The sequence below is a fragment of the Acartia tonsa genome, chromosome 5, assembly GCF_053477335.1.
Source record: "Acartia tonsa isolate MP-2025a chromosome 5, ASM5347733v1, whole genome shotgun sequence".
Classification (NCBI taxonomy): domain Eukaryota; kingdom Metazoa; phylum Arthropoda; class Copepoda; order Calanoida; family Acartiidae; genus Acartia; species Acartia tonsa.
In genome coordinates this window covers 28,958,734-29,030,822 of record NC_137264.1, presented here as the reverse complement: position 1 = coordinate 29,030,822, position 72,089 = coordinate 28,958,734, and the positions used below count along the sequence as shown (strand labels likewise).

Genomic DNA, 72,089 nt, shown 5'->3' with positions numbered 1-72,089 from the left:
AAAAGTTCCTGATTCTACCTCAAGGCCTCGCCTTGGAGCACCATGAAGCCATAGTTCTGATTCAATAAATTTTTAACACCCATTGACAAATAGCTATACAATTGAATGTCTGGTCGTCAGGGGTTTTAAGACTTAGGATAAATTTTAAATCATCCAGAGGTGTATTTTACTCATAAAAATCCTTTGCAGATCCCCGCTTTGGTCTCAGAAAAAAAATGTTCAAAATCGACCCACCCTAATGTCTATTATTTAGAGTCCACCTCCTGTTATTATATAGAGAGTTCCTTTGTTTTGAATAGATAACCATAAACAATACACAAATATATTTCTTTTGTATGAGGCAATATGGTAATCAGGCTACAATTTTTACTCAATTATCCTTTCTAGTGGCTTCGCCCTTAACTTATAACGATTCAAGTAATGTGTATCTAGTCAGTGTGTTTAAGATCGAAGCTTCGATGTTAGAGTCCTTTTTCATCCATGGCGGAAAGCTCGGGTATGGGTTTTGCATGTTTAAGTTGTCCTAGAGTTATCAAATTACTCTGCAAAGTTTCCTGTAACGATGAGACATAACTTTTCGTATAATCATCATAAAATCTTGTATGTCTTATCAAATTGTTGTCTTATTGTTGATTTTTAGACCGAGATACTTATCCTATAAAATTATTTGTGTCTTGTAATGATGAAGATGAAATATACGTGGATATCATGACAGGGAAAAATTGTCGGAAATTTAGGTTGCTAAACATTAGCTAGCTTTTATTAGTCAGTTCGTTCATCCAGTAGGAGGGAGAGGATGGGGGTAATGGGTAAAGAGTACATGATAATCTAATGTAAGATCCAAGTATAATAAATCAATTCTTGTAGTTTGCATGTAATTGTTTAGTGTAGAACAACATATTTCAATATCGAAGACGACCTTTAGTTTCGTAAACAATTGATTCTCAAAATAAATCTAGAAAATAAATTATTTTTTAAAATCACGAAACTTTTCGTAAAATATGAACAGCATTTATGTATGATTGGATATTTTCAGAAAAGCTAGAAGTAGCTGCAGTCCAGCCTTTTAAATAAAAATTACAGCCCTCAGTCGTAGCTACCTGCAAATTTTCAGGTGAATTGGACGCCGAAAGCTTTTAAAACAGTTTGGCTGCCAAACCATGTAAGTCCTAGGGTTTAAAAAAGCATAAATTTTATATTATCAAAAGCAAAGACATGGTGTAAAAAAGTTGCAAATCCTGAGAAAAAGTTACACATCTGTTCTTAGTAACATAAGCCTGGTTCTATAGATATATAATTCACAGAAATGTTTAAGTTTTTGGCTGTTTATTAAACTGGTCCCCAAAGCTTTATGATGATGTTTTCTTATTCGTTGCTTTACAAGTTTGGGGACTCTTATTGAATTTTAATTGGTTGGTTTATAAAGTTGAGTGTCCAAATGTTTCAATCGCTAATTGTAATCTACAGAAGGGGTAATTGTATATATATCATCATTGTGTACATAAATTTATTGGCCATTGTCTTATCCCTTTAGAGCCCTGACTTGGTCAATTTTTTGGCCTTAATATTTCAAAATGTTTTTTTTCTGGTTTTATTACCATTCGACAATTAAAACTTTTGAATGAATATATACAATCAAAGTGTTGGTTGTAAGTGCTACTAAAATTTAATATTGTTATACAAGGTTCATCATGGACTAAAAAAATGACTTAAAATGTTTAAAAGGAAGTGATGCTCCGACAATACTGCAATTTTAAGCCGTTAGCTTTTATAAGCGACAACACTAAGTCATATAAAATATTCACTATATATGCAATACTGCAATACTGCAATGCTAAGCAGTTAGCTTTTAAAACGACAACACAAGTCATATCAAATATTCACTATATTTGCAGGGATATAAAGGGATAAGACAATAGCCGATATATCAATGTACATCCCCAATATTCGTGCACTGAATTACCTCAGCTCTGTAGATTTCAATTAGTGGTTGAGACGTCTGGACACTCAAGTTATTAAACCATCCAATCAAAATCCATTAAAAGTCCCACAAGTTGTTAAGCCAACGAATAAGAAAACGTTATTATAAAATTTTAGGGACTAGTGTAATAACAGTTAATCCTCTGCTATATTGGCTGTCTGCGATAAGCGCAAATACACTACAACCTTAAACAATAAACATACCAAAAATAATGTTTTGGATATTTCCAAGAAACACCCAAAGAAGAGTATTGCAAAAAATTGGCAATTTCTTCAAACGAGGTGGGAAAATTGTGCACATCTTAGTTTTCAGGAATCAAGGGATAATCAAGATCATAAATGTCCAGATTTATAGAATTGAAGCTACTCTATGATTTCAAATGATTCTCTGTCCGTAAACACGAACTGGGAAGAACGGGTCCTATAAAAGATAGAAGGCTGAAACTTTTGACAACATTCACATCATAAAGGAGCATAACTATAAAACCTCCAACGAGGTCAGACTGTTTTTATGTTTTCCTATATCTTTGGTGTTTTTGGTGCGATTTTCATGATTTTTATGAAAATTTCTCCAATAAGTCTATTCTTGATTTAACAATTACTCTTTAAATTTACTTGTACTTATTCCCACTCACTGTTACTTCGCTACCTATGGATGTTATCATCCTTGTTTATATAAACAATCAATATAACAGCCACTGTGTGTGTGTATGTAAGTTAACTAGTCTGTACAGGTGAACGAGCGCAGTTGACAAAGTGGGTGTGTGCCAGGATATTTAAGAGCAAATACTAACGATAACGTTATTCCTTTAAGATCCAGGGAAGGGCATACGGATATAATGTGCTTGAGCTCATTCACAAAATTTTGCATTAAAAAAATTAAGGCCTCCAATTCTGGCATTTCTTTTTTTTGTAGGTGGGTCAAGTCTATGTTAGATTGTTTGTGATGTGTAAACTAATCCTCTAGGGTTGTAGTCAAGAATTTTTCTAAAAGTATCTGACTTTATATTCGGAACGGGATGTCAAAAAACCTGCAAATCTCCCCAAATATGTTAGGAACCAGAGAGAGGGGACAATAGGCTGTTTATTACACTCGTCACCAAAGTCTTATTCGTTGGCTTAACAACGTTGGGGACTATTGCTGAATTTTGTTTGGTTGTTTTTTTTAATTGGAGTGATCAAACGATTTAACCACTAATTTTAATCTACAGAAGGGGTAATTTTATGTGTCATCATTGGGGATGAACATCAATTTATCGTTAATTGTCTTATCATTGTTTGGAACTTAAGTTTGTAAGTCGTTTGATTCCTGAGCAATGAACATTGTTGCAGCTTTGCTAATTGTTTTAGGAAATTTATACTTCCTTCTTCCTTTCCCTTTTCTGCAACCTTCGAGTCCCTTACAAGGACTTTGCCAAATGTGCTTTCTATACTCTTTTTTTTGGACCCAGTCGTCCAGTGTTCAGATTAAAGCTTTTTATAGTGCCTATGAAAAAAATTACTTCATACAATACAAAAAAAAACAATCATAGGCAATACAGAGAATAAACTACCAATGATAGGCAAGTATACATTTTAATTGACCAATGGTAGGCCAGTAGGAAGTCATTTCATATAGACAATATACAAAGCTTCTTCAGATTATTAAATACCTCTTACTCGAAGATATAACGAAAAACAAATATAGATCACATTTTTTTTTTCATTTAATTATATATTTTAAAGTTTCTATGGAACTGAATGACTTTTTAACAACTAGTGTCTTCACAAGTTGTATTTTTAATGATAAATAGCCTAAAACCTGCGCCGGTCTCATGCAACACTTTTCAGAGAGTTATAAAATCATCAGTACAGCTGTTCAAGATATCTTTATGGACACATAGATTATACAACTTACTACTATAGAATTAACTATCTTTAAAAATCACGAAACCTCTCAAATACATTTAAAAGTAAACAATTTGAGCAAATTTATTTTATGCTAAAGATCACTAAAAGGCTGGGCCACATTGTAAAATAACTGCACAACCCATCTTCCTGAACATCGAACGAAATCACATGAAACTTAGGTAAACCTGAATAAGAGATTTGTTCATCCTTTATGTGAAAATAGATATACCTAAAATTTTACCTAAAGATTAGATTATTTTACCTTTCATAAAAAAAATTAAAGATATGAAACCTCTTCCCCCACCTGAACCCAAAGACGTAATTTGAATAATGACGTTAAATATAATATTCAAAAAAGAACTGGATGCATTTATAACTGTTTTATTTTCAAGACCCTAAACAGCCCTTCCCTAGAATAGAATCAGGAATAAGGTATAACAAACAAGCAAAATTAATCTAAGATAATATTTTGAGCCAGATGTAACGGTCAACAATTTGACTAAGTGTTGGACCCCAACGATAGCTGAAATTACGTATAGGTTTCGATATTTTTTTCGAATTGATTTTGTGGTTGGTATAAACTGGTAAAGAATTGACCCTGAGTTAGATCACTTCAATTTCTTTTAAATTCAATGATTTAACATTTTTAGGGAAAATCCTTCAACTACAAAAATAGATTTATCCTGTAAATATACTAAAGTAGGCAAATGTATGTATACACGACGAAGTTATTTGTCCTGGTAAGGTTTTAGGCTATTTTGATAGTTTAACACCCATACAGAGATAATAACCCTTCAAAAATCTTTATACATCTTTCCGTGAAGGTCACAAAGCTACAAATATGACAGTTGTAATAGTTATTGAGATGCTATGCTTTTATATCATTCCTTATCGTTATAAGATTTAAAATTTCATCAATCAATTTAATAGGATATTTTATTTCATAAATAAATTGCAAAAATCAATTTGTATAAAAAACGGACTTTTTTGTTGATGTAGTTAAAAGAATCCTCTTGCAAGGTTTCAAATAAATAGGACGATTATAACAACATGTAGAATGGCATCCTTTTTTATATAAGCATATTACTTGTAGTAATTACTTTACGAAATCTACTTTTGTATAAACAGTTTAATTAGCAGAATTTGCTATTTAGCCTTTTTGTTTTACTAAGTAATCTGTTAAGAATAGGGGTCACCTTCTATTTAGTAGTAGAGCTATTCTACAATTCGAAATGTTTGTCTGTATGTTTGTCCGTCTTTCTGAAATAGTTTAGTAGAAAATTTATTTTCTTGGCTTCTATATGAGATAGACGGTTACCAATGAGCATCAAGTTTAAAATTTACTTGTATAGTTGATATACTTGGAAAGGTAATTCGCATCTGTAATTAAGTTTTAAAATTGAAGTTATTCCCCTATGAAGCTATGTATTTTAACTTAATATTGCTACAGCCCTTTATAGACTTTTTTAGCTGTCACTATAATGTAATTATATTATTTATTTATTTAACTATCTGATTTTTTAAGCTTCGCTTTGTTAGATGTCATCCTTGGTATTTGTATGTAGAATGTACATTTTCAAGGTGATTTTCTTTATTTTCAACGGGATTGTTGTAATTTCAAAGAATTTTTAGAAGATGAAAACAGATATTCATTATTTCATACCAGTTTTGTTGGCCCCTTAGATTTTTTATTATGACTTGATAAATAGCTATTGTTAACTCCATAATCATTTATTTCCTGAAACGTTTGTAAAGAAACTAAACTTTCTCAATGATATTTAAGGTAGATGACTAAAATTCCTTTTAATAAAATATTCCACTGACTACTCTTTTGAAAATGCTATAAAAAAATGTATTATTATTGTTCAAATTTTCCTTCTAATTCCCTTGAAATTCTGCCTAAGTATCTTGAATTTTTATTTTGTTGCAGGGGGAGAAAGGTTTGTAGATTAATTTATCTTCCCTAGTCCCTCCAAACCACGCTGGTAAAACTATACATTGACACAAAATCAACAACCCTTGAAAGGTTAAATGTTAATTAGCAGATCATTGGAAATCATTTCATTTTATGGACTGTGTCTTTGTTATTGCTTAAATTGTATGCCTTCGCCCCTTCCATGGCTTTGCATCTGAGAAAGTTGAATTGGTGGGGGGAGGGGGGGGATAGTGACCACTATTGTCGTTGCTTTTTTTTAATTTGGTGAATAATTTGTTTTCTCATAAAACATATTAAATGATAATTAGGTATTAGGGATCTATATTATGAAGAAGTTCATTTCAACTGCTGCTGCTGGAGATAGATGTCTGAATTTTCTTAAGAAAATTCCCTTAATACCTAAGAAAGAGAATGTACAATTCATTTTTTCATTTTTATGTTTCTTTAAAGTTTAAAAACGCCATGGGGGAAAGTTGATTAATACTAATTTGCTTCCTAGGATATTCTTTTCAAAATTCTTGTAAAAATTCTCTTGTCCAAAGCATCTCTCTTTGACTTTGACTGTCAATCCGTGTCGCTGCGATGTAAAAGGTATTGTAGAAATTTGTTAAGAAATCGTATACAAGTAGTACTGTACCGGAATAGTTATTTAATGAATCGTATAATAAATAGTTTTCCGTGAATAGTAAAATAAAAAACAGATTTTTCTCTTGTTATGCCATTAGGGAAAATTATTAGAAAGGATATTCTTAAGCTCGTTAAAAAATATGAATTAGAAATGAAAATTATATTTCTACATACAAAAGCATAAATCACTTCCTTAATTTGTCAGTGAGACACTCCTCCCCCCTCCCACATCTTTAGTGTCTTCTCGCTAGGATAGAATACCAAAAAAAGGGGCAAATCTACCCTGTCAAAAAATCGTGTCCATATTATGTCAACATATTAAAGTCGACGTAATTACTTTTAAAAATACATGCTGATATGTCAACCACGATCACTTGTTATCAAAGCCATTAAGTCAAAATAAACCAGCTTATACCAACAACGAAATTAATTCAAAAAATATCACAAAAACAATACGTGATTTTCAGCTGTCGTTGTGGGGCAACACCTCTATCTTTTTATCTGCCCCCCAAATATTAATAAAGATTTATTTCGCTTGTTGGCTATACCGAATTCTTGGAAATAAACGCTTGCATACTGTGTGGGTGTGGGATGTGGGTCCACATCCTAAACGAAGAACTCTTCCCTGGTACTTTATTAAGTGTACACATACACACACTTTTGTGGTCATTTTCTCTGGCCAAATCCTAACGGATCAGGTCGAAAACACGAAGAAATACCTTTTTTTAGCAACTTTAAAGACTAACATTGGACAAACAGCACGTTTACACAAAATTATAATAGACAAAAAGACAAAAAAAAACCATTTATGCAGTATGTGGCTTGAAAAATTTGTTCGTTGAGCGCTACAAGCGCATTATTGGGTTTAGGTTATTCTGGATGATTTGTTGATTTGGAACCCAAACTTTGTATGATATCTAATTGGTTTGCTCAGTAAAATTTGTGACTTTTATTTAAACTTGATTTCTCGATTCGAACTGGCAGGTTCATAACTTTTCAACCAATATGTTTTAAATCTATAATCTTTAGAGAATTACTTCAATTTATTTTCCATTGTCTCAACTGTAGACTTAATCCCAAAAAACTGCTCCAGACGCAATTATGATTAACCAACATTTTATTGCATTGCTATTCATTAATATTAAGGGATATTCTTCAAATTGTTTCTTTCTTTATATGCAACTAGCGGCTACGCCCCTAGAGGCCTCTAGGAACATTTGAGGAGAGGGGAGTTGAATTGGATAACCCAATTTCTTATTTTAGATTAAGAAAAAAAATTGGGGAGGGGGATTTTTTTTTTTTTGGGGGGGGGGGTTGGGGATTTTAGTTTTAAAAAGAAAAGCTTAAAATTTATTGGGTGTTATTTTCTATATAGTTGACTTCTTTGTTGACTTTGAGGGTTGAGCTACCCTTCCCCAATAAAGCTATAAAGCTTCTTTGGACCTGAAAGGAGAGCGATATTGATTAAGCGGTTACAAATAATTTTGAAAATATAGAATCATTCTGACGATTTTAAACTTTCTTAAAACAAAGTTATGTTAATTGACCCTAGTCTTTATATATTCTTTTTTCTTTTAATTACTGAATTGTAATTTAACAAGCGAAGTTTAACTATTTTGGCTATAAAAAGTTTGGTGAGTTTTCAAAAAACATCAGTGCTCTTATTCTTATTGTCATATTATAATCATTTCAATTACAAAATTAATTCAACAAATGTAAAGACAAAGGAATAAGGGCAAGCGGGATGATTAATTTAAGAAATAATAATTTTCTGTGTATCAAAAATATTTGATTTATTAATAATCAATAAATCAAAGTTTTAAAAAGTTTAGAAATTTAAAAAATCTGTATTTAATGGCCTTTCGCCAACAACAACAAAAAAATAACATCAACAGCACTTTGGCATAGGCTCTTGTCAACACACACACACTCAACAGCAGTTGTAGGCCTTTCCGTTTCCCTCCAAAATTATCCCTTTTTATATTCCTACCCCAATTCTATTTTACTCTTTTTTTCCCTCACCCTTTTACTTTTTTAATCACGTCTCTAAAGTTTACCTTCCCTTTTTTACTTAAATTTTGGTAGATTTTCCCCTACCCCAGTATAACCAACAGCTGTGGAGGGTTGTTGTGGATAGGGGGGAGGGTGAAGGGGGCTGTTGTCACACTCACTCACATGATTTTAGTATTGTTCATACATTGAAGATAAATTACTAAAACAGCATAAAATATAAAGACATATCTCTAATTAATAAGCGAATGTACAATAAGAAAATGTCGGTAGGGCCTTTATAATGTCAGCTGTTGTAGACAATTCCGGCAAAAAATAAACTTATTGTTATTTTATGTTGTTGTTATAATATGATTTTGTGCTTTTTTAGATTTTAAGAAATGCAAAGTTTTATTCGTTATTCGTGTATATATAGTATTTAATATAATTCTGAAGAATTTTCAAAAAGAAATTTTGTTAAATTCAGTTGTTGTGTGGGAGTACTCCTAATTTCGACCATGAGAGCTGAGAAAGTGGGAAGTAACAACAGCCCCCCTCCCCTCCTTCTCTATTCCCCCCCCACTTCCTCAACAACCGCTTCCCATCCCTATTTATAAGGCAACAACAACCCCCCGCTCACAACTGCCACCCTCTCCCCGTCAACTGCATCAACACGGAAAACTCGTCTGGATTTTTAGGTAAAAAAATGAAACATACTATTTTTATGCTTATACATGTGACCTTTACCTTTTCAGATGTCAATTAACATATTTGAATTAAATGTTTTATCGATAAAAACTATGTACAATGGGCGTACTCTATTTAGAAGTATACAATGATTAAAATCATATAAAACTGTAGCACCAAAAATTATGTTTAAGAAACAGAAAGTCTTATTAAAGTAGGAATAGTATAAGATACTGAATTTGTTTGCATATAATTTTAAAGTCTTAGATAAGAATAAAAACTAAATCATTATTGTTTCTTTATTAAATTCCATTAAAACTAGTAAAAACAAAGCAAAGTTGTTTCAGCTGTATGAAGTACCTTCTGTTTTTCTCATATTTTCCACAAAGTTGCATGCATGTTTAATTTTTAAGGACTTTTTTATTTCAAGGCTTGGCCTGAAAGAAGGAATATCCACTTCCCCTATACCATAGAAAACACACACACACACACCTCCCCTTCCTTCTCAACCATCGACAACACATATGTGGCATCCCTAGGCACACACACACGCACACACACCACACACTCATATGTGAGCCTATCAGCCCTAGCTCAGGCGACCTTGACTTTACTTTTCGTTTCTATATACACAGTGAAAGTTGAAATTTCTAAAAAAAAAATACATTAAATAAATTTTTATAAAAGCTAAATAACAAAATAATTTAATATTCTTTTTAATAAAGTTTGAATTATTTAAATATGACGCATTTTCTGCGTATATTCGCCCCTGATAGTTAGTGTTGCCCTGCACACACACGCACACATACACACACAGGACTAAATGCGTCAGTTGAGAAAGGTTTGTATGGTGCGTACGCCAACAAAAATCCTCAACCATTAGTGACTATCGTAATAGTAAAAATAAAAAATAGTGACTATTAGTGACGAACTTTTTTGGAAACCACTTTTAGTTTTATTTTTGTGTTAAAAAAACTTTTTATATTTGTGAAATGATGATTTTATGTGTTAAGTGAGAAAGTTAGAATTATTTGATTAAAATGAAGTTTTTGTTATTATAAAAGTGACTATTTATTCGGTCATATACAGGTTGGTATATTCTATTTTTTTTGTACCAGTATAATTTGCTAAAGGTGTATATTGTAATCAAATATTTGTTTGATTATACAATAACATTTAAAGAAATCAAAACTGATTTTGTCATCAAGACAGGTTCCAAGTTTTAGGTTAAACCCAACAGGTCTAACATAAATAATAAAATTGCTTACAATCTGTTAATGAAACTAAATACCAATTTCAAGTGCTAGTGGCATCGCCCCTTTACTCTAAGCTATGTGTCTTAATCTGCACCCAACCTTATCATATCATATTCTAATATTCTTTTTAGAAAAGGCCCTCTTAGGAGTATTATATCTTACAGGTTTTAACCAACCCTACTCTCCTTTCACATTATAGCCTAAAACCGTCCATGACTAAAAGGAAGCTTTCTTGATAATTGTGACATTCACATATACCCATCCAGCTACTGTGCAAATACAAATGAGAATTTCTTGTTTAAAATCATATATAGCATTTAAAATTTGGTCTCATAACTTCTTACTATAGGTGAAAAAAAATTAAAAGCAAGTTTATACATGATGCAACTTTCATGTTTAATGCTACTTATTATGAATCAGCTTATTCATTAAAATTTTCCTTTACCCTTAAGGAAAATTTGTGAATGATTCTATTAAAAATTTAATGATACCCAAATTTGGTTATACATAATTCATATTTGGAAATTGGGAAACATTAGGAGAAACCATATATTATATTAAGCTAAATTATTGCTGGGTTTTAAGACGCGGGGGGGGGGGGTTGATGATAGTAATGATGCTTAAAAAAAGAAATGAACACATTTGGCTTACTCTTCTCATTGATATGCTTACCTAACATTTATTCTGGTAAAGGTTAAGATTGAAGGCCATTCTATTGTATAAAACTAGTGGCTGCGCTTCTGACATTTAGGGGCTAGAAAAATAGTTTAAAACCATCCCAAGACTTAAATCTGAAAATGAAAAACCCTAAAACCATCACAGGGTCTATGTGAAGTTTTTTTGGTTTGTTTGTCTATTAAAATCTCGCTAATCACTGAACCGATTTTTAGGAAGCCTCACCTAAGCTTTAGGTTGGCTTTAGGTTATTATAATTATATAATTAAGTCTTGTGGTGGTTTTTGGCTATTTGGCTGTCCCTCCCTCCCTTTTTAATGCAAAGCCCCTGGTTGCTAGGGGTACAGCCATTTTCCTATATAAGCTACCTATGCCTACTTCATATAGATAAATATGCCCTAATAAATTTTGTTCTTTTTGAGTTCAAATATTTTTCAATAGGTTTTCTATTAACATTAACAAAAGATTTTAATTACAAAATATTTTAATTATTACTTGCTAAACATTCTTTATAGTTTTAATACTCATTTTAAATGTTAAAAATATATAGAAGGAAAAAAACATTAAAGTTTTAAAAAACAAATTAAGGAATTAGGACAATCGCGTCCTTAAGTAGCGAAGTACATTTGTTAGGGGGAGATAGCAGATTAAAATAGCAAGAAATTTTCTAATATTTTCTAAATCCACTAATAAAAAAAAACAAATATATCACTAAAACTTTTACACAAGTGTAGTTCAGATTTTGTCAGAAGGAAGTACGAATATACTCTTTTTATTGAGTTGCATCGCTATTAAATATTAGTTCGTTAATAAAAAGAAGCTTTGGATCATGGAAAGAAAACGAAGTAGCGGGTTTCGTCGTATTTTCACAGTAGCTTTTATCCTTTTTTTAGCTCCTGTGGGGGGCTCTAACCATGAGGGGCCAATTTCATAACCCTGCGGGGCAATCATGAAAATACAACTTAACCCGCTATTTGTTTTCTTTCCATGATCCGAACCTTTTATATGATAAAAGAGATGTACTGAATTTTAGTTTCCTAAAGTGTACCTAGCTTCCGCGTCTCAATATTTGCTACTAGCTAAAAAAGCTTCAAACTTCTTTCACTTCTATCGCTTTTACCTTTGACCGGAGTAGCTTAAAATAGCGTTTGCAATAATTTGGTTATCTGCTGTACAACTTTGGAAATTAGGAAGAAATATATGCAATTCATTTTCAGCACATCATAATAGATTTATTTTTATGAAATAAATTAAAACTTGGGAGAGGCTAAAAATTTTCTTACATTATTCATGAAAAATATTTTGCTCTTGCTATAGTCTGGCTTTTTGTACAAATTTTAAATATCATAACCTAGAGAAATTTTAGTTTGTACTTTTATTTTATAACATCAATATGACCTTAAAAATTAACCCCTTTAGTCTGAGCTCATTCTCTCCTAAGAATTCCCAAATAATCCAGGAATCTAAAGGGATAAGACAATGGCCGATAAATTGATATACAATGTACATTCTCAAAATTACCTTTCTGTAGATTAAAATGATTGGTTTAAAAGATGGAACACTCAACTTAATGAATCAATTAATCAAAAGTCTCTGAAGTCCCTAAAGTTGTTAAGCCAACAATTAAGAAAATGTTATTATAAAACTTTGGAGACTAAACGGTCCATTGTCCCTTCTCTCTTTGCATTCTCTCATATTAATTCTTAAATAACAAAATTCTTTTCATTGTCCAAAAAGCTCGGTCGCGGCCAGCCGCTAAAAATATGTAGAAGGAATTTAAAATAACAAACATTGATTTAAAACGCTCTTTTGCATGTATTTGTACAATAATATGCTTCTATGTTTTGTGAAAAATCATTAATTTAATACTATCCAATTTTCCAACTTTTTCGTTGTATCTTAGTTGCTCTTCATTACAATTGAAGCATTTTTGTATCTTTTTTTAAATTCTCTGACAATTTTAGTTATTATATACCTGTTAAAAATAACTTTTCAATTTCAAGGGTTTATGACGACAATAAGGCCCTAATAAAAAGTCATAACTGTACTGTCAAATAACATCGACATGATATTTTGAATATTTCTTGACAATATTTACGTCGGCTTTACTAAAAAGTGGCCATTGTTGATGATATAGTGACATATCGACAATAAAATGATTTAATATAGTCATGTTGATATAACAAAGACACAATTTTTTGACAGGGATATATTTTTGGTTTTTTCTGTACTCCTTTATTTTAGCTCTCAAAAAATCTTATATATTCTTTCTTATTATCTATCTATCTCGTACTTTACTAAAGCCTAACAACATCCTCTATAATAATGATGATGATGGTATATAATGTTTGTGTTGTAAAATTTCACTTTTGTACTTTTACGAGGGCGAATGGGACATTCATGTTTAGTTTATCGTGCTACACTAAAAAGATATGACATTTTAGAGCTCTCATAACCTTATTTTCCTTTAGAATTAAAAAACCTATTTAATGTAATTTTTAAAAATTTTTAAAAGATATATATACCTAGTCAAAATTTTTAATTTAATGAAAGCGATAAATGATGTTGCTTTAATGCCTATTGGTTGGTTTATAATAAAAAAAATGCCTAAACATTACAACCAATAATTTTAATCTACCTAATGTGTAACTGTGGTTTTTATCATTAAGGATCTACATGAATATATCACTGATTATTAGATCCCTTAACAGTAACTGATCCTAACTATGTATACTTAGATATATAAAGGGTAGAGTAATTATCTTAATTTTGTACTAAAATAATCTATGACTAATTGTTCTAATATGTATATTGAATCCTATTCTTTATATATTTGTACTTGAATAATTTTATTCTAAGCACCATGACATTAGATATATACATTTTTCAGAGAGAAAGAGGGCAATAGAGTGTTTATTACACTAGTACCCAAGTCATACAATAACTTTTTATATTTTCTTGGCTTAACAACCTTGGAGACTTTATTGAATTTTGATTGGTTGGTTCATTTAGTTGAGTTTCTAACCTTTCAAACACTAATTGTCATCTACAGAAGCTACAGAAGGAATAATTTTGTTCTTCATATTTGGGGATGTACATCAATTTATCGGCCATTCCTTTAGATCCCTGGTCATTTTTATCAAGGAGGGAGAGTGTACTGAAGGTTAAATTAATGTACAAACTGAATTGTTATAAAAAATTTTGAAACTCCTAGCAAACTTACATATAACATATTATTCATGCTGACAATAATACATCCATGACTGGCAAAAATACATCTACCTAATCTAAAAACATGTCAAATATTCGAATATTCGAAATTTAATTTATAACCATGACCATCACATATATCAATTTTCACTATTGTCGCCTTTACCAGGGAGGGAATTTGCACTGAAATTAAAAATACTCTACAACCTATACTTCCCTCAATATTTGCTGAATATTGAGAAACTCTTCCCCCCTTATTTCCTTTTACTCCTGAAATTTTAATAATTTTTTTTTAAATCTCAAACGTACAACTAGAATACAAAAGTAATAAATAATTCTTTACGTCCATATCAGTATAATTGTTTAAAATAGTTGAAGTATAAAGATATGTACTTTAAGATTTCTATTTCCTCCCTTTTCATTATAATGGTTGATTCATTTTCATAAACTAAAATATAAACCTAGATTAATTTATATTAAGAAATAAGAAATAAACCTTTACGGTTTTATGCCTTAAAAGATTTATCATTTAGCATATTATTAAACGTTGAAAAATGGATATAAATCTTTACAGAAGCCTCTGTATTTAGATAAATCAAACCTAAACATTATTTAAATATGTAAAAGCATGTCTATTAGATGCGCAGCAAAAACAAGCTATTCGAATTTTTAGAAGAAAATATACTGCTCGAAAGTAATGAATCCCTAAAAATTCCATTTTCATTAGAACTTTATGTTAAGAGATTTAAAAATCCGTTAAAATAACAAGATATATACTATATTAGTTAGTCTCGTACAGATGGATGTTTGGACGAACATTTCTGTATTAAGAAAAATGCATGGATAACTTGTAATACACTGTAAAAAAATAATTTTTTCATTTAGTATCAATTGATACGCTGGGGTTGTATTAGACCTGGACCCGTAAGTGTGCTGTATTAACAAAATGAATATTTAACACCATGTAATACTATATACCTAATAACTATTACTATACAGAGATATTACGTTTTTAGTATCAATTCTTACCCTACAGAGTAACAAAAATTACGAACCAAAGTATTTAAAACTTGCTTCTAGTGTATTGAATTTTATTCCATAGAGAGTATTAGATAATACTATAAAATGCACATTCTTTATTTAGTAATACATATTACTCCATAGAACACTAAGTGATACTCAATACAGTATTGGAATCTTCCTTATATCGTAATGAGGTTTTTTTGCTAGAACGTATGGGATGATGCTATACAGTAATGAAATGAATATATAGTATTATCTGATGCTAAATTTTTTTATATTTTTAACAGTGTAGAGTAGCTTTGATAATATGAATAATGAATATCTAAGATAATAAGATAGATTAATGAGTGATAAGGGTAATATTTAAGTATTGGCCAAGGCGTGAATGGTGTACGATCACGTCCGCGTCATACTTGAGACACTAAATTGGTATTTCTGCTTTGTTTAGAGACTTATACCAAAATAGAGGGGATGGGGTTGCATTAGCCAATTAACAGGCCACAAATTATTATAACATGCACAGTTTCTTAAAAATAGTCGTTTTAGTAAAAAAGTTAAAGGAAGCCTACCTACCTAAAATGTCATTTTTAAAAGCCTGTAACTTTTTGTTTTTGATGCTGAAGGCTTCAATTTTGTTATATTGGGTCAACATGTGTGTTAGGCTTTCAGTAGTTAAAGCGGTTTATTTCTTGAAGGCTTCCTTTAATTGTCTGTTAAGTGTTACTTGCAAAAAAGACAAATATCTCATCATTAAAGTATAACATAAACGCACAAAGATTACAAATATGTACAGTTGTGTCTATAAGAAATGAGAACGTTTTTTGCATAGTATTGAAATTTTGATTCTCGTGATATTTTGCGTACTTGATTGTACACCTTTAGAGTGCCAATATTTAAATTGTACTTAGTTTTAATGGGCAGTACAGCAGACAGGCTAGATGCTCATTTAACAATGACTAAAAATATTATATTTATACTCATACCTGCGCCCCGAGCATCTAGGGACTTAGCAAAGATGTAAGCAGAAAAATAGCCTACAACCATACTAAGATTTAAATCCAAACTACCCTGGGGCCCATGTGAAGCTTCTCTAAAATATAGGGCCTAATTGGTTTAGTAGTTATTGAAAACTTAAGTATCTTTTTAGTATACAAGAGGCTAAGAAGATTTTTTAGGGGGAAACTGACGATATTTTCTTCTTTTTGATGAATTTTGAAACTTTAATAAGAGGGCATATTCAAAATACATTTTGGTTTATTGCTCTAGAATTCTTTTTTATTGGTGTAATATTTTGATATACATATATTATAGCAAATCATTTTTATATTTTTTTGTCAATGGCAATAGTTGGCAATTTAATCAAATTTACTTTTTTTTAGAAAATTCAATTAATGACAGGACCGATTTGACAATGTATTTTTTGGCTAATCTAATTAAAGTTTTTGCTTATTTTCTTAAATAGAATTTGATTTCAAACGAACACGAGCTAAATTTATTAAATTTCTCAAAATATATTTTCAACGTCTTTTTATGTTTCGTTCGAGACTTTAAAAGAAATATATCTTTTTGCTGATTCTTTTTTTGTCTAAAATTGTATCGATTTTATATTTAGAAATGTAATATAGGCAAAGATGTCTAAAGCAACCTAAAGCGAAGCTCAAAAAATCCTAATTGCCAAACGAACATTGTCAAAATTAAAGTGACTAAGTTATTTTTAAAAAGAAAAAACTGAAAAATATTTCTGACGGACGAACTCTGCTAATTGTAGCTGCAGATTTTAGATTTTTTACAATGAGTAGCTCGATTGCGCTTGCTAGTCAAAACTAAAAATGCCTTTATCTCATTTTTATGAAAATAAATTCGACCTTTAATACCTTATCCATTATGGTTCATGGAGTGTATCTTAATAAAATCATAATTGATCTAAAACAGTTTAATCCAGCCTAGGACATGTATCAAGAAATATAAGCAAATGTACAAGTGGGACGTAGGGAGGTTTCAACACCTCCCTTAACATTGCCATTGGGAAGGCCTGACTTCTTTTCTTTTAACCCCCTCAAGCTTCAAACTCTATGCAAGTCACTGTTTTGATAGCTAAACTTTCCTGAAATTGTATAACGATCAGGCAAGCCATTTAAGAGAACTTAGCAAACAAACATAAATCCTGTAACTTAAATATGTTGGATTTTTGTCTTTTTCTTTGGTATTTATTGGCGCAGATAAAGTTTAAACTCGATGGCCTTCGGCGAGAGAAAAAAAAAATGTTATATTCTGATTTTAGAGCAAAAAAAGGGCATTTGTGAGAGAAAACTGGCAGAAAAAGCCAATATATCATCCACAAATTGTTGTGGCATTTAGCCAAATAATCTTTGTCGTTGTATTTTATTATATTTATATTATAAAGCATCACATAGCTAGAGCATAAAATAAATTGAAAAAGTGGGAAGTGTAAAGATAAACAAATGATAAATTCATTATCATTGTTGCACAAATTTTAATGACAAAAACAGTCATTAAAAAAACCACTTCATTAATAGATAAATTAAAAATTAAAAACATAAAGAAGGAAGGAGGTAAAAGAAGTAGGGGGGGGGGGGGGGGGGTTGAAAAGGAAAGAAACTTCCAACTTAATTAAAGGATGAAAATGAATTTTCAATAATGTACTCTCTCTCTCTTCTTTCCCTTTTTTCTCTCCGTATAGAAATTTTCATCTTTCTTTCCTTTTTCCCAATCCCTTTGAAAAGGGGGAAACCTACACAGCCTTTAGAACCAGTCAGTCGAATTTTACGCTGAGCTAACAACAGTGTGTGAGTGTGTGTTTGTGTGTGACGTGCATGACCTTGCGCACATGACATTGAAACTTTGAAAGATTTAGAGACAAGGCCTTACACACACACACACACACACACACACACACTTACACACAATGTACACAGAAACAACACACCCACACACACACACACACACAAATCCCTCCATACACAAAATTTCATCTGGAGATAAACACAATCAGAAAAGGAGATATGGAGATTAAAAGAAAGAGAAAAAAAGGGAGAGGTTTTTTTAAAAGATAAAGAGAAAGAATAAATTGTTGGCTTTGAAGAAAAAGATAATTTAGAAAATATGAGATTAAAGGAAATAGGATATCCTATCAAAATTTTTCATGGTTTTTCATTATGATTGGGTTGGCTGTGTCAAGATATTAACATTTTTAACAAACTGATCTAAAGGGATAAATTGATGTACATACCCAATGGTAATACACAAAATAAACCCTTCTGTGAATTACAATCAGAGGTTGAAAAGTTTGGACACTCGACTTATTGAACCAACTAATCAAAATTCAATAAAAGTCCTCAAAGTTGGTAAGCCAACGAATAAGAGAACGTTATTATAAAACTTTGGGAACTAGTGTAATAGACATCTCAATGACCCCTCCCTCTCTGTTTTCAACATGAAACAAGGACAATTATATCCATAAGTTTGTTGTAATAATAAGTTTTGTTTGATCACTGAAACAAAGACTAGTAAACTAAAATACAGCAACAATTTGGACAAGGAGATACCTATATAATATTATGATGCCCCCCTGCAAAAATGAGGGAAATACTCACACATTGGTCGATATCCCTTTGCACACCTCTAGAAAGCTTTATATCAGGTACTTCTTAACATAAAAAAGTATCGGGTTTGACACCACTTTTGATTTTTGGGTTGAGGAGGATGTAAAAATTTATCTAAATTTCACTTACTAGTTATGTTGGACTTACGTACTAATACTGAATTTAAAATTTAGAGTAGCTGAGCAGCTTAATTATAGCTTCTGCTAATTTCAGCTTTTATCTGAATTCCACTTACTTAGGGGCTAAAAGCTGTCAAGGGTGATGGACATGTTGTCAATTCAAAACAACCAAAAAACAACAATTTTAATCTACTAGTATTAGCTTAATTTATTTCAGTATAATTACAAATAACATGTAATAAACTATAATATTTTTGGATTTTTTATAAATTAAATACAGTAAAATATTTCACATTACTGAAACAATATGTATAATATTTTGTTTTGTTTTAATAGTTTAAAAAGAAATATTTACTTTAACCCAGCAACTTTTAGACTATTAACGATTTTTTACACCTTTTCTGTATAACAATTTACTGTGTTCTCGTAACATCCTTTATTTTATGTTCTTGAAATTACTGCGCCTCATATAAACAAAATTGTTTCATCTTTCTTCATATAAAAAATTGTTTTATTATGCAGTGTGGGAACACCATGAGCTAATCAGTTTCAATTACTGGCTGTGTGTGTGTGAGTAGTAATAATGGTCTGTGTCATTTGGACAGAAATCAGAAATCTGGTTAAATACTGTGCCATTATCGTTAAGGTCAGCTGAATCGGAGTTTCTGACTGTGCACATAGTTTCCTCATCCTATCTAAATATTTACTATTAGCTGAAGAGCTTCATACTTCAAAAAAATCAAAACTTGAAAAATTTAAAATTTGAATGTATAATGTATACATCGTTTATACATTATATCGCTTTTCCCTTGGACCGGAGTAGCTGAAAATAGGTTTCGCAATATTTAGGTTATATGCTGTACAACTTCGGAAATTAGGGAAGAAATAGGCAATAAATTTTCAGTTGATCATCTAAAAGCAATTAAAAAACCCAAAATCATCCCAAGGCTTACATATAAAAATTTGATAGCTAAAACCATTTAAAACTTTCATAAAATGGAGAATACAATTGGTTTAGTAATAATCGAAACCTTAAGCTACAAACAAAACACCTTACAACTTTTAATAATAGGATAATTTAACAATATAAAATCGAAGTGAATATCATGAAACAAAATTTCGCAGTATGTTGATGTTATGTCAGCTATTACCACTTTTATTAAATGTCGATAATTACAAACAAAATTGTTGACACGATCAAAATAATCCCTAACTCAATTGATACCCTTTGCCATTTATTGAAATTGTTTTGATTTTGATGTTTAAAAAAAACTGTTATGTATAAAACTCTATAATGTTTTAAAGCCAACGAATAACAGAACTTTGGGAACAAGTTTGATTTAATTATAATTCCAATGACGTCTCACAATTTGCTGAACAACTTTTTTTGATATGATATGATTATTATTGTTTTGTACTTTTAGAACATTCTGCAGACATTTAAATAGTCAAAAATATGGTAGTTTATTGCAATTTCGTTGTTAATGTAGTTTAAGAGTTGATTTATGACTTTCAACGCGAACGGATATTTTCTTGCTTGAAACATGTTTAATCTATAGAAAAAAAACTTATGATACCTATAGGGTCAAAAATTTAAGCATTAGTCTATTATTCTTTAATTCAAAATATATCATCAATAAATATCTTTCTTAATTATTGTTAAAAAAATTTTTAATCAACGTAATTCAAACAGAAGTTTTGTCAGTAATTTATTAAAATACCTAATTTAAATTTACTTCTATATTTTTTCAAGCTTGTTATTGCTGCGCAATTTATAAACGAATTGCCCTTGTCATTGCTGCGCTACCATTGATATTATTATTCTTGTTTTATTTATTAAAGCTGTAAAACTACACTATATACAGTGTGTTTTTTTAAAAGCGAAGCTTTTCTATAATTAGGGTCGGTCCGTCCGTCCGTCCGTACGTCCGTCCGTCCGTACGTCCGTCACGGATAGCTTTTTTCGTTAATTTAGACATGTTAGAATTGTCCTATCGATTTCAAATTTTGCATGGTGATTCCTTTAGTAGTTAGGTACGATTTAGAAAGCGTAGCAACTCTATAATCATTACCAAAATGTCCGTACGTCCATTTTAAACAAGTTGATTTTTTTTTACTTTATAAATAGCTTTTTTTCGTTAATTTAGGCATGTTAGAATTGTCCTATCGATTTCAAATTTTGCATGGTGATTCCTGTAACAGTTAGGTACGAGTTAGAAAGCGTAGCAACTCTATAATCATTACCAGAATGTCCGTACGTCCATTTTAAACATGTTGATTTTTTTTACATTTTTAACAACAAATTTGTATGTGACCTAATTATCCGATTGGTCTGATTTTTGGTATACTGATTCCTGGGACAACAAAATACAATATTATAAGCGAAGCAACTCTATAATCAAGTCCTAAAAATGTAAGTATGTCCATAATCATTATCTTGTATTAAGCAGTTTTTCAACAAATTTACTTACAATTTTGCTTTGTCTCTTAAACATTCGCATTCTGATTATTCAGTTCTGACATTATACAAGTGTTAATGTCCGTTTGTCCTACCGTTTCAGAGCTTCGCTTTTATGGATGTTGTCATCCTTGTTTATGAGCACTTTTTTGAAAGCAATTTTACCCCACTTATAGTTATCAGAATTTAATGATTAATGGCTTATTTTCTTCGTTTTTTAAGGGAAATTATGGAACAACCAAAAAAAATTACAGTTTTTGTTGAAAAAGTACAGTAAAGTTGAAAATTAAAAACTTAGGTGTATATTCCCTATATATTTTGTATATTATATTCCCTTTAGCTGTTTTATTATCATATAACAACAGTAACCATGTGTATGTTCGGTAAAATCTAGAAAACTACTACACAAAGCTTAAGTCATAAGCATACTTGTGGCTTTATGGGAGTAAGATGTAGAATAAGCCTCCCTCCCCCAATAAAAAAAAGGCATCAAAAATTTTGGTTATCCGTCCAATTCTAGATTAAATGTTATATGTATTTGTCTTGGAGTTATTATCGACTGTTAGGGCTTTAAAAATACATTAACACTATAATTTGTGGTATTTTTACTTTTCATTGTTTCTTATAAGAAGGATAAATAACTTTTAATCTTTTTTCATTGTACTATAGAATAGTTTGTTGATGATAGAACAACTTCTCTATAATTAAGCTATGCACGTTTGTTAATCACTAGGTCCTAAAGTTAAAGGAAGTTATATAAAGTATATCTTAATTGCCTATAGATATATTTTGAAAATTTGAAATGTGAATAAAATGATATATCTATTTCACAATACCTGCTAAAATTAAAATCTAAATCATAATTGGATTTTCTTTACTTTTTTTTCTTTCTTTTTATTCTATATTACTTTACTGTTCTTTTTAAAAAGATTTTTCATTTCCGTATTGCTTTGGATATAATTGTTTTTGTAGTACTTTTTGTGTTTTTTACTATATCAAGATAAGTAGAAGTTGTCAAACCAGTAGTATTATATATATATAAGCCTTTATTTATTCAACACAATAAAAAAGTAAAGTATACCAAGGACAATTACATCCACTTTTGACGATATATAAACTGGAATTTTATTCTATTGTTGTTCTACAATTGTCTATAATACAAAACGATATATTGCTCAGAACTAAATTTTTGTCCTTCAGAAGTTAATTGGACTCTAAGCCATACTGGAAATATAGTTTTTATAAATCTTACATTATTTTTAAAAAAGAAATTATTTTTTTAATTACTAAATTTCTTTATTTCAGGTCTGCTAGTTTCCTTTCCTCCTATTCTCCCACCCCTTATCCTCCTATTTAGGGAGGTTGACCGCCAATGATGGAGGCTATGGACACGTCTCCTCTATCCCCTCCTAACCCGCCAACTCATAACAACAACAACAGTGTCCATACTACAAATAATAACGCGGCATGCGGCGCAGAAGAAAATGGATGCGCCAAAACCGAGAAAGGGTTCAAGCTGCCCCCTGTCTCGACAATTTCCAACAATTCTTTTTTGTGGGACCCGGATGTTGATGGGGACATGGTCAATATGCCACTAAACCCACAGGTAAAGCATTTTGAATTAGTAACACCCAACAGACAACCAACAGCTTGAAAGTAATACAAGGCTGATAGTGTATTGTAATTAAGAGCGATTTCAAAGGCATTTCCCTTATTTTAATAGTCAAATGTCTGACATAGCAGCCTTATATCTTACTAAAGTCTAACAGCTAAATAAGGCAATACTAATTTTTTTATCTTATCTATCACTGACCTCCATATGATATACATTCTCCTTTCATTTTGATGTTCCAGGTTATAACTGAAGTAACAGCTGACGACCTGGATGATCTGTCAGACCGTATTTTTCCAGAACTCGCCACCCTTGTGAGTCCACCATCTGATATCTGTATCCTCAACATGAACACTACTGGGATGAGGTAAGCTTAAGCTCTGACACCTACAAGACAACCTGCTTCTTAAGCAGATTATTAAAATTCGATATCTAACAGTTCATTCCTTTTACAATAAGATATGATTTTATCAAAAAAAATACATACATAGAGTATTATTAACCAGAAAATAGGACAGACATTTAAAAATTTGATAAATTTTCAAATTTCTTATGATTTCAAAGCAATTTTTTATTTCTCCCTAGATCACTTCAAGCCCATTTTGTATCTCTATCCCTAAGATTTATTTTGCCTTTTACCGTTTTAATCCCGTCCTTGATTTTATATTTTAAAGCTTTTCTAATTTAAAGTTTAATTAAGTGGATTTTATCTTAGTCCAATTCAGTTGGTAGGTACATATGTATATGCCTCCTGATAATTAACAATGAACAATATAAATTAAAACTTGTAAAAAAATTTACTAGTGTGTCAGTTTCAAATTTTGAAACATTTTATATAAATATGAGCATATGAAATAAATATAATAAAATATCAACAACAACAAAAATAATTCAAAAGGTTACTTTAGCAAAACTTAAGAAACTTACAAGGAAGCGAGGAGTGTTAGAAAAATTATTTTAAATTTCGGCAAAATGTACTCACCATTCCAGATGTCGTTAAATTGCATGCTAATTAATTTTTAGTAGTGCAGCTGCTATATACCTAAGATACTCTTGCAAATGTTTAAGGAATGTTTATTGTAAAAATTAATTTTGTATCAAATGATCTCTTCATCGTTCTATTTCTGAACAAATCTTTACAGAAAGCTTTTTAAAGCTAAGCTACATGAGGACATAATTGTCTTTGTTAAAATAAATGCAAAAGACTGAAAACAAGATTTTCTACATTTCATGTTGAAAATAAATCTTTATTGGAGGAGGACCTATACTAATGATATTTCACAAATGTAATATTTACTTCAACCAGTTCAGCTGCTCTATTAAGGACCTGCCTCTAGAGGCTCTTGATGACGGAGGAAGGGAAGAGTTGACCCTCTACTTTCAGTTTAGTTTTTAAAGAAAGATAATAAGATATTTGAGGGTCATTTATAAAGGGTGATATATATGAGGAGCTTTACTGTAAAGGAGGGCCATATCGGTTTACTTGTTAGAGAGATACCTCGCTAGACGCACACAGAAAGACATTCTATTACTCTCATATGAGGATTATCAAAAATGTATTGTTTTGATAATAAAATACCTAAATTGTTAAAGAAAAGGATTGTCTTGTTAAAAAGGATTATGACCATATATATAAAATCTTACTTTACTTCCTGCTTGGAAATCTGGTCTACTCAGGGATACAGAGATTTTACAATGAAAGAAAACATAATATTTCCCCAATTATGATTAAATAAGTGAGGGAATATTATTGATATAATATAAACAGGGCATTAAGTAATTCAAAAGTAATTCTCCTTTCACTCCCTGGGTTCAGTCTAAAGGAATTATAAATCAAGCATATATACAAGAAATATGACCAGTGCCACTCATAAAAAGAATCTAAATTTTTTCCAATTAATTTTAAAAAATATGAAAACTAATTGAAAATTGTCCTATTTTTAATATAAAGATATGTGTAATGATGGCATTGCTACTTCAAAATTTGAATTTAATTGTTTGTCTTTGTTTTTATGGATGATGTTGTCCTATAAAACCTAAAGTCACATTTTTTGCAGGAACTCGAGCGATTGCAACGAAGTAGTTAATAGTGATCACAGCGGAGGCAGCACGGTCATTGACCTTGACCGTTTCCTCGGCGACCAGGGCATGACCGGCGGCGGTCAAAACGGCGGCAGCAACGATCCCAGCGCCTTCTCATACAAAAGAGTTTATTTTGCGCGCAAGGGATCCATTAACACAATGGCGGAAAAGAATAACAATATACATGCAGCTGTGAGCACTAGTGATTTTACCGGTTGTAACGGTATCGGCGGTAACGGCGGGGAGGTGACAACGAGTGATACCGTGACAAAGGCATTTTTGCTCCAATATCGTGATAACATTCAGAATGAGATGAATTTGGCATTTCTCAGAAACGAGGCGAAGAAAGGTAGGCAACTTGATTATAGTTTTCAAAATAGTAATCATTATTTGTGTGCTATTTATAGATTGATATTAATCTAGACATTAGACAATACTTATCGTCTTCCTCAAAAAAAATCAACCCTCCCATTCCCTAAATGATGTACGATTGATTAACCTACCCCCAAATCTTTTGTTTACAATTGTGGAAAAAAGAGGGAAATGATGAAAACAAATCTATAATCTATTGTCCTTTCTAAATCTGATGTTTCTTTTTAATTTACCAAATTTTAACAATGTCAATTGTTAATTGTTATACCTTTTACTTTTTGTATGAAGTATCCTTTTCTCTTTATAGAAAAGACAACTTTCATTTTTTATCGAGAAATGACCTCAACAATTCCTTAATAGTACATTCTTTTATTGGACAAAGTATGAAAATTTTAATGGCTTCGTCAATAGCCCTAAGGAGATTTTTAAACACCATCCTCCTTTTAGTTAATTACTTTTCTGCATTTTTAGAGAGATTTCCTATTAACAATCTAAACTCAAAATTTGCTGAGATATTTTGTTTCAGAATAAACGACATTCTGACATACTTCTTTATATTTTTACTAAAGATTTAAGGACAAAAATTCTCCTGATCCTTTTTTTTGTCCACTGCACCCCTAACAAATTATAAAGTGACCAAAAATGCTGAAATTGAAAGTTTAAAATGCCATGGAATTCGTTTTTCTTTCAACAGTATCCCTAGATTTGCCTCTGGGATCAATCTTAGGCCCCACCTCCCCTCCAAAATTTTGTTATATTTTTTTATTATGTTCCTAATTCTTGTGGGGAGGTCTATCCTTACCGCTGTCACAAAATTGTGCCGCTATAAAAGCCACATATTTGACATAAACCCTTATAATTGCATATCGATAGACAGGGACCTAACCTAAATTAAACACCCCTAAAATATCTCTAATACAAATATTTTTTAAAATAAGGAAGTTGTAGGAGGGGGGGGGGCGGATGTCAATAACCTGGCATCCAAAGGATATTGCTTTTCTTTCTTCTTCATTTAATTTTTTTGAGTTTGCCTTCAAGATTTGACCTTCAGCCTTCTCTGTTTTACTCAGGGATACAGGGATAGAACATGCAGGGATGATATACTAATCTTCCCCTTGTTTTTTTCAAAATCCAAGTAGCTCAAAAAAATTTGGAATGAGAGAGATTAAAATGAATTTGAATGCCATTGTCTCCTCCCTGATTTTTCTCCACTCAACCATAAGGACATGAGTTACAGTCGCACACAAGAAAACACTTGAAAGTTAGGACTATTTTAGTGAAAAGAAATTTTTAAATATTTTATGTTGTTAATCCCATACGAAGCTTAACTCTAAAATCATTCTTTTTCTGCTTGTCTGAAGATAAATCACTATGAAACATTGAATAAATAGATAATCTTAGTAAAATAACTGCTCATTTAATATCTGTTTCTTTCTGTGAAGTTTTACATTATAAAGTTTAACAATTGTAGATGTATTTTTTGTATTTAACCCCATTTCCTTTATATACAACCTTTCAAAGGCAGAATTTTACTCCTAAATGATAGGTTGGTGAATTAAATACCATCCATTGTTCTATTCCTGTAGTTTATCATATTTAAATCTGAGAATTCCAGGACTCTAAAGTCTTAGACGAGATAAATACCAAAGTAAAAGATAAAAAATCTATAAAAAAAAATCATAAAAAAAGTAACATCTTACCACCATTTTATTTTTTGAGGGGTTGAGGTTTACGGGAGCCTTAGAATTTCAGGGAGGGTGGGAGATTAAATTTCACCATGATATAGAACAAAAATCATGTTTTTCCTGTTAATACAGCCGCTTTATAAACCTTACTAGAAAATCAAAAACTTACAAATACACATATCCTCCTACTTTGCCTACAATTTGTTTATTAGAAAACAAGTCTAATGCCCTTAGACAATCTTGAATAGTATTTATAATGGTGTGTTATCTCTTCTGTAAAGTGTTTCATAATAGCTAAAATAAACATTTCCAAAAAATACACAGTAGCAAAAAAAATAATATTTTAACAATAATGATTGGGAAGTAAAGGGAAAGTAGAGGTTTTTGTCGTAGTAACAATTTGCGGATTTGATATATGATTATTCTAAAATACAAATTAGAAAGGTTTTTTTGATTGTTTGAAGCATAGAATCTCTTAAATTACAGAAAGGGTAAAATTTTACTTTTCAGAGTAGCTTAGTATAGGCTAATCATCACTTTATCCAATGATTAATCACCTAGAGACTAGGAACGCAGCTGATGTAAGATAGATTTAGCGGGAGTGATGACACACCATTTACGCTGGGGTAGGATAATATGTACTTATTTTCTTATGAAAACTTATCTCTCAATGTCAGATTAGATGAAATGTTATGCATATATAATTCTATTCAATTACTTGTTTCAATGTATTAATTTCAATCCATCCATTTCTTGTGTCCACCCCCCCCCCCTCCCCCTCGCCCTGATAAAATTTCCACCCCTCTTAAATGTACACCCCTCTACAGCCATCTAGACATGGGATTACACCCCCATGAAATACTCTCTTAAACACCCAAAGGGGGTGTCAAATTTTTAAAAAGTTACAGAGCCTTAGATTTAAGGGGGGATTGGTGAAAAAAATTATTAACCTCATGCCATCAACTTTACTATCAAAGATAGATTTTATACCTTTCAGTAGGTTGATTTTGTAGGGGGTTTGACATTTTTCGGGTGCTTCCTGCAACCCCCTTGCGATACCCTGTGCACGCAACTGGTTCAACTTATCTGTTCTACCTATTTTTTATTTATTAAATTATGTATTTATAATTAAGTAAATTTGTTGTAAAATATAAATTTAAGAAATATAAGACATATTTGGTAAAGTTTTTTTAAAAACTCAGATTCGTGCACTACGCACTGAGATCATAAATGATAACGTGTTAAAATTGAATTTCTTTAATCTCTTTTTGCGATTATAACCTTTTTTGATATGATATGACCTGGCTGAACTTTATCCCAAGTTTTATCCCTTGAAAATACCATGAAATCAAAGCGGTAGTTATTCTCCAATCGCCTGTGGAGCACCTCAATCCCCTACTATAATAAAAAAAAGTTATAGTTGCACTGCTACTTTTAGGTTAGGATAGATTAGGTCAAAACCCCAGAGGGTTAGAGCTTCACAAAAGAACTACCGACTAGAGTTTTAGATAAAAATAAAACTTTGGACTATGTGTAGTGCAGTGGTTGATTATATGGATCGTAACATAAATCTTTTTCTTAGTGTGTGGTTCTTTGAGGAAAGGTTTAACAATACAGGCTCTACGCAGCTTCTCATTGCGTAGATTAAAACTAGTCTCTCTCTCTCTTTCACCTACATGACAACACAACTAACTCAAACAAAGAAGTTTATGGCTTAGATATTTAATGCTATTATTAAGTTCAAATGACTTAATTTATCAAACAAAAAATAAAGATAATTGTTAGTTTTCTATTGCTGCACTACTTAAGGACATAATTGTTCCTGCTTGCGTTATTTTTTTTTCTGTGCGTGCGCTTTAAGTTTGTCTATGTGTGTGTACAGTGCATGGGTGTTTCATTTCTGTGTGGGTTTTATCATGGATGGAGGGGACATTGGACTGGAAATAATGCTGGTAACAAAAGTTTTATAACCATATCTTAAACTATATCTTGATTGGTTGGTTTAAACAAAAAGTTTTCAAGCTTTTCTAACAATGCTTTTAACTACAAAACAAGTAATTTTGTTTATCCTCAATTGGGAATGAACACCAATTCCTCATCCATTGTCTTATCCTTTAAGATCCATGGGGTTTAACCTTCTATTGCTGCTAACACCTTTCATACAAACTTCTCTTTGCATCGGTTCTAAACTTAAATATTTTGTAGAATCACAGAATAAAACAGGCCTTAAAATAAATTGACACTGTGATGTTAGTTAAGATAATTTTTGTTCATAGTAATCTTGGTTTCTCATGATCCCACCCACCTTCTTCTTTTTCCTCTCATCTTTTATCAAAATAAATGGATAAGAAAAAATATTTAAAAATTTTCCTTTAATTTATCACAATTTGAAGCGCATCTCTTTTACAAGAAAATTTTGTTTGTATGTCCGTATGTCTTTACGTTTTTTAACCTTTAACAAAGTCAGTTACTTAAGTTCTCGAAAAACATTTCCGTCGGCTGTTCTTTTATCAATATATATATATTCTAAATATGCAGATTATTGTATTGCAGTGAAACTGTAATAATTTACTCTTTTGACAAATTACAGCTCACTAAATTGCGTAATTCTGCCATTAATACAATTATTTTTTTATTGTTATATATTTTACTGTTCTTTAAAATCAGTTTTAGTGCATTTATCTTTTCCTACAACCCTGCCTTTTCTCACCTTTATATATTTCCTTTCTCATCTTTATTTTTTGCATTAATTTGCATTTTAAAACCTTATACTTATTAGCATATCCGACTATTTATTATACAGAGATATATTTTAGAACAGTTATTTATTGCATCGTATATAAACAGCTTTCCGCGGATATAAAAATGCACAATCATAATATTAAAACAAGTTTTGTTAGCCCCGATATTCCGAAGGCACGGGCTAACAAAACTGGTTGGAATATTATGATCATACATTTATATATTCATAGAAATCTGGATATGATACGATACGATTTATGATTTTTTAGTGTGGCTAAGAACCAGTTCTTATCCACCGGATATTAATCGGTTTCAAAGCCATTATGGAAAGTATTTTATATTTATCCATTAAAAATGATATGATAAGACTAGCGGTTAGCGAGATCTTTCGGTACAGATACATAGACAGACAGACAGATTTTTCTCTTCTTACTTCATAGAAAACTATATCTAAAAAAAATTGTAAACAAAACTCTTTCATCTAAATATGTTATTTAAAATTCTCAATTATTTACCGACAGAGTTTTATGTTATATATATGATTTTTTTGTATATAATATTTTTGTTTTGTTTTTCTACTATCTTCAAAATCTAAATTCTAATTTAAGTGTAGCATATTCGAAAAAATATTTAGTTTTTTTTAAATCAAATACTTCAAAAGCTGATGTTAAAACCAGGATTGATAAGGCTAGGGTTGCTTTCAACAGTCTACACAACGTTTGGAATTCAAAGAAACTTGCTCTGAAAACAAAAATCAGACTTTACAACAGTAATGTGAAATCAGTTCTTCTTTATGGAGCTGAATGCTGGAGAACTGTGAAAACTGAATCAAATCAACTTAATGCATTTCACAATAGCTGCCTAAGAAGAATTTGCAAAATATTCTGGCCAAACAAAATATCAAACATTGAGCTGTATGCTAAGACCAAGTGCAATAGTATTGAAGCAGAAGTGAAATTTAAAAGACTAAGGTGGCTAGGACATGTGCTTAGAATGGAACAAAATAGGTTTCCAAAAAAGTGCTTAAAATGGAACCCCACCACTGGTAAACGTAAACGGGGACATCCAAAAATGACCTGGCGTCGGAGCACTGAAAAGGACCTCTTTAATTTGGAATTAACATGGGGAGAAGCTGAAGCACTTGCCAAAAAAAGGAATTCATGGAGGAGCAGGGTGGCCGTATTCTCTGGACTCCACAGTCCAAAAGAGAGACGCGCCTGAACTGAACTTGGGTAATAAAAATTTAGTCAAGGCTAATTTCCCTTTTTGATCCATATAATTAAAATGTTTTTGGTAGATTTTCCGGCTGTAAAAAGGTTTGGCACCGCATAAGATAAAGTTGTCTTTTTAATCTAGGGTCCCATTTTGGATAAAAGATTAAGTATAAGTGCTAAAAAACAATAGACAAACGATCAGTTACAATTACAGAGAATAACAACGCCCTAAAATTGAAGAATTTATAAGTAGAATATTAACTAATTAACTTACAATCTTTTATACTTAGACTTTACAGTAAAACTTATTTTGAAATCAAAACATAATAAATCAAATTTACAAATAATCTTAAAGTTACCATGCTTTATGAAACATCAAACAAGGTTTAAAATTAATAGGACAATTTTTACAATACTAAATTTAAATTTTTCCGCTTTTATACCTTTTTTTGTTATTATGAATGAAACCTTTGTCCCTGAGGCTCATTCTTTGCGCTATCAAGGTTAAATGACAAAAAGACCATAAAATGTATCCAATAGAGATTGGGGGTGTATAATTATAAATATGGGAGGGGAGGGGGGTTAGATCGGAGGGAAAATTGGATAAAATAAATGAAGAAAAAAAGAAAATGGTTGATTCTTAGGCAAAGAAAAATAGAAAATCTTTTTAACTAAAAAGCATAACGTAGCGCATCAATATTCATAAAAAAAGGACTTTAATCCATAAGCAAACAAGAATCCTTTATCAATTCAACTTAAGTATTACAAATCATTATTACTGAAGTGTGGCAGTAGTCAAATAACAGTGAAGAATTCTTAAAAGTCAGAAAAATTACGCAAGTTAATTCAAATAGTACAAGGGCACAAACTCCAATATTATACTGTAAATTCACTGAGTGAAAAAGTCTTTGATACTTCTTAATTTAATTTACATATTAAAAGATAAGTAAAATAAAGAAATTTGTTGAACTAAAGAAACAGAAAATGTTGCTAAATAAAGAAAATAATATGATCAACCTTGTAGTTTGGCTGGATGTTAAAAGTAAACTGATAGGGATTTTTTAGCAAGAGACAAAAATCAGACAATATACTGTTTCTAAGGGTTGACTAAATCGAACATCGAATTTGGTGTCATTTAAAAAGGGCAAGAAAAAAGTAAACAAACCAATAAGATAAGTTAACTTATGTGGAAGATAAGCACACCTATGTTCCTATATATTTATGTGATTGTTTTTTTTAATTAAGTTTTTTGTCCTTGAATGTAATACATATTTATTAGGTGTGTAGAGAAGCAGGATTGAGCAGAAAAAAACTAAACTAAAAGTATTATATTACAGAAAGATAAAATGGGAAATTTATTCTAGATTTTATAAAATTAGTAAATTTTTCTAACTATCGACTGGAACATCTGCCGGACATGCAGATATAACATACTAGCGTTGCTTGAAGGCTGCACCTCCTTTACCCCTGAGTTTTGGTGTGTTTGTAGCATGTGTGTGTGTGTGTGTGTGTGTGTGTGTGTGTGTGTGTGTAGTATGTGTGTGTGTGTGTGTAGTATGTGTGTGTGTGGTGTGTGTGTGTGTGTGTGTGTGTGTGACATATTTATGGGGTGTGGAGAAAATTATTAACCTTGTCACATGAAACTACAATTAACCATTCTTAACATCTTCTTCTTTAGTAAAATCTCTGCAATCTTTAAGTGGATCACTTATAGCCCTCCCCCCAGGCCATACACACTAGTATTTTTAGTCCCTTGGGAATTATGACTCTAAGCCTAAAACTATTTGTAATCTTCGTTTCTGCTAACATATGGGTCACTGACAAATGGGAAAGAAAGGGAGCAGCTTTTAGTCCCTAATAAAAAATGACGTTATACAATACAAATGAATAATGATAGGCCAGTTTACATTTGAAATTAATAGACCAATGGTAAAATGTATCCTGGCCTAAGATTAATTATTTGTATTGTACGACGTCATTTTTATTAGGCACTATAAGCTGCTTCTTAGAAAGGTTTTTTAGAGTATTAACTTGTACCTATAATATAGATTTATTCCAAACCCATCACTAATATATTTATTTAGAAGTTTTTAAACAGGTGGGAAGGGGGGGTATAAAAAGGTTCCGACTAGCAGTTAGATAGAATATTGTCTCTTCTTCTTAAAATCGACCTTCATTTTTATATTAGGATTTAGATAATGATTTTGTGATAATTAATGATCATTTCTATAACCTTAAATCTTTTCAAAAAGACAAATTTTAAAAGTTTAACTACAAGATAAAATGGGAGGACTTTTTAGATATTTAGTAATCCAGGTATAAAAAAAATGTCACTTTTGAAAACATAAACTCTAAATAGTAGAAATAAACTTTACAAATTTAAGTTAGCTAAATAAAATTTATGTTCAAAATGTAATATAATAAGTTCAACAGAACATGCCCTCTATTTCTGTGTATTTCCTACCTATTTTATACATAAACTTGCATTATTTTTAGATTATGTTCTAAATGATAGTAAGCCAGAATTCATCTTTTTAAAAGAAAACTTTTACTTATACAATATGTTTTATGAATGCTTTTCAAACGATTTTTATCTACAACTATCCCATTTAATTTTAGTTGCAAAAGATAAATCTTTAAAAATAAGCGTAGAGGATGATTTCATTTAGTGGGTTGACAACAATTTCTATGCACACTCTATTCTTTTATCTCAATTTACTTGTAAACTCCTTCATAATACTGACTTGATTAACAATCTACAATACAAAGTAGAACTGTCTTTTTGTTTGTCTGTCTGTTTGTCTGTCTGTTTGTTTGTTTGTGGCGAAGGATCTTGCTAACCGCTGAACCGATCGGGTTCTCCTTTACAGAGTAGCTTCTCATAGGTTCCGGGAAGGTTTCTAACTATTTTATTGGGGGGTTGGACACCCCCAAACCCCCCAAAAAGTGAAAAATACCCCCCCCAAAAAAAAAATTGTTTTTTTTTAAACTAAAATTTAAAAAAAAATTCCCCCCCCCCAATTTTTTTAAAAACTAAAATACGAAAAAATTGGTTCGATCAAACCTCTTGGGGCAAAGCCCCTAGAGGCTAGGGGCGAAGCCGCTAGTATAATATATGATATTATTAATCTCATATCAAACTAAGTCTAATATACACTCATAGAGAAAAAAATAAAAGAGAGGAATCGAAGCAACTAGAAGACGAAAATAGGCAGTGGGCCTAGAGGCCTACTTAGCGCTGTTGCCGCGCTAAAATTTATTGCTATTCCACTACTTTTCAAATGGGAGGATTAAAAATTATTTAAAAAAATATTTTTTTACTTTTTACTATTTCCATATTTAGGGCAAGAATATTAGATTAGATATTTTCGTTTTAATGTTTTAATTAAAAATTACATAGAATTTTATTTTTATTTAAAAAAATTTGTTCATGAAAGATGAATCCTTCTTTTTCTAAAAAGGGGGAAATTTTTTTCATAATGAACATTCAGCTGATTCTGACCGCCCACAGCTGTTTGCTAAATATCGCTTTTCTTTTTATTCACATTATTATTTATGATTGACTTACAAAAAGCCCTGGGCGGTTTTTGATTTTCGTCTGCTTCTAAAATTAGGGATGGGGAAGTAGTATTTTACCATGAAAAAGGGGTGAGTATTCATCCTCTTATCCTTTTTCCTTATGTATACACTTAACTGTGTTTGTATATCATTTCGTAATGGAAATATTTAAATGTGTGAAATGTGAAAACTTATCTAACACAAATGAATGACCTTGCTAAGAAGATCTTTAAAATAATCTCTCCTCCATTTAATAAAAAGTCTTTGTATTTTCCTATGCTTACTAGAATCTTTTTGTATGTCATCCTTTCCAATTAAAAATATTAGAAATTTAGTTTTTTTTACATCCTGCTAAAATATAAAGTTAAAATTTTGTCGTTTGTTTTTCTAAGAAAATAAATATGAGTGCGGGAAAAATTTTGCAAAATTTTGGCAAAACGAAAAAGACAGTGTTTGGTTGTGATTAAGAAAATCGCAAGAATTATTGGATCATAAATTACTCTATGCAGATCTATAATGATTATAGGATCGGAAAAGTATCCTGATATAGGGGGGGGGGGGATTACCTGCCCTGGACCTATATATAACTTCCCTAAAATTTACAACTTAGGCGATTTAGTCGTAAGCGAGATCTTAATGGAAAAACAATAACTTTATAATACAATGAGAGAACAGAAGTTTGATTTATCGTCCATTTTAAAAGCAATAAAAGAAACTATCAAAAATAATGAATAATCGAGAAAGAAAGAAAAAATTTAGAGAATAATTTTTTTAAAGAGAAAGATGAAAATTTTTTTGTAAAGAATTGTTGACCTTGAAATACAACCACCAGGCCATGCTTTACGCACAGTGTTCGGGCCATCCAGCATATAAAAAAAACATAATTACGTCCATTAATAACAAAGTTTAGGATCATGGAAAGAAAACGAAGTAGCGGGTTTCGCGGTATTTTCACAGTAGCTTTTTATTTTAAGTTAGGTTAGTTAAATGTTAATGATTGCCTCGCAGGATTACAGCCCCCCCCCCCCCCCCCAAGGTCCAGAAATAGAAAAAAGACTACTGTGAAAATACGAAAAACTGCTACTACGTTTTCTTTTCATGATCCGATGCTTCTTCAGATAGTGAAATTATAACAAAATTTTAAATTAAATAGTAGCATCTTTAGTTGATTTGCAAGAAACCAAGACAACTATAGTCAGACTGACGGACATATTCATACATAGTCTAATTATAGAGAAAAGGTATTTGTGCTGAAAAAATTTTTTTTTAATTTCAACATTAATGTAAAAATAACTTTTTTGTAAGAACACCACCACAAAACTCTAGCATCCAAAAACAGCAGACACACACACCACAACATACAACAACTCTCTCTTTCCCTGTGACTGTACAAACAAACAACAACATAAACAACACATTAAGAGCAACAACAATTAATTTATCTTGTGCACACAAATGCACAATTGTTATTGAGAGTGCACATGACTGCAGAGGGATAAACAACACTTTCATTTTTAACAAAGCTTTTACAATAGTTAAGGTTCGTCCTCCTTTACGTCTGTATTGGGTATCTTTGATCATTGGTTTATCCATTTTAGAGTTGTCCTACCGATCTCTAACTCAGAATAATCGTTTCTTTAACACTCAAAAGCCCAATAAGTGAACTATATCTATAATGAATCCTTGAAATGTAAGTATGTCCATATTAAGCATCCCGTACTGAAGAAATTTAAGGATAAATTTTAGTTTAGATATCTAAATAATGTTGAATATTAAATGCATTGTTGTTCTATACACTTATCAATGTTCTTAGTTTTTTCGTTTGATTTATTGAGCATCGCTTTTGTGGATGTAGTATTTCTTTTTTTGATGACGTTTGGCTATAGTAAAATTCAAGTACTGACGAATGGGTTAAGTATTAATTAAATTTCCACTGGATACAAACCGGTTCTTATTTTATTTGGTACATGGTAAAAAATTTGATTTCAGAAAACATCTTTCTAAAACTGCTTAATATTTGATAAACCCTGTACATTGCTGAACATACATATTATTTACAGCCGGCCTATTGTCAATTTAATCTTTGCAACATTAATCTTAAATATTAACACTCTATACTGCAAAATAAACAAAAAGATTTTTTTATTGTGCAATTAAAGGCCAATTGGCTGAAAAGTTTCTTTGGGTTTTCTAGATGTAAACTAAGCTGTCTTGTAAATTAGAGCAGGTATTGTCAAGACAGAATTTTGTGAAAATAGCCATACTAATGAGCATCCAATATATAATTTACTTGGTCCATTGTTCTGTCGATTATGCTACAAAAAAAAACATTATATATTTTATGCAATAAATTTTTGTGATTTATTATACCTGTATATATGTATGTGTATTAGATTGTATGACAAAAAATATCTGCTATATAATTCACTTTGTCCGTGTGTCCATCTACAATTTTGTTTGCTTTAATACTTATGGATATTTTCCTCTTTGCTTATTTTTTAAACCCCGTCAATAAACAATGATGATCCAATCTATGTTTAAACGATCGTTTGGTCAGTGTCATACAGTGAAATGAACGTACAGACAAACCTAAGTTTTTTTGGCTAAGCTCATTACTTAAAAAAAATTAATTCGAGATTTTTTACAGTGTATAATTTTGTTTAAACATTGCATTGCAAAAACATTGATTATCACATTTGCATTCATGTATACGGATGCTAAAAAAATAAGAGTGGAGAAAAAATATCTTCAAAACAATGACAATTATGTCCATAACTACAACAGCATTTAAATTTAACAATAGAAATTTGTTATTTATGAAATACAGGAAGGGTAGGGGTAAAGTTAAGAAATCTATAAAATCACGAAACCTTTTGGGTTAATATTTTGCATATTGAAAATTACCGAAAAAATTCTTGATTTAAATTGAAAATTATATAAAAGATAAAATTAATAGAACACAGTCTTTAATTTTTTATTTTCTGCAAAATGTTTTACAGCAAAGCTTTCCGTAGAGATGTGAGCAAAACGCCTTGAAGTTAGGCATGTCTATAATCATAAATTGGGTGCTAAACAGGGCATTTAGGATGCAACCCTTTTTATCTGGGTCAAATCGGATCGTGGTTAATTTTTCGGATTTAAAGTAGTAACTGTAAGTATGCAAAGAACGATATATGTATTTTGTATGTCTATCTGTCCCTTAAGATCTAGCTAGCCACTGAACTGAATTAACAGGAAAAACACCTACTTGTCTTTTAAGCTAGGGAGTTGGACGCCCTCTGCCTTAAATAATTGCTAATCCCTCCATCCCAAAGTCATGTAATCAAAGCTGGTTGTTTTATGGTTGTTATCTCATATGATTTAAATAAAGACTCTAACTGAACTAAATGTGTTTGTCCGAATTGATATACATTAGATGATAAGCAACCAACACTTGTTTATGGTTTCTAGATGATTGAAGCAGCTGAGAACACGCATATAGCCTAGAAATGGTTTCAAATACATCTCAAAACTATCAGAGTTAAAAGTCGTAGAGCTTCCTTTTTCATGTTAATTTGTTGTCCTGCCCGGGATCTTAAAGGCTAAAACAATATCTTTATATTCATTAACATCTGAAAATAAACAAAATACCTTTTTTGTAGATTAAAATCATTGGTTTAAAAGTTTGGACACTGCTAGTTTGAAATAAACAATCAAGATTTAGTCTTATTTTGATTAAAAACAGCTTAAATTTTTGGAAGTGTGTCACAAGTTGTTTGTAACAGTAATTGTTTTTTAAAACCATAAAGAAGGATTAAACACTCTAAAATTTGTCTGTTAGATTTATACATTTCAGTTGCAAGTGGTTAGAAGATATGATAGATAAAAGCTATGCAAATGATACCAGTACCAACTCTTAATTTGAAACATATAGAAAAGCTTCGCTTTTACTTGTAGTATATGGGGGACAGTTAAGTCCTACAAATATTTTGATTCCACAACCTTTATCTCAAAGTTGTAACTGTAAATGTCCTTGGAATAATTCTCGCCTGTTTATGAGAATAGTTATTCATCGCATCGTATTATATACAGCTTTCCGCGGATATCAAAAATTATAAGATTAAAACCAGATTTGTTAGGCCCGAGGGGCCAAAGACCCTGTCTAACCAAATGATATTAATTTTAGTGTTTATATTTTAATATTCGTGGAAAATTATCTTTAATACGATGCTATAAATGATTCTTCAGTATGGCTGAGAACCGGACATTAATCGATTTTGAAGCCATGCTTAAATCAAAAGTGCCAGAAATAACAGCAATCAAAACAATTTGACAAGTATACTGGTGTATTTCATTAAAAATGTTGCTATCGTATTATTGCCACGCTACTAACCTGACTAAATTGTGCTTGTTTATTTAACTAAACAGTATTCTTTAAATTCGTTGGCTTTATATTCTTGAACAGTCAACTATTTGGTATAATCTTCTCCCGATCTTTGGATCAAGTGTAGAATACGAAGGAAGGTCCTTTGATAGTAAAATGTGACTAAACTGTTATTAGCATAACGTATATAGTCGCACATCATCAAAACTAATAACTGAAACTGCCATGCGCATACAAATGAATTTTTCAATCAAAAAGAAATTGAAATTTTTGTTGTGATCGACTTTTAACTTTAAAAAATTACTTCAAAATGTGTATGTTAGTAATATATTCTTTTTTTTTCAAAATGTGGATTAACCCTTAAATCCCCTTCTAATGCATAGGTTCTTTGGGCTATGAACGAAGCCACTAGTTTCTAAAAAAGAGAAATGGATTAGAGGTGTTGTCAGCAAAAAGTGCAAACATTTTTAAACCATTGACACGTCAATTTACAAAGAATATTAAAACACAAAATAATAAATATACCTATTATAAAAAGTAGTAAGATTATCTGTCCTTAGCTAAGGCTTTTAAACAACAGAACCTAGTGAGTTTTACTTAATAAGGATGCTTAATATAGGTCCCGAAATGGTTATAGGATATATCACATTTCCTAGATTAAATGTTTGGGATGGCTAAAGCTTTTTCTGCCATTTTTTGCTGGGGGCTTAACAGCTTTTTTAATACAAAAGAAAGACAGTGTTTTAAGAGTGTATATTTAATACTTTTTTGGCAATTTATTTCTGAAAGCGAACCATTTTCTAAATGCGCGAAACTAAAATTTGCAGAACACAAGGAGCGCGCAAAAAATGCCATTTGTGACATTTTAGCGCACTATAAGTTTAGCTCAATGCTGCCCTTTGCTGATATCATCTAATAGATTAAAGAAGGAAGGTGTTCCTACGTTTCAACTAAATTTATGCTCTAATAAAATTATGAGTTGCTCAATTAAAGAAGCTATAATAATATCATAATAGAACAGTTAATTATTATACACTGAAAATAATTCTGGAAACTAATTATTTAATTTTAACGTATACAAATTGAAGAAAAAATTAAGGACAGCTTGTTTCCAAGAGAGAGACGTGCGAACGGACTCTAATTGTAAATTTCTTTTGCTATACAAAAAATGTTCTATTTAAGTTTTTGTTAAAATACCCTAAGAATGGATTAAAGTATTTTTTCGTGCTATGCGATTTTTCTGGCGAGCATTCAATTTCCTTAATGAACAATAAAGGGCACTAATGCTTTGTTATATTTGTAAAAGTAAGCATTTTAAAACTAATTATGCAATCTCAAATCAAAGATCTCAATACCATCCCGGAACCTATGTGAAGCCTCCATAAAGAGGAGAAATTTTAAGCTACAGTATAAAATCCTAACTACTTTATATATTAGTATAGCCAATTGGGAAGAGGACAATGTAGATTTAACAAACTATCAAAGACAGAATTTCCCATATAGTAATAAAGAAGTGATTATAGTTATTTCTCGTATCGTATTATAAACAGCTTTCCGCGGATATAGAATGTACAATTAAAAGATTAAAACTAGTTTTTTTAGCCCCGAGATGCCGAAGGCACCGGCTAAAAAACTGGTTTTAATCTTATAATTGTACATTTGTATATTCGTAGAAAACTAGATATAATACGATGCTAGACATAGTTTTTTCGTATGGATGAGAACCGGTTCCTATCCACCGGATTCGAATGAATACGATAAATTAATTTTCTTGTATTATCTTTTAATGAATTCATCTTGTCATATAACTAGAACACATATTGTTTGGTTTTGATTGACACGAAATTGTTTAGGTTAAGAGGGCTTCATTTAGGGGTGAACAAACCTATGCCAGTGGCATTTTTTATGAACCTGCAGGTCTATCCACTTTTAGGTCAGAGTATCCAAAGGCGTTAGAGCCCCCTTTACCAACAAAAGCTGTTGCCACCTTTCCGCGCTGTGTGTAAAAAAAAATTAAATGAGATGGCAGGAAAATAGATTAAAACATTCCCCACACTTTAATATTAGATTAAGATCAGCCCCCTATCAGGGAATTATTTATGGACAAATAATACATCCAGTATTGGTCATTAATTTCCTTGACATTTGCACATTTTTTATATCAAATCCATAATATTCAAATTTCCTAGGATCCTTACATATCTCTAGTAGTAAAGATATCTTATTTTTTTACTTTCTTATCTTTTGTTAATTTCTGCTTTTTCTCTTTCCTTCCAATATATCCCTCTTTATATTGTTTTCTTACTCTTTATTAGGCTGTAGGATGTGTCTGTCTATGTAAAAAAATTTGTATCTTTGCCATTTTTCATTTGACTTTCAATTTATTTGATCTGCTTAAAGTATTAGAAAATTTGATGGAAAATACGCTTGCCTACTTATTATTACATGGTTTCTTAGATCATGACTGTCCTTAGTTTTTTTAAAAATAAAATGATAAAAAAAGGTTTGTATTCAAGAGAAAAATAATTTAGCGCGTATTAAAATAAAAATCGTGTATTGCGAACATTTTGCGAATTTAAAATCTTATTTGAGAGAGCCACGAAAAGCTAATAATCCTAATTACAAATGCTTTATAAAGATGGGACGATGCAAAAAAAAATAAGCAAGCAATTATCGGTCATAGAGTGGGAATAGAAAAATTCTATTATTTTCTAATTGGACGATTTTTCAAATCTGAATAGGAATTTGAAAGGAGAATTATTTAATGAAATATATTATACATGCTATTACTTTTCCTTTTTAATTTGTCTTGGGAGGGTGTTACTCCTTAACCACTCTTTTGTACTTTTTTTCAACCTAAATAAAAAGCATTTTGGGACATTTGGTATCACGTACACTTTAACAACTTTCAATTAAAATCAACAATGAAAACAACAACAAACCATTGAACGCGCATCAACAACATATCTAAACAAGGATGACAATACCTATCCATAATTAGCGAAGCACAAAAAAAATACAAACTGAGAAATTGATTTATAGAGCAATTGTTCAGTTGTCATAAGAAAATAAAATAAAGAGAGATAAAGCATTATAAAAATTTACGAAATTCTTATGAAATTAAGTATCTATGTATGTCTTTTGAAGCATGTACGACAGACTGACGGGCTAAGTTGATAATACACTGGATGCTCATTGTTCAAGAATTTCAGTTCTTTATCTTACATACAAGCTGAGAAATTCGTATTTCTCCTAAAGTAGTAAGGATTGACGGATAGACACAAAGGGAATTATAGAGTAGCTTCGCCACTGACAACAAGCAGCACATATTTAGGCTTTTTATTGTCAACATATGATATTTGTTTCATTGATTATAAAGCACACACACACACACACATACAAATACTACCAACACTTTAATTGCTAATGTCCTTGGATGGTAAAATTTGTAAGTTCACGCTACAGATTTAGATTCTACTAAAAAAAAGTGACGAATCACTTTTACAAACAAGGACAATTTTGCACAAAAGTAAACATGATAAAAACAATTCTAATCAATGAGGGAAAACCGGATTCTGAAAAAAATAGAATGTTATCAAAAATAAAAGCTGAGAAATGGCCAGGGTGTCTTATTTGTTGGCTTAATAGCTTTGGGTACTTTTGTTAAAGTTTTATTGGTTGGTTCATTGGGTTGAGTGTCACTAATTGTAATCCATAGAAGGTAAAACATCAATTTATCGGCCATTGGTTATCCCTTTAAATCTCTGGAAATAGTAGAAAACAAAAACAGCTAAAATGCAGTCAATCAGTAGCCTATAAGCTAATTTTTATAAATGCTTAAATTTTTTAGTGCTTGATTTTTTTAACATGAGAAAATATCCCCTTTTGGTGTAACTCTGTAATTCAGTTCAGACTCACAGACCTTGTTAAGGAGACGAATTTTTTACTAACTGGTAAGGTTGCGTGATGTTTTCATTTAGTTTTTTCCAAGGTTGCGTGATTTTTATGCGATATTTATTAAGCGTTTATCATTTTATTGTCTTATTCTCTTTTGTTTATACTGTTATACACTTTCCTTCTCTTTTTTAGAAATTAATTAAAGTTCAACTATGTCTATAAGTTTATAAGAAAAGATATCGATGGCGTTACGATCATATAGTAAAGCTATTTTCCTATAAATAACCAATCCTATGTTTTTATCAAAAAAAAATTTAAGGTGATGCCCTCATCGCTAAGGGTGACGCCATAGATAAAACTTTTCAAAGTTTTCAAATTTTTGTGGATTTTATGTCTGATATACATTAATCTATAATGATTAATGATCATAATTGATTTATTTGAAAGAAACTAGTTTTACAATTATTTATTATTGTGTATTTTTATCTATTTTGACCATAGGGTATGCACTGATGCAGTATATCTATTAAAAGTTAATCAATCAATATATTTGATATAATATATGTGGATAAATATTTTTAAATTTTAAATTATTACCAAATTCCCTGAAAGTGTTTGCCCCGCAGAGATATATCTCCAGCAGGGTCTATAAATCCCTATTGAAGTTGAAAATAGGGGGTTTTGTGGTCCACTCGCCGGATCTAGGGAATTTGGCTTTAACTAGTACTCTAAATAAGTCTTGATTGAATGGTACAAAACAGCAGTGTCCAAACTATTTAACAAATTCCCAGTGGGGTAATTTTAGCATTATCATGAATATTCATCCATTTATCATCCATCGTTCTATCCCTGAAGATCTATGGCTGACATTTGCTGACATCGATCTACTATATTCAAAAGTTTAACATTGACGATTATGACGACTCTAATTAAATAGAATTTGTCAATTAGGAAAAATGTAGCTTATACCAACAACGAAAATAATTCGGGAAAAACTCGCAAAACCTAAACGTGATTTTCAGCTGTCATGGACAACCTTTTTTATCTGCCCCCCCCCCCCCCCCCCCAAATATTATTTTGGATTTATTTCGCTCGTTGGCTATACCTTATTCCTGGTGCAATACTCGTGAAAGTTTTGACTTACTTTACATTCAATTAAATTATAATATTTGTATTTTTCAGAAGGAAGTCACAAATACATGACTGGTACGAACCTTGGTGTTGGCGGGGGTGCTGGGGCTGTGGGGGGTGGTGCAGGCGTGCGCAGGAATAATTTACTTTCAGGTTAGAAATTACCATAGACAAAGTACTAAAAGGTTGGAAAATTTTCTCGTTGAAGGAGGATTTGAATGATAGCAAATTTATCGAGGAAACAAAGTTATGTAAAATAAAAGCCTTGTAATAAACACAATGTCATTTAATCTAATTATTTATAATCTTTATAAAAAGCGTCAATTAATTCTTCTTTTAGAGTCAGATACCTTGAAAATATTTAATAGTGTTGATGTATCTTTATTTTTCAACCTTTGAGTTCTTCATTATTAGATCTTGCATGCTCTTTCTTCTCAAACATTTGAGATGTTTTGAAAATAGAATTATTTTTGTCTCCCCCAAACAATCGCCAAAAACTTTTTGATACCTAAAAATCTAAATAATTGATTAATGCCTCAGAATGAAACACTATAGCTTCTTAAAATTCTAGTTTTTTTTGTGAGTCACCATTTTTTGAGACAAAGCAATGAGTGTCATATTATTTATTGGGTCATTTAAAAGTGGACATAAGGCTAAGTGGCCAAAAACTATATTCTAAAATAAACAAAGAACAAATATAATAGCATATAATATTTTGAAAAAACTTTTGATGATATGATTACTATTTGCAAATTCGTCCTATTAACGACTTGTTTTGTCAATCAGCCTTGTTCATTTTTATTAAATGTTGTACAGGAGACACAATTCTAAAGAATTAATAACTTTTTTTACTGCTTGTTAATTTTAATTTAGAAGAAAGAAAAAGTCTTTAAAAGGATATCTTTTCAATGTTCTTTTGTAACATCTATGTATATTCATATCGTATATCTATCAAGATTACAGGAATAGGACAATAAAAGATAAAAAAATAGTCATCCCTTAATTCTTAAATTTATAGTTCTGTCTTTGGCAGCTGTAAAATTTTTAGAGGAATGTGTTATAGCTAAACTAAAATTTCAGTGTCCTCTCCCTCGCCAATGTCAATTGATTGAAAATGAATCAATTTGACAGATTATAATTTATGATTATGCATGAATTTTTGGGTGTGAGGTTTTTTTTAGGGCACAGCAGAAAAAGGTAAGTAGTTTTTAACTAACTTATATTTTTAAATAAACTAAATAGTCTGTTGGGCTATTCAATTTGTTTAGTATTTAAAAGCAATAAAGTTAATAGGTGCTTTTTAGGAACTAAGGTACTTTTAATATAGAATAATCAACCACAAAAAATTATTTTCAACTTTAAGAAATTTCTAGTTCCTTTTGAGAGCGCTATCAATATGGGGCTTCATAGTTATTTTTAACAAAACTTAACTGAAATTTATATACAATAAAAAAATTAAATGGTGTTTCGGTCCAGTGTCAGTAAGGGCGATATTACCAAAAAACTGCATGTTCTTTTAATGATTAATTTTATATTGTTTTATGTTAAATCAGTTTAGAATAAAAGATATGTGTAGGAGAACATGATTTTCAATTCAAATCAAATTATCTTACCCACAAACATTCAATTTCCAACGTATGAAAGAAATTTACTGGCAACAACATTTCAACATCACCATTCAAAATTTCCAACATGAAGAAAAAAAGGAGATGAAATTAAAGAGAGAGCAAAGCAAATTCTATAAACCAATTAATTTATTATCACACTACATTTATTAGACTATTCCAGAGGAAACTTACTGTGATATTATATCTTATTCAGCTATAGAAATCGCATCAAGTTCGTATTTGGCAGTTTTGAGTATATACTTAAACTTACTAACTTACTATTAGACAAAATAGTTACTAATTATTACATTAAATTTTAGTAGTATTTTTAACGTTCTGTGGGCTTTAGTTGGGAAATTTTATCTTCGTTTATTTTTTAAAAAAAATTTCTTTACTTTTCTATGAAAAATAAACAATTTCCAATTACATTCAGTATAATGCTTTTGTTTTCTACTTCCCTCTAAGTTAAATTTAAATTTATTCACGATTTTAAACAGTATTAATAGTTATAGGTATTCTAAAATTTACTCAATTGATAAAACCATGATGAAACGCGCTCAAACGAACACACACACATACTCGCGCACATTACAGTCGAAGAAAAATTTTGAAAATAGGTGCCCAGGTGTTGCTAAACTGGTTACCCCTCCTCCACTCCATCCATTTTTAGTCCTCTTTTCCTTCCAACGTCCCCTCACAACCATTCCTCTTTTATCTGCCCCCTTCCCCTGTTGGAAACGCCCACGCAGCAATAAAAAAAATGCCTTTCCCCTTAAATGTACCAAAACAGCCAAAATTTCCCCCATCCCCCTAAAATAAAACGAAAACATTTTTTTGTATGAAATTCAAAAGCACACACTCGATCATTTAGTCCGTCAGCGCTTTTACAACCAGAGTGCATAATCAGATTTACGCGCATTTGCTGAAAACCAAACGTCATACAAAGCATATATGTTAAAAATATGTATGAAGCGCTAAGTATATGAGCCATGAAAGATATGAAATAGTGACTAATGCCAAAGCGCTCAAATTTAATACCCCAAAGAATGTGATAAGAGCAGTATATAGAAACACAGGCCTAATATTTAGCAACAATGACAATATTTGAATGTCGCATAATTTTGTGAACCATTTCAGTTGATTAGCAGGCCCCGTTGTTATACAACTGTGCTTATCTAAAAGTGAATTAAACCAATCTGAAAAGTATACATTAAAACAGTTATTACATAATCAAATTAGAAGATTTTAAAGCATAAAATAGAAAAAAGTCCAACCAAGATGGAATTAGAAAAACAAATGTTTCAAGAAAAGTCGAGGCATTTTCAAAGCTTGGATCTTTTTACAAAGGTATTTATTATTTTTAATTAGTTTTGTTTGTATGATAAGATCTCGCTAACCACAGAACCTAACGAGTCTTTCATTTTGGAAAGCTTTTCACAGCCCCAGGATGGTTTTTGACTATTTTATTTTCTAATATTATTCTTGGGATGGTTTTAAGCTTTTTCTGCACTCTTCCTCCCCCCTAAGAATACAAATCCCTACGTGCTAGTAACGCAGCCGAGCCGCTTGTAATATAAAAAGCGTAGAAACTCTATCAATATTTTCAGAAAGTACACTTAAAGCATTAATTTTTTTTAGATATTTTAGGTAGTTCTTATCAATTATATTATTAACTTGATTTATTAAAGATTCAATAGACAAAAAGGCACAAAAAATAAAATATTTTGCTTTAGTTTGGAGAACCTCCGCAGTCTGAGATAGTCTCTGACAAGAGACAACTTGAGTTAGAACTGAAACAAAGAGAGGAAGAAGATGCCTTGTATCGGAGCTTTCTAAAGGTAACAGCAGTTCAGAATTCGGCGGTTTCCCTCAAAGTGCCTAGTCGAGTACAGACACCCCTACCATTTTTAAAGGCGATGGGGGAGGGTTACACAATACCCAAAATATTCGATAGCGTAGCTATTCTACTATGGTATACTTGTTGGTCTAACAGTCTGTCCGTTATGCGATGCCTCTTTATTAATCGTTTAAGAAAGTCCAGTAATTTTATTAGATTTTAATCATTGCGTGCACGTGGTGTTTTAAGTTGTTTTTTACCCCCATGACAACGCATTACCATCAACCCCCAGTAGATCTCTAAAAAAGCGTGTACTTTAAGAATTTTCACTTTTTTTATCTTTAACAATGTCAATCGAGAGAGGCTTTGAATTATTTAATTTAATAAAAATTACAAACTTTTTAGTATTTCATACTTTGATTTTTAAGACATTTATGTCTTGTAATGAAAAGCACCACTTAAAAAAAAAATTTTTAAATGAAGACTTATTTTATTATTTTAGGAGAGGCGAGAATTAGAAGAAGAATTGATTCACATGAGCGACGAGGAAATTATTTACATCATTTTTATTATTCTCATTTTCTTTTAAATCTTCAAATTACAAAATATAAATCTATTAAAAAATAGGACTAGTATATCCAAACACATCGTAGCTGTAAAAGATATATTATAAATAAACAAGGATGATAACCTCCATAAGTAGCGAAGCACAAAAAACTCATGGAATGAACAAACTGACAAAGTAAGTTATAGGGCAGACGTTCAGTTGTCATAAAAATGAAAAGAAAGGAAGAGAATATGCAGACTAAAAAAATCACGAAACCTTTTTTAAAATAAGGTATATGTTATGACCGACAGACAAGAATATTCACTAAAAAACACGTTTCCCCTATATCGTTACGGACTGACTGACGGACGGACAGACAACGTGAATTATAGATAAGCTTCGCTAATAAAAAGTGAGCTGAAGTCAAGTCAATAAATAATGTAGTAGATCAAGATTCAGAAAACTGAGTGGAGATTGTTTAGTTTAGGCTCGTTGTTGATATAGACTCTTTCTAGAGACTGCATTCTTAATATTAATTAAATGACAGGACGTCTGCACTGACGGACATACATTAGTTACCATGCATCTTAATCGGATTAAAATGCAATATAAAGTCATAACTTAATGATTTGGCAAATTTATATCAAGCTAATATTCTCATACAAAGATGCAATTGCTCTTATACTTTTCTACGCCGCTTTTTAAAGCAAAGCTTTTCTATAATTTTTGTCGGTCCGTACGGCCGAAACAGTTAGCTCTTTTCTTTAATTTAGACATGTTAGAATTGTTCTATTGATTTCAAACTTTGCATGACAATTCCTATAATAGTTAGTTACGATTTAGAAGGCGTATTAATTCTATAATTGTTACCAGAAAGTCCGTACATCCATTTAAAACATTTTGATTCTTTCCCTTTTTAACAACAACTTTTTATAAGATATAATTATCTTATTCATCTGATTTATTGAATACTTTTTTTATATCTTGAAAAGAAAACATATTCAATTTAATTAAAGAATGATTTCCCTCACAGAGCCTATCGAGCATAGGTTTCCCCCTCCCCCCCTAACTTGTTTTTAAATGATAAAAATGGGTAGTTTTTCTTCTTCGTCCCTATCCCATGCGGGAGGATCCAACTTGTGGGACCAATGCCTGAATTGCTAAAACAATAAGTATTAATGTATATTTTCATATTTAAAGTTATATTGAGGTAGCGTAGGTTTATGATTTTATATTGCACAGAAATATATTCTATAAATTTAAGCATACCCTCTCTATAATTATTAAGTTCAAAATGGTAAGAATATTCTATGAAGAATCTTGTAGATTAATTTTGTCTCAGATTAATAACAGATTATTGTTTAATAATCAAAGAATATTATATTTAAAGTAAGGTTGAAAAACTTTGTGCAAGCTACTGATTAAACTTTAAGAGTTTATATTCTATAGTTATTAATGTTCGATTTCCCCGTTCGTTATTGATATGTCATCTTTGTTTAATAGAAATGATGAAATAATGTAAACGCACTAGGAAAGAGACGAAGTATTTGACCTGGCAAATAAGAAAGAAAGATCTAGAATAATAAATATGGTCACCAGACACAGCCAACAAATGCTCGACTTTATTCATAGGTAAGATTATAGTGCCTATAAAAAAATGACGTCACACATTACATATGACAAATGATAGGCCAGTATTTAAATTTTGATTGACCAATGGTAAAACATATACTGGCCTATCATTGGTCATGACGTCATTATTTTTAAAGACACTACATATAAGCTGCTTCGAAAGCTATGTACTTCTTAAAGATGGGAGAATTTTTTTCTATGGATGATTATGTCCATAAATAGCGCAGCAATATCCAATTATTATAATATAATTAGATAGCTTGTTCAATTAAAAATCAGTAAATAGTCAAGGATAAACTGTCATGTTTACTAATGTAATGTGACGCTTGTACGTACCATATGTAATAACATTGTTCCTTTTTATTTAAATTCAGTAATAGTTCTTTATCGCATCTTATTATAGACAGCTTTCCGCGGATAGTAAATTGAAAAATAATAAAATTTATTCCAGAACCGGTTCTAATCCAACGAATATTGATAGGTTTCGAAGACATACTGGAAATAAGATTATTTTAATTTTAGGGAGAAAACAGAATTCTTTGAAAAGAATTGTGATGGAGTGAAACCCAGTTCAACCTATCCTAAAGCAGAGCCTCCCCTCACTATTGCTGGATACACTAAACTCCAGGTAAAGGTTATACAAATAAAATTGCTGGATACACTAAACTTCAGGTAAAGGTTATACAAATCAAATTGTTGAATGCAATAAACTCCAGGTGAAGGTTATACAAATCAAATTGTTGAATACACTAAACTCCAGGTAAAGGCTGTTTAAATCAAATTGCTGGATACACTAAACTCCAGGTAAAGGTTATACAAATAAAATTGTTGGATACACTAAACTTCAGGTAAATGTTTTTTACATCAAATTGCTGGATACATAAAACTCCAGGTAAAGGCTGTTCAAATCAAATTGCTGGATACATTAAACTCCAGGTAAAGGTTGTTCACATCAAATTACTAGATATAATAAACTCCAGGTAAAGGTTATACAAATCAAATTGTTGAATACACTAAACTCCAGGTAAAGGTTGTTCACATCAAATTACTAGATATAATAAACTCCAGGTAAAGGTTATACAAATCAAATTGTTGAATACACAAAACTCCAGGTAAAGGTTGTTCACATCAAATTACTAGATATAATAAACTCCAGGTAAAGGTAATACAAATCAAATTGTTGAATGCACTAAACTCCAGGTAAAGGCTGTTCAAATCAAATTGCTGGATACACTAAACTCCAGGTAAAGGCTGTTCAAATCAAATTGCTGGATACACTAAACTCCAGGTAAAGGCTGTTCAAATCAAATTGCTGGATACACTAAACTCCAGGTAAAGGCTGTTCAAATCAAATTGTTGGGTACACTAATCTCCAGGTAAAGGTTATACAAATAAAATTCTTGGATACACTAAACTTCAGGTAAAGGTTTTTCACATCAAGTTGCTGGATACATTAAACTCCAGGTAAAGGTTGTTTACATCAAATTGCTGGATACACTGAACTCCAGGTAAAGGTTACTCAAACGGCCTAGATAATTTTTTCTTCCCCAACCAAGAATTTGTTTTCAAACAACAGTTTCTAGCCGTGAAAGGAAACCATGTATTACCTGCATTGAATCATACATTGGTGCAGGTTTAACTGTCTTTATTTTGCATTATAACCAAAAGTAAATCCTCAAAAATACGTTTTATAAGAATGCTATTTAAAAATTATTGAAAGATTATTTATGAGAATATTTTTCATGATTACCCTTTTGACCCCGCAAAATTGATATGCATAACAAAATCAGTTTTTTTTGGTAGTGCAGATATTCGACAACCAGATAAAAATGCAAAAAATAAATAAAATTTAAGTTTACATAACAATAAAGAACAATTTTTTTTATTTCTAAATGTTATTTTGAATTAAAAAAACACAATATATACAGGGATATGTTGATGGATGTCAAATAAATCTTTCCCTAAAATCTTGCTTTGTGAAATTCTTCCTTTCATAGCTTATAGGTATATGGAGATTAACTTAATTGCCATTGTCCTCTTCCTGCCTACGTACGAATCTAAAATTTTCATATCAACTTCACATAATGTCGTGAGGTTAAAGTACTTGATCCAATCCCAGGACTGGGATAGGATAAAAACAACGCATTTTGCCTTTAAGTAGCTCAGCAATAAAAAAAAATTTGAGAAATTATGGGAAGGGGCTGGATTGGAGGCAGAATAAAGAAAGAAAAATATATATTTAAGAAATATTAGGCATTTAATTTTATTCCAATAGACCGACAAACTGACATAGCTGACGTGTATAAATTATAGAAGCTACTCTAAGAGCAGTTTCAAATAAATGACAACAAAAGAAAACACGATGTTGAATGAAAAATATCTTTAAGAGCAGGTTTTTTTTGCTTAGTAAGAGGTTAGAGAAGATTTTTGATGATGATTCAAGTGGATGTCAAAAAAATTTTATAGGATTTCATCTAAAATTTATTTGAATTTCAAAGAAGCAATAAGATGCTAATTTGCTAAAACAATCTAAATGAAAAGAAAAGCTTATTATATATCTAGAAAATGTTGAATTTGAACTAAAAACGAAACTGCATTGAGACTATAGACTTTTGACCTACTAACATTCCAAAGTTGAAAGAAGCTGCACTTCAAAATTAAATTTTTTTTGGGAGACAATGCTCAAAGGCATTTGACTTGCAGATTAATTTTTGCAAATTTAAAACGTGCATTTATTTTCTTAAATCAGCCAATATTCTTATATTTTTCAAGGGTGCAGCTACTATACAAACTCCCCTTTAATTTTCTAAATGATAACAATGTAACAATATATTTATACATAAAAATATGTGCATTGAAAATTCTAGTTTTAATACAAAATTTGTAAAAAAAAATTTTCCAAGAAGATAAAAAAAACTCCCTTTAACGTAAAACTAATTTTCTAATTTTGCAACAAAATTTTGCTAATTTTAATCTTTAACTGCCTAATTTTGTTCTTCGTGTCAAAATTTTTTCTTGTTTTAAAATTTTAAAATAAAACAAAGAAGTGTTTATTTGAAGGGCGTAGCCTGTTTTGTACAAAAAAGGCAATCTGTTTAATTTACTGCGGTCATTAAAGAAACAGTAACTTATTTTCATTACAGCTTTGCAGCCGCGGGTCAGCAGCGAGATAGCAACCCGCCAATTAACTGCTATTTGAAAGCTGCCAAGCCCTTATATACATATATTGTTTTGTGTTACAATAAGATTGAATTTTCTAATATAACAATTTTATAAGAGATTAATATTTTTTTGAATGAAAAAATCCTTTGTTAAAATAACTCAATCAAATATTTGATGCGCTCTTAGAAGTCAATTTAAGTTGATGTCTATCAAAAGCTATTAACGACAATTCTTTTGAATTTTGTCGATCTGTTTTTGATTACTTTTATATGGGGCAATTTCATAATTCAACTTATTTGACAGTTAATCTATATTACAAAGCTATTTTCTTGAGGGGTAGGACATCCCCCTCCTGAAAAAATAGTCTCTCCCAATTTTTGAAATTTGTTTTCTATTTTAAGTTTTTTCTTCTTTTTAAATTCCAAAAAGGGTGGACAATTCTCTTCCCCTGTAGAAGCGAAGCACCAAAAGTCTAGGTGTAAAATTATTGAATATTTTTAAAACGCAGAGGCTTGTGCAGCCATTCTATAATTAGCATTTGTCAGTACGTCCATCCTTTATTTATTATTAGTGAAAAATTAGAATGAAATGTTTTTGCTTTTTTTATGAAAAAAAAACTGTTGGTTGATTGTTGCTGCGCTACTTATGGACACAAATGCCTTTAAACAAAATATTTTCATGTATTTCTGTCATGGTTTTTTCTTTGCTATAAAATTGCTATGAAACTTGAAGCTCACACAAAAAAACGTTTTTGAAAGACAGATGAACAAATGTTTTGTGTTTAGATTTACGAGAATATCGCAGCTGTTTTCGAAGCCGTGGATGACAACGCAATCAAAGGGGCGCAACGAGAATTCCGGTCATTCACCAGCCTGGTCAAGTTCCTGGCTGGATATCTGACCTCGGAACTGGAGAAGGCTAGAGTGCTCTTCAGGTACTGTCAGTGTATACGTGGTCATAACAGAAATGCAACTATCAAAAGTACATTGTTTGTACTTATGACATAATGCTTTGTTTGTTTACATTTTCTGTTAGACGTATTTTTGTAAATTAGACGACAAGCTTTCCCTTTTAGTTCCTATCAAGCACTACCCCCCCCCCCCCGCCCCCTTGCTAATTATGTCTGAAATAAAGTAGGTAGTTTTTCACTTGTCCGACACCGCCGTGGGAACTTAACCCTCGAGGCTATCCAGTATCCAATATAACCTAACCTAATAAACAAAGGTTTTTATGGGTTTCTATGCTCGACTAGGCACTTTAAGGGAAACCGCCAAATTACTCATCAGCGGATGTGAATTGAACACATTTATAAATATGAAAGCGTGAACTTCGCTATGCTTGACTGCCATAAATTTGCACATAAAAATGATTTTTTTTGCAGATTATATAATTTTCTTTGCAAAAACATTTCAATTGAAATGAATTACTTGAAAATTTAAATAAACACTATATTTTTTTATTCTAGATGCTAAAGAAATAATTGAAATTTTAGAAAAGGGTTATTATTGCTGGCAAAGCTTTTATATAACTATGTTTATTTTTAAAAGATGTATTGTCTCTGTGGGAACAGATTTATACATACAGCTAAATTTTAAAGTTATGATATGACGATTTCAATGAGTCTTAAACTCGGCTTTTGCTTATAACTATTCTGCTACTTATTGGTCATGATTGTTAAATTATTTTTAGGTTTATAACAGAGAAGGAGTTTGAGTATAAAAGTTGGTTTCTTTACTATCCGGAAGAGGGAAATAAAAGAGGGTCTCCCCTCACCCTTTTCAGGTAAATATTATTATTTTTTTAATAATCATTCTTGAAGCAGCTTAGAGTGCCTAATAAAAAATGACGTCATACAATACGAATGGCAAATGATAGGCCAGTATACATTTTACCATTGGTCGTCAATTACAATGTATACTGGCCTATCATTGGTTATTTGTATTTTATGATGTCATTTTTAGGCACCATAAGCTGCTTCATCATTCTTAGAGGCTCGGTAGCCGCCAACTCTTAAGACAGCTTAGTTCAGCGGATTATTTTCTTACATGCAGCTGCAGCTTACCAAACAGCAAAGTGGTCGTAATACAATTTCTGACATTCTGAAACAATCATCCCCAAAATAGAGTGTTCAGAAAGCTTTAAAAAGCTTCGAAACCTTTACATAATTTCCATCCTTGTTAATATGCAGAAAATTAGATTTAATGATTGAAGATAATTATCAAACCAAAGACTATTAGACTCATCTTAAAAGTATTTTTATATAAAAAAAAACTTATTAATGGAAAGAGTTTACCTGTATGGCTTTGAAACCGATTAATTTCGGCAGGGTTAGAACCGGTTCTTAGCAATATTGAACAATTATGTATAGCATCGTATTATATACAATCTTCCATGAAAACTAAAAAAAATATATTTATCCATGTAAAGGTAGCATTTTTTTGGGGGGGTTATTTTATGTGGGAACAGAGATGTCTAAAGAGAAATAATGTTTAATATAAATAAACAGCACTGTCCTATTTTTAAAATAAGCATTCTAGTTTGTTTATGTCAATTGCGAAAAAAATAAACTAATTATTTTGCCCAGGGAAGGTAAAATTGGCTCTCTTATAACTATCTTAGTAAATTTTGAGACTGAGAAGTTTGATGATTTGATTTATAAAATAATTATTTAAATGATTACCCTGTAGACTGTTTATAACCTCTCCCTCCCCCTTAATATTATAGTTTTTGTCCCATAAGATCTAGTACTGTGGGATCCTTACAAACCTTACACAACCTAAAATAACAAGAATAAAATTTATAAATTTTTTTTCATTATTCAAATGTTAAAAACAAAGAAGAGGTATTAATAAATGGCCCAAGCGATAAGTGGGATATTATTAGTAGATATATCATCTAAATTAAAATTTTGCCTAGGGGAGTAGAATTTGGCATAGAATCTAAAGCTCTGTTGTACAAGAAATTGTGTGCCTACGCTGGTCTTCATGCCATTGTTATTCAAGGTTTTGAAAAGGTAGGACCTTTCCATTTTTTTCAGTCGGTGAGACCGTTCTTTAAACTGGTTTTATTGGCCGAAGTTAAAATTAGTCAATGTACCTACATAAGTGAAATTTGCCATTTTAATCGTTGCAACATTAACTTTGTGATTCAATTCAACAAAATTTCATTTTTACTTTTTTTATTGTTTTTTTTTATAAACCTTTGATTTTAAATTGATATATAAAAAAAGATTTTCTTTAAAACCTGATGATTTCAAATAAAGTAAATTTAGAATAATTGTTTCATTGGCTTTTAATTTTAGGGGAAAGACTTCCAACCTGGTGAAACTTTTCATAACAACAAGTAAGTTTACATCAGTTAATATGTTTGTTCTGTGCTTTTTAATTGTAGTTCTATTCCTCTCTCTATCTACCTCTCTCTCTCTCTCTCTCTCTCTCTCTCTCTCTCTCTCTCTCTCTCTCTCTCTCTCTCTCTCTCTCTTATTCTCTTTACTTTACAGCGTATTCTGTTTTTAATATAAATTTATTAACTTTTCCTTACTTTCAAAAATAAAATTTTTAAAATTGTAAGACAGCATTATGATTCAAACTTTTCTTCCTAGATGGCGTACAGCTTGGAACGCTGTGTACTGCGTAGATGGATGGAGATTGGTTCAAACCAATTGGGCCTCCCTCAAAGTCAACACGAAGGTAAAATTTTTCAGATTTTTGTTTTTAAATTTTAAGTTATTTTCTCTATTTTAACCAGCACTTTAGCAGGTAATGTCAATAAATTATGCCATATCAAATCATTTGCTTTTAAGCATTCTTGTTTTTAAAGTTAGTCAACTAATAATGAGGCTACTGTCATTTTCATTCTTTGTAATGACATGTCAAACATACGGACGATATATTACTTTTAAAGTAACGTTTTGTTCACCAAAAACTTATTCATAGGCCCTTCATGAAACTCGAAGAATCTACCAAGATCACTTTTTCGCAACTGAACCTGATGAATTTATCTACCAGTTCTACCCGATCAACCCACAACATCAATTTTTGGAACACCCTATCTCCAGGTAGTTATTCAGCGATACAAGGGCAAGTCAATGGACATTGCAAAATGGGGTAAAAATGTTGATAAATTAAAAGTTACAATATTCTTCTTAAAATCTTTAGACGCAGCTTTTTTAACAGCACGCAGAAATATAGATGTATGTTATTTAGTCAAAATTAAGTCACTGCCAAAAGTACAATTTAAAAAAACTGCAAAAAATACATCTAATGCAAGCATTTATACATCCAAAATTGTCAAAGATACATCTATTTCATGCTAAATTCTACATCTAATTGAATTGATAGTTTTATGCTATTTTTATGCTTTCCCTACCCCTTCGAATACAGTACCCCTATATGCTAGATGTATTGGCCAAAGAACATTCTTTGTACTTTTGCTAGATGTTCCAATGGCAGTCCCCTAACTGAAAAAAAACAAAAGATTTCTTTTAGAAATTATACTTTTTAGAGAAAAAAAAATACATATTTGGATGATAATACATTTTGCTCACACGCTATGCCTAGTTCAAATTAGACCGATAAAAATACTTACTCTTTTAGGGAAGAATTTGAAGATTTGCCAATCCTGCGAAGCACATTCTTTCATTACGGCATCCGCCTATCAAGAAATGAAGGTCTACTGAGCTCTGTGGTGTACACAGATAAATCCGGGAAAGCTGAGATCTATATGAAGAGCAGAAAGAATATTATGTATCATTACTCGTTGACTGAGTTCATGAAGGGCAGTTCAAGTTTGTCTTTCAAGAGGAAAAGAATTCCGCTGGATAGGTACGTTAATATTGTTTTGGAATAATTCTTTATCAAAAATTAGTTTCTAGAACTAATGATTTTTATTGAATGGGTTGAATTCTATTAAACAAGAAATAATGTGTTCATAGGTGGCAAGGACGTCCAATCCTTTTTTTGAGGGGGATAAATTGAGAGTTTTCGAAGTGTGAGTGGGTGGGAACATCCCTTTATTCCCCACCCACCCCTAAAAATCTATGAAAGGCGGCATAAGTGAAACAAAATGTAGATTATTTAAAAAGTAATGTTAAAGGATAATAATGTCAACTATTAGTAAAGTATGCCACATACATTTACATCTTTAAACTCTACACTTACCCTGAAGTGGCTTTTCAATACCCTATAGCTCTCTTTTATACACGGACTGACATATAACCCTGAGCATAGAGTTGCTACTCTACTGTAAAGGCTTGGTACTATAATTAAATGTAACACTCCTTCCTTACCTTTTATGATTCTAAAATATCAATAAATAAAAATATTGAACTATTTGCCATTTATTGAAAAATTTTAAATCAAAACTAAAAAAAGAGGATTGAATTCAGAGTAATGGTTTCTAAATATTCTTTTTATAAAATGATCCAAATCTATGCAAACCCATTATTTAATATGCAACCCTTTTAGCTTATTTAACTGTTTAAATTGTGTTATCCTCTGTGAGGATCTCAACCCTGTAATTATAACCCTGTGAGGCTTTCCTAACCTAGCTTAATTAAAGCATTACAAATACGCTATTTTATAAAACGAAATGAAAAATTGTTGCTATTATTGTAAGTTTTTATATTACTTAAACTTTTCTTACCATTTAGATATGTAATGTTGAGTAGAAAGGAAGAAGACGATGAATATGAAGCAACTTTCAGTTTCTATATCCCCAAAACTGGAGAATATTTACTACATATAGGTAGGAGGCAACTTTTAGTTCCTATATCCCCAAAACTGGAGTATATTTACTCCATATTGGTATTAGTCAACTTTTAAGTTTCTATACCCCTAAAACTGGAGAATATTTACTTCATATAGGTAAGAGGCAACTTTTAGTTTCTTCCCCAAAACTGGAGTATATTTACTCTATATTGGAGGCAATTTATTGTTCTTATATCCCCAAATCTGGAAAATATTTAAAACAAATAGAAAACAGGCAACTTTTAGTTTCTGTATCCCTAAAACAGGAAAATTTGACTACATATGCATAGATAGTTAGCAACTTTTAATCAAACTTTTCATCTTAATAACAGAAAAAAAACCTTTATTACATTTTTATTTCAGGATGTGCAGAGATACCCAAGGCAAACTTTAACCCCATGAAAGCGATGCCATTTATCAATATCTGCAAATTCAAGATTGTTTGTGAACACACTCAAAGGGTAAATCTTTTTCTTGGTTTTTAATACCACAGCTACTATATAAGCAGAATATGTCCGTACATGTGCCTGATGATCTAAATTGACTGTATCTTTATGATTTTGATATAGATTTTAAAAAATTAACTTAAATTTCTGGAAATAAAAAAATGTCATATTCATGACTGTCCTGTTCAAAAAAATTTATTCTTTTGTAAGTCTACTTGCATAATTAAGTCATTATGAATTTATGATAAATAGTATTTACCTAAAATCCTTTTTTTATATATATAAATTTAGGACTTAAGACCTTTGCCTAACTGTGCCCCTGGTGAGTGGGGACCCCTGCGGGCCCTCACAATGTTTGGACTGAACCCTGTGAGCCATAGATACGCGGAGATCAATGCTGCACCCCCATCAAATATTGATATCAAGACTGAAGTCAGGCCGTTGACACTCCCCATAGGTAATTATAAAAACAAAGTACAAATTGTCCATAAGTAGCGCAGCAAATAAAATTAGGCTTTATTAAAGACTGCTAATTTATACTTTAAAATTTACATTGCTTAATTTTGATATTTTCTTTCTATCTATCTTTATTTTTTTTAAAAATGTCGCTATCTTTTTCTTTCTTTTTTTTATCTCCCTTTCTCTCTCTTCTCTATCTCTCTTTTTTTTCTCTCTCTCTCTTTCTATCTATCGAACACAGTAATAGTGTTTGACTGATTATGACGTAACAAAAAAAATTAGCCAATGAGAGGCCGTTATTGGCCAATGGTAAAATTTATAGTGGCCTCTCATTGGCTAATTTTTTTTGTTACGTCATAATCAGTCAGACACTATTACTGTGTTCTATCTATCCTTCCGATTTCTTCTTCTCTATTTCTGCATCCTTCTTTTCTGTTAGGCAGTTACTTTTATACAATATAAACAAAGTAGAACGATGTCTGTGTGTCCGTCTGTCTGTCCGTCTGAAGCTTAAGATCTCGGTAACCACTGAACCGAATGGGCTCTACTCTTCAGGGAATATACCTACTGGTCCTGTGGTGGTTTTAAGATATTTTCTTGAGGGGTGGGACACCCCTAACCCCCCAAAAAACAAAAAATCCCCCCCTTAGGGGAGACTTCAACGTCAAATAAGGTGGTATCGTACATAAAAAATTAAATTTATCAAACAAAAACATTTAAAGTGCCACTAGAGGCCTCTAGGGGCGTAGCCGCTAGTTATACATTATAATAGTAAAAGGTTTCATGATTTTTTAACTAAATAAAAAAAATAATGCTTTGTTTATTGTTGATCACTGAATTACAAATATTTTTAGAGTTTGAAAGCACCGGACCCGTGCTTGACTTTGTGACAAAGCTGTACAGAAATGATTCTGACCAAGACATGGGATTTGATTCAAAGTTTAGAATCAAAGGAAATATTATCATCTTTGATGTGAAGGTACTTGTATAATTAACATAATTTTTGTTATATACCAGATAAAGTGAACACACCTCCCAGTAAAAGAAAATGGAAATTTTAACCTCCCGCCCCCCCCCCCCCCCCTCCCCCCAACCGCCCTAATGTGCACGCCTTTACTTCAAGGTCAAAAATAAACCTGAAAGGTTGCGTGATAAAATTTAAAAACTCTCTAAATTCTTGGTTTTTATGATACTATTTAATGCGCCCTAAGTATCTATATAGCCTCTATATTCTAAGGTGAGGAATGGATTTAAATCAAAAATAGTCTAAAACCATCCCAAGGCTTAGATTTATAAACAAAAAAAGCCAAAATCCATTGAGTCATATGCGAAGCTTCCCAAATCTTAACAGACAAACAAAAAATAACTTAAAATCTAAACAAGAAATACCTGAATATTATATATTTTTAGATTCCAGAATTGGGACAGTACGGACTGGATATTTATACGAGAAGAAATTGGGAAGATAAAATGGTCCACTGTTGCAAATATCTCATCAACTATGATGTGTAAAAAAAAAGAAATTTTAATGATAAAAAATGATTAAATGAAGCATCAAACTCAAAGTTATCCACGAAAAAGAAAATATAGTTAAAGAATTACAAAGCAAAAACCGGTGAAGGAAAATGTGAAAAATTTAATTCTTCTCTAATATAAATTATTATATTTTGTATTATTTACTAAAAGGGAGTAAAAAAAAAGTTGCTTGATTTTTTCAGGCAAATAACATTTTAATTAAAAGGCAGCTTAAATTATTATTAATTATGTCATATTTACATAGAAGAATATTGTGATATTAACATACAGCTAACACATGTACCAAAACAAACTAATTTTATTAATAAATAATATTTACTTATGTATTTCTATGTTATTTTAATAAAGATTAAAATAAATGTATTTTTTATTCATAAAAGTTTTTGCAATATATTTTGGCGTGGAATCATTGCATGTTTTACAGGAGAATATATATATATAGGGATAGGATAATTGACGATTTCTTTGTTTAAACTTCCTCAATTGTCATCTCCCTCAATGAGTTAAAATTGATACAAAAGTTTAAGATAATTGAATTCTAATCTCTTTCTCAATAAGTACATTATTGTAGTTTTGATTAAAACAAAGTATAAAACATTAAAAAATACATGCATGAATATTAAAGTTTAAAAAATAATATAACAAGAATTGGAAAATATAAAAAAATTTTATTTGTTTTAGATAAATTGGGCAAGAGAGATGTAAGAATTTATCCACCGCAAGTTAAGCAAGAACCTGATGAGGTAAGTACTGACAGACTTGCTAATGTTGTAGAGTGGCTACTCTTTTTATAATAACCTGTAAACTTATCTCTACTTTATATCTATCTATCTAGGATATGAACCATCCGCCACTGCATGACCCTAGCAGTGACACAACTGCCAAACTAAACCTTATCTCTACTTTATATCTATCTATCTAGGATATGAACCAGCCACCACTGCCTGACCCTAGCTGTGACACAACTGCCAAACTAAACCTTATCTCTACTTTATATCTATCTATCTAGGATATGAACCATCCGCCACTGCATGACCCTAGCAGTGACACAACTGCCAAACTAAACCTTATCTCTACTTTATATCTATCTATCTAGGATATGAACCAGCCACCACTGCCTGACCCTAGCAGTGACACAACTGCCAAACTAAACCTTATCTCTACTTTATATCTATCTATCTAGGATATGAACCAGCCGCCACTGCCTGACCCTAGCAGTGACACAACTGCCAAACTAAACCTTATCTCTACTTTATATCTATCTATCTAGGATATGAACCAGCCGCCACTGCCTGACCCTAGCAGTGACACAACTGCCAAACTAAACCTTATCTCTACTTTATATCTATCTATCTAGGATATGGACCAGCCGCAACTGCCTGACTCTAGCAGTGACACAACTGCCAAACTAAACCTTATCTCTACTATGTATCTATCTATCTAGAATATGAACCAGCCGCCACTGCCTGACTCTAGCAGTGACACAACTGCCAAACTAAACCTTATCTCTTCTTTATATCTATCTATCTTGGATATGAACCAGCCGCCACTGCCTGACTCTAGCAAGGACACAACTGCCAAACTAAACCTTATCTCTTCTTTATATCTATCTATCTAGGATATGAACCAGCCGCCACTGCCTGACTCTAGCAGTGATACAACTGCCAAACCAAACCTGAAACAAGAAAAGCATATTAAGGAAGAGCCCTGGGACGAAGAGGTAGGAAGTACAGAAAATTTTGAGGTAAACTAGATTATATGGTGGTTTCCATTCCTTTTTTTCATTTTAAATAGTGTTAACCCAACTACACCTTCGTAAACACGCCTTGATTAGGGTGTACGTACAACCCCTTGGGTAAAGGATGGTGTCAAGATAAAAGTCACATCCCCTTAAATTTAATGTGGGTGAAATACACCCCCTAGGTTCCCCTCTGGATTTTGATTCTTGTGTTTAATTTATAAAGATAAATCTTGTAAATTATATTTACACACATTAATATACAATATACAAATAATTTCATATAACTAAACAGATGTTTTATCATATAAAATAAATTTATTTTGGAGAGATAAGTTAGGTGTAAGTGTGTCAGTATATGAGTTGACGCAAACTAATGTTTTTGTTTGCTGAGTTAAAATGATTTATTTATTAAAGAAAATAAAGTGAATGTAAGCTTTAAAATGACAGGCTACTACTTTTTTCACGTAAGCATTTTATCGATCAGTACATCTTTTTTTTGTTACTTTTTATTTTAAAACAGGGAAAAGGAAATGTGATTCTGACATACATTTCTGTAGGAAAATTTCCCCACAACCCCCTTCTCTTTTTTCTCCACTTCTTACCCACTCCCCTTCAGTTACGACAAAACAATATATGCGTCAACTTTACCCCGACAAAATATTAAATTTTGCGGCAATTTCAATTGGAATTAAGCAGCCACTGATTTTAAAATCATTTTAAAATAAAGGGGGAAGGGTGTATTTTTTTCTTTATTACTTATTAGGTAAGATAAGTTTATACTGGGTACTGGGTATCACTACAGGGTTAGATCCCCGCAGTGTTGGGGCCCTCCACAGTAGGGTAAATAAAAGAGGAAGAAACTACCGCCCCTCCTTATTTACAATATTTTAAACTATCAGTAGTCAACTGGCACTATCTAAATATGGGGGAAAACACCTGTTTTTGCATTGGTTTATATTGATCGAACTAGCTGTTTAGCCCTTAGCTTCTAGGAGAGAGGTAGTTGTTAGGGGGGTGGTGTATGTCAGGAAAATAGACTAAAACCACTAGATTAAGGAGATTCTCTGAAAAGTACAACCTTTTTTCGGACCATAATTTTTCCTTGACAAGTACAACCCATTTGGACTAGCGATTTCCGAGATCATAAGCTTCAGACAAAAACCTTACTACTTTATAAAATATTAGCGGCTTTGCCCCTAGCCTCTAGAGGCTTTGCCCCAAGAGGTTTGATCAAACTAATTTTTCGTATTTTAGATTTAAATGAAAACTTTTAAAAAAATTTTAGGGGGGGATTTTTTTATGGGGGGGTGGGTTAGTCGACCCCACTATTCTAATTTTATTTTTAAAAAGAAATTTTTTTTTTTGGGGGGGGGGGATTTCTCATTTTTTTTTGGGGGGGGTGGGGGTGTCCCAACCCCCAAGAAAATAGTTATAAACCTTTCTGGGACCAATAATAAGCCACCCTGTAAAGAAGAACCCGATCGGTTTAGCGGTTAGCGAGATCCTTTGCCACAAACAAACAGACAGACAAACATCGTTCTACTTTGTATTATAGACTAGTGGCTATGCCCCCTAGAAGCCTCTAGAGTCACTTAAGATGGGAGGGGTGAAGATACCCTTCTCTAAAATAGTTATAAACCTCCCCAGGACCTATGAGACAAACATACAGACATCCTGTTACTTTATTATAAGGATAATATATTTTCAGTGGCGCACATCCCATGTCTCGTCCAGCAACTCTGTGATGCACCACAAGATGCGCAGGAAGCCGACCACCGCCACGGATGACAGCCTACCCAGCATAGAGGACGAGGACATCAATAATGTCATCGGTTCACGTGAGTCATAACGCATCCCGCACTTTATATTAACCCCATTGAGTTGCTAACACATGCCAAGATATTTTCTCGTATTCATTCGAATCCGGTGGATAGGAACCGGTTCTCATCCATACGAAAAAACTATGTCTAGCATCGTATTATATCCAGCTTTCTACGAATATAGAAATGTACAATCATAAGATTAAAACTAGTTTTTTTAGCCGGTGACTTCGTCACCTCGGGGCTAAAAAAACTAGTTTTAATCTCATAATTGTACATTCTATATCCGCGGAAAGCCGTTTATAATACGATGCGAGAAATAACTATTATCATACATTATTATTTGAAAATCTAAAATTATTTGGTAAAATTTAAAAATACACCAATAAAAGTATGAAATAACATTGAAAAACAGACGGCCATTGGTAATGCAAGACATCTATCTTCAATGGTGATTGAGAAAACTTTTTCACCATAGTAGAGGACAGAAGAAGCTAGTAAAAGTGAACCACTCAGATTATGACGTCAAAAAAATTAACCAATGAGAGGCCAGTATACACTGTAATTGACCAATGGTAAAATTTGTAGTGGCCTCTCATTGGTTAATTTTTTTTACGTCATTATCTGAGTCAGCCACTTTTACTAGTTTCAGGACAGAAAGACATACAAAGTAAGTAAGAGTAGATGCTTAATAATGGACATTAGATGTTTTATCAAGAAATTCAGCCATCTATTTTGAAGAAGCAAAGAAAATCCCCCATCATATTCTTTTTGGAATGACGGACCGACGGACATTTGTAGATTAATTGATATAGATTATACATATGTTACTTGTAGTGGAGTATATCGGTAGCTCAGCGGTCAATGGAAATGAATCTAAACAAATACATGATTGGATAACAGGCAAGTTACACTTTGCGCAGTTTTTAAAAAGATCAACATAGATTTATGACAATACATGCCAAAAAGAAGCCTATAGTCCTTTAAAAATTGACGTTATACAATACAAATTAACAATGATAGGCTAGTATACATTTTACTATTGGTCATTTCAATTACAATGTATACTGGCCTATTATTGATTATTTGTATTTTATGAAGTAATTTTTCATAAGCTGCATAAACTATAAGCTGCTTCAAATTTACATTTTTCTTACTCATTTTTGGGGAAATTTTATAAATAAAAGCTCCTGAAAATCATTAAGGGGTGAAATCATTTCCTAAACGAAAATTTCCTTTTATTTTTTTTTTTGGGGGGGGGGGGTGGGAGAAAGTGAAAAATTCATGAAAGAATTCGTGTGTACGTCTTTGATTTATGTACATTTATTTTTTTAAAACTTGGATTTGACTGGTTTTCTGTCTAAGGTTTGCAAGAGGATTGTATGAAGCGAGGAATGGTAGCACAACAACAACAACATGGCGGCATGCCCGCCAATATTAAACAAGATGGCGCCGATAATTCATGCTTACTCAGACGTATTGATATTGCAAGGTTTGTAGATTTTAGTAACATAGCAAGGTACGTTTTAACTAGTTTATGTCAGGACGTCAGCATGCATTTTAAAGCTTTTTTGGATATCCGCTTTTTTTGTACATAACGCGCTTTATTTGTTCAAAAAGATTCTTTCATACTTTACATATTATTTTTTTTTACTTTTAAATTTTTGTCTCTAATTTTTCCATGTATATTGTTACATTATTACAGTTTTCAGATTTTTAAAATTGTGTTAGCTTTCTGCTAGATTTTAAATACATATTGATAAAAAATAAATGATTTTTATGTAATTTTTATTTCAGAGCGAAAACACCAAACATACTAACAACAAATGGAATATACCAAGTAAGATATTCAATAATATATTATTGTGAAAATGTTTTGAATCTCATAAGCTATCTGAATCTATCATTTATAGAATTGCCCTCTTTGCAACGATGCCCATTAAATCTGCCCCTTTTCACCCCATTAGCAAATTTTTACCTTGCCTTATAACTTAAGTTAGGTTTTGATTTGTTAGAGGTACCCTCTCAGGTTAGTTCTGGTTAAAGTTTACCCCTTAGGATAGATTAAGGTGAGACTTCCCCTTTGAATATGCCTCAAAGCTGCATGCTTTCATGATAATACTGTCTTAACTTTTGTTAGAGGTTCTCTACTCCTTTTTTTTTGCCTTTTTACCAATTGTTCACCTATCTCTCTTGCACCTGTTTATCTGTTCATCTATCCAGGTTCAGTCCCGTGGCAGTCCCGGCCTAAATTATTACCAGTACAACCGAGATGCCACCAGGACGCCAAGTTCTCCGTTCCAGTCCAATGATATCGACCAAGTCTCCCGTTCTGGACAGGTACAGTATGGTACTATAGCAAGTCAGTTGATAGAATTTATAGATTTAGGATGGTACATATTTTAATAGGATAGATTCTTTAGAAAAATAGTAGGTTATTTTTTGTGGAAAATCCAATAAGTCATGAAAAATCTGCAAATTTGTACAATATATAAGTTAGCAATCTGCATTTTAAAAGATATCTATGTTGATTCTCTAATTCTATTCTTGAAATTATGATTCAACTTTGAAAAAAGAAAAAAAGAATCGGCTTCAGGCTGTAAAAAATGGTTTTACAAATTCTTTTTATTAGGTTGATATCGGGTATGGGAGCCAGGGCTACATGAATTATCAGACAGTTATGAAAACAGGTACAGTATGAGCATTATATTTTAAGAGAAGGAAGTAACACTTATGAAATCAAAGCCCAGCAAATCAGACTAAGGGACGAATTAACATTAAAGATATTTAAAGAGTAGCAATTCTATCATTATTAGTCATAGAAGAAAGTTGTCTAATTGTCATAGGAATTAATTTCAATGTAACAGGATGATCTTGACAAAGCTCTATATCCAAATAAAATTTAAAAGCACGCTTTAAATGAACATATTATATATATATGCTTATGACAAAAACAGATGCCACGACTCCTAGATTACTTGAACATGATCCAAACTGATAAAACGATTCTAACATACCTTGATATTTAGGAAAGAAGAAGAAACGTCAGAACAGACTTCCAGTTGAAGGTTTACAAAATAAAAGAAAGAGCAGGCAGGAGTAACTACATTTTAGAATATTTATGTTTAGAATTTTGATAAAAAATGATATCGATACAACCAATACTTGAATAAGAAAGGGGGGTGGGGGAATCGACCTTCCACTTTCAATATCCTCAAAACAAATTAAACAAATTGTATCATGAGCAAGAATTTTGTATTTCTTTATAATAAGACAAAAAAATATTTTTTTTTATTGGGGGGGCGGGGTGTATCAAGAGTAGCTTTACTGTGTAAATTGTCATGTCAATTTGCATAACTATATGACGATTGTTGTATACAAATACTTCATCAGACCTCTTTATATATGGGAGTGAAGTAAAAAGTCTCACCCCCCCCCCCTCCCTAGAAAAAAGTATCATTAATATAATCCATTAAGAATAATCTAAAATGTAATTTACTGCACAGAGAGGGAACAACGACCTACCTCTGGGAGTTCTTACTGAAGCTCTTACAGGACAAGGAGTGCTGTCCCAAGTTTATAAAGTGGAGCAACAGAGAGAAAGGAATCTTCAAGTTGGTGGACAGTAAAGCTGTGTCCCGACTCTGGGGCCTGCACAAGAATAAACCTGATATGAATTATGAAACTATGGGCAGAGCATTAAGGTAACATTGAAGTAACCCTTGGCTTGCTGTAGGGGTGTGTTAGTTCGAGTCTTATAAGAGACATGTAATTGGCTACCTACTACTGCAATGTCAGGAGCGTTATATTGATAATGGGAGTAGGATAAACGTTTATACAAGCTATTTTATGGTCTAAATAGATGTGTGTAGCAACTCGTGGCCAAATAAATAATTTCACAAACAAAAACTTTTAAAGGCTTTATAGGCCGATTCAAGAAAGGTAGTAAATTGTAAGTTATGACATTACCTTATGTTCCAAAAGTGATTTGCCCCCTCCCCCTTTAATTGTCATCTTACAAATTTACAAATAACTTTTACTAGAGAGAGAGGGAACAATGGATTGTTTATTACACTGGTCCCCAAAGTCTTATATATGTAGTAATTGTAATCTACAGAAGGAATAATTTATCGGCCATTGTATTATCCCTTTAGATTCCTGACTTTTACCTATTGTAGATATTACTATCAGCGAGGAATCCTAGCCAAAGTGGACGGTCAACGCCTTGTCTATCAATTTGTCGATGTGCCCAAGATTGGAGATATTGTTGAGGTGGATTGCAAGAATGCTTAAGCTAGTCAATACTAGTCCCATCTGGCGGATTATAATTCAATTAAACTAGTCAATTATGCACTTTGTACAACCTTTACCTGTTTTTTCCTACCATCATTTAACACTAATTTCTTTCCTTTTTATAGAAGAGACTTTGTTTTGGCTTAAAGAAAACATTAATTGTTATTGCATAAAAGCACTGTTTTGCTGTTATTTAGAAAATATAATCTCACTATTTGAAAAAGAAGCAACTATTTTAGTAAATTATTCTGTGTTAAAAAATTATTAGGTGTAGCAGAATCTCCATTTTTTAAAAAATCTTATCTTTTAAATATTTGTTATTTAAATTATTTATTATTGTTATGATCCCGGTGTTACAAATTTAATTGTTATTTCTCGCATCTTATTATAAACAGCTTTCCGCGGATATAAAATGTACAATTATAAGACTAAAACAAGTCTTTTTAGTCCCGGGAAGCAGAAGGCATATGATATATATTTTTATATCCGTAGAAAACTGAATATAATACGATGCTAGACATAATTTTTCAGTATGGCTGAGAACCGTTTCTGATCCACTGGATATTAATCGGTTTTGTAGCGATACGGGAAAATTATTTATTTACTTGTCAAGTTATATTTATTTCTCTCGTTATTTATTATTTCCTTAATATTGTAAATTATAAAAATAAAATACGAATTGTTCAGAAAAGCACAATGTAAAAAAATAAAAGTAAAACTGTTTGTGAATTTACATTTATTTAATAGTTCTTTCATATATACATTTACTGTACATTAAGTTTTTTTTCGATTATAAAAAATAGGAAAGTTTTGACCTTTTTGGAAGCTTTAAAAGCTGACAGCAAACCGCTTTTTTGCTGCAATAATGAAATTTAAGGTATTAAAATGTAAAATGTCAATTTTATAGCGACCTTTTGAAGAATAGCTGGCGGCTTTAAATCCAATTTTCTCAATAAAATATGCTTGGCATTGTTATATTTACTTAATAATTACACTCGGGCATTTTATTACACCCAGGGATAAGGAATATGACATCAGAATAAGAACTATTTTATCTTAGTCTGTTCTACAGTGAATATTATTTTGTTTCTTTGTGATATTTCTATGTCTATTGTACAATACAATGATGCATAAATTCCAAAGTTTTGAAATTTTTGATGCTAAAAATATTTTTTTTTGTTGTGTGTCATATCCCGTGTCCCTGATAGCAACCAGCACAGAAATAAGAATTATAAGGATAGTGAACTGCTAAACTTTATTCAATACTATTTTAAGGGGGAAGGGGGGATTACAAAATCTTATTAGAAGGAATACCCCCCCCCCCCCTCCCATAGACGCACCCTGATTTACATGTAATCCATTTTTAAAGATTCTAAACTTCAATAAACCATAATTTTTTTAATAGTATTATTGCTGTAGTGCTTTTTAGATTATTTTAAGCTTACCATACAGAAATATTTTTTATTAAATTCCTTTCTTTAGAATTTTTTTATCTGCTGCTGTTTATTTCTTTATTTATAAACTTATATTTATATATATTTATCTATTTATACAATATATTTATACAGCAAAAAACTCGCATTAATATAAGAAGCCCAATTTTATCTAGTCAAAATGTAAAACTTGTATTAAGCAGTTATAATAGAAATATTTCTTTTTTTTTATATTTATATTTTTAGGTTTAGGCTTTATTTCTATAACCGATCACTGCACCTTTAGCCAATAGACAAATTTTGTAAAATTAAACAATCATTTGAAACATTTGAACACAGTAATAGTGTCTGACTGATTATGACGTAACAAAAAAAACTAGCCAATGAGAGGCCACTATAAATTTTACCATTGGTCAATAACGGCCTCTCATTGGCTATTTTTTTTTGTTACGTCATAATCAGTCAGACACTATTACTGTGCTCGAAACATTTTAAATTCAGAAATAATGTGAATATTAACTTTATTACAAAAGCTTTTAAAAGTACCTAAAAAATAGAATTGATCATTCTTTCACAATTTCTAAATGTTATTTTTATTATTTTTCTTCTGCAGATTTAAGATTTTTTCAAGAACTATCAACTATCCATGACTTAAGGAAGATGAAAATGTGATTTTATATATTTAAAAACGAAGTCAACCTTTCTATAATAATATATTTTTATACTTTTATATATGTTGTTATTCATTCTATAGATGTTATTGTTAAGTTTGCAAATAAACGAGTTGAAGAAAACAAGAAGAATAAAACAAGGATGACAACATCCATAAAAGCGAAGCACAGAAACGGTAGGACAAACGGACATTAACACTTACATAGTGTCAGAACTGAATAATCAGAATATGAATGTATAAGAATCGAAGCAAAATTGTAAGGAAGTTTGTTAAAAAACTGCTTGATACAGGATAATATTTATGGACATACTTACATTTTTAGGACTTGATTATAGAGTTGATTTTCTTATAATATTATAATTTGTTGTCCCAGGAATCAACATACCAAAAATCAGATCAATCGGATGATTAGATCACATAAATATTTGTTGTTAAAAAAGTAAAAAATCAACATGTTTAAAATGGACATACGGACATTCTTGTTATGATTATAGAGTTGCTACGCTTTCTAAATCGTACCTAACTACTAAAGGAATCACCATCATCATCATCATCAGACGCATCTCTCTTTTTGACTGTGAAGGCCAGAGAATACGGACACCTTGTTCCTCCATGAATTCCTGCTGCCTTTGGCAAGTTTTTCAGCTTCTCCCCACATGTTAATTCCAAATTAAAGAGGTCCTTTTCAGTGCTCCGCCTCCAGGTCATTTTTGGTTGTCCCCGATTACGTTTACCAGTGGTGGGGTTCCATTTTAAGCACTTTTTTAGAAACCTATTTTGTTCCATTCTGAGCACATGTCCTAGCCACCTTAGTCTTTTATATTTCACTTCTGCTTCAATACTATTGCACTTGGTCTTAGCATACAGCTCAAGGTTTGATATTTTGTTTGGCCAGAATATTTTGCAAATTCTTCTTAGGCAGCTATTGTGAAATGCATTAAGTTGATTTGTTTCAGTTTTCACAGTTCTCCAGCATTCCGCTCCATAGAGAAGAACTGATTTCACATTACTGTTGTAAAGTCTGATT

The 72,089-nt window shown here is 31.3% G+C and overlaps 2 protein-coding genes across 3 annotated transcripts; both read left to right on the top strand.

The window, feature by feature from the left end:
* Positions 1-22,781: 22,781 nt before the first annotated feature.
* On the top strand, positions 22,782-70,269 carry LOC145319219 (uncharacterized). 2 transcript variants are annotated; one of them, XM_080161196.1, is made up of 15 exons: positions 22,782-23,079; positions 23,328-23,452; positions 25,143-25,516; positions 44,181-44,282; positions 61,784-61,845; positions 62,721-62,822; positions 64,552-64,681; positions 65,501-65,566; positions 66,029-66,155; positions 66,461-66,503; positions 66,887-67,003; positions 67,296-67,353; positions 67,693-67,756; positions 68,170-68,367; positions 68,842-70,269. In XM_080161196.1, exons 1-15 carry the CDS (start codon positions 22,846-22,848, stop codon positions 68,954-68,956), a joined length of 1,917 nt encoding a protein of 638 aa, XP_080017322.1. In that variant the 5' UTR covers positions 22,782-22,845; the 3' UTR covers positions 68,957-70,269. The 2 variants fall into 2 exon arrangements, with proteins under 2 accessions (XP_080017322.1, XP_080017321.1); XM_080161195.1 differs by having other exon boundaries at positions 62,721-62,846.
* Positions 46,585-61,465, top strand: LOC145319221 (lim and transglutaminase domain protein ltd-1-like). Its single transcript, XM_080161197.1, has 17 exons — positions 46,585-47,083; positions 47,470-47,574; positions 48,076-48,124; positions 49,656-49,752; positions 50,275-50,380; positions 53,700-53,848; positions 54,604-54,696; positions 55,831-55,927; positions 56,216-56,256; positions 56,516-56,603; positions 56,850-56,971; positions 57,510-57,737; positions 58,565-58,659; positions 59,025-59,122; positions 59,399-59,564; positions 60,421-60,545; positions 60,977-61,465. Exons 1-17 carry the CDS (start codon positions 47,015-47,017, stop codon positions 61,076-61,078), a joined length of 1,830 nt encoding a protein of 609 aa, XP_080017323.1. The 5' UTR covers positions 46,585-47,014; the 3' UTR covers positions 61,079-61,465.
* Positions 70,270-72,089: the final 1,820 nt, after the last annotated feature.

Bases quoted from the DNA above. Each gene is read 5' to 3' on its own strand.
- LOC145319219 (XM_080161195.1), top strand. From the start codon at position 22,846: ATGATGGAGGCTATGGACACGTCTCCTCTATCCCCTCCTAACCCGCCA. The intron at 64,682-65,500 runs GTGAGTCATAAC...TGTTACTTGTAG, and splicing joins CAATAATGTCATCGGTTCAC to TGGAGTATATCGGTAGCTCA. The intron at 65,567-66,028 runs GCAAGTTACACT...TTTCTGTCTAAG, and splicing joins AATACATGATTGGATAACAG to GTTTGCAAGAGGATTGTATG.
- LOC145319221 (XM_080161197.1), top strand. From the start codon at position 47,015: ATGGAATTAGAAAAACAAATGTTTCAAGAAAAGTCGAGGCATTTTCAA. The intron at 54,697-55,830 runs GTAAATATTATT...AATTTTGCCTAG, and splicing joins TCTCCCCTCACCCTTTTCAG to GGGAGTAGAATTTGGCATAG. The intron at 58,660-59,024 runs GTAGGAGGCAAC...TTTTTATTTCAG, and splicing joins AGAATATTTACTACATATAG to GATGTGCAGAGATACCCAAG.